The sequence below is a fragment of the Crinia signifera genome, chromosome 1, assembly GCF_055691185.1.
Source record: "Crinia signifera chromosome 1, ASM5569118v1, whole genome shotgun sequence".
In the NCBI taxonomy this organism is placed as follows: Eukaryota; Metazoa; Chordata; class Amphibia; order Anura; family Myobatrachidae; genus Crinia; species Crinia signifera.
The window spans coordinates 451,680,446-451,741,393 of record NC_139217.1 but is presented as its reverse complement, the minus strand read 5'-3'; the positions used below and the strand labels follow the sequence as shown (position 1 = coordinate 451,741,393).

At 46.9% G+C, this 60,948-nt stretch overlaps 1 protein-coding gene across 1 annotated transcript; it reads right to left on the bottom strand.

The window, feature by feature from the left end:
• Nucleotides 1–508: 508 nt before the first annotated feature.
• LOC146021076 (UDP-glucuronosyltransferase 3A1-like) lies at nucleotides 509–36,284 on the bottom strand. Its single transcript, XM_083154880.1, has 6 exons — nucleotides 36,150–36,284; nucleotides 35,594–35,708; nucleotides 32,990–33,524; nucleotides 31,666–31,897; nucleotides 28,628–28,858; nucleotides 509–1,513 (listed from the first exon to the last, which is right to left on the bottom strand). The coding sequence occupies exons 1-6, from the start codon at nucleotides 36,277–36,279 to the stop codon at nucleotides 1,245–1,247; spliced, it is 1,512 nt and encodes a 503-aa protein (XP_083011006.1). The 5' UTR covers nucleotides 36,280–36,284; the 3' UTR covers nucleotides 509–1,244.
• Between the last annotated feature and the right edge of the window lie 24,664 nt (nucleotides 36,285–60,948).

Here is a 60,948-nt window from a genome sequence, read left to right as displayed (position 1 = left end):
CGATTTGGTCACTGAGCGATGTTGCCTTATTATCACTCAGCGATATACATCACTCAGTGATCGTATCGCTGTACCGTTTTTTTTCCAGGGACCAGCAAATTTCACCTGACAAGTCAAAATCTCAGGAGCATGTTCCTGCAACCGGCGACCAGCAAAGGGCTGGTTGTGGGAGCGCGCTCCTAGCGGTATTGCCCTGAGAACTGGGGCGATATGGTCTCTCAGCGACCATTTAGCCAGCACTTCTGGCTAATATCGCCTTGTGTGTACAGGGCTTAACAGTGGACCTGGGAAGGGTATATAATAAAAACAAATAGCATGGGCTCATTTTTACTTTATTTGTGGACAATGCGGGAGAACCACAATAATATATCATATACGTAAATCACTTGAATTAGAATGTCTGACTGAAGCTCAAAACACGTGCAATATATATTTTGCTATCCAGGTGGTGGGAAGCAATTTTTAGGCGTGGATACATCAACACGCCAGACGCCTGCAGCTCTTTTTATTTTTTTATTTGCACATTATATATACATACAACTTTATTCATATAAATACAAAACATTTTTTTACTCTAGTAAATTTTAATGAGCGCCTAATATTTGTGTTTTTTTACTCTGTATATATGGCCACAATATGAGGGTGTTGGAGGATACTGGTGAAAAAAGGAGGGACAATAGTAAGAATCACATTACTGTGCCTGATCCTCCTCTGGGCATGCTTCATAGCCGTATTTTCCTCATCTCCCGAGAGGGCCCGAAAATCGTGTAACAGTCCGGGCCACCCAGAAAAGTGGGCAAGTCTCCTGCAACCTTCCTAAACCCCCACACATGGAAGAAAAGTAGACGGCTCAATGATGTGAAGATGATTCACTTTGAAGCGCATCAACGTAGTCCGGCCCCTGCTTTGAAACGCATCATTGTAGTCCGGCCCCTGCTTTGAAACGCATCACCATAGTCCGGCCCCTGCTTTATAATGCCAGGGCGGGGTTGCGATGGCCTGGTTGCATCTCCACTGATCACTCATCAGAACCACGCCCCCTTTTGTGCTGCCCTCCCTCACAGAAACAGCAGTCATAAATTCAACAAGTACTGTATGCCCCTCGCAGATACCCAGCTAATATAGAGTGTGGAGTAATACCATGTCACTCTCTCCCACATAATTGCCTTCGTACATCATCTTTCCTTTATAGACCGTGTGACCCCGGTACAGAGGTAATATTACAAACCGGCAGCTGCACGCTGCTAATTTTGTTTGCGTTTCCCAGGAGAGCGCAGCAGTTTCCTGATGAGAACCCGGAATAATGTCACAATGAGGTAGAGCGTTACAGCGAGACAGACGGTGATGAATACAATGACATCCAGCATGTACTGCTGATACCAGGGCTGCTGATAAGCATAGGGACGAAGATGGCCGCCTCCTCCTGACTGGATGATGTGTTCCACCCACCGTAATAACTGCTGATCTGGAGGGAACGGAGCAGACTTCCTGATGGCGCTCAGCTTCATTGCTGCTGCTTTATAGCTGTGGAGAACAAGAGTTACTAATATCAAATACAGAACCTGAACACCTGACATCAGATCGGATCTCTATGCTTCGGTCCTGTGCCCAGATGAGCAGCAGCCTAATAATGACATCTATGTGATGGTGACTAAAATGCTCTATTATGGTGGTGGCAAGAATGCTATCTGTATTGTATAGCTGCCACTTCATTGTTCTCTTTATTGTATGATGGTCACTAGGATACTCTATGCATTGTATGACATACACTGGGGTGCTCTCTTTATTGTATGTCGGTCACAGGAGTACTTTCTAAATTGTATTCCAGGCACTAAAATGCTTGCTTATTGTATGGCAGGCACTGGGATGCCATTTGTATTGTATGGTTGTCACTGAGATGCAATTTGTATTGTATGGTGGTAAAATCCGCCACTGTAGTGAAGCCAGATGCAATCTGTGAGACTGCACTGGCTTCACTGTGATTGGCAGTGACTTCCAATTGGAAGTCCGACCTGCCAGTCACAAAGGCAGTCCCATTGGGAGGTGTTCCCTCCCTCCTGGACACCTTTGTGCGGGCTGCCGTGCAAAAACGGCAGATGCGCATGCCCGGTGCCTGTAACTTACATTGTACAGGCGCCGGGACCAAGATTGCTTCTATGGGCTGTTGCCCAAGCAGCCCATAGAAGTTGGCTGCATGCGCGATACATGTGTGTACTGCGCATGCGCCAGTCCCGGCGCCTGTCAATCATCACAGCACAGGCGCCGGGACGGGAGAGGAGGCAGCAGCAGCGGCGGCAACAGGGGGAGGGGTGTGCCTGAATCGTGGCACCCCCGCTGCGGCCAGAGGCAGCCCCTCCCCCAATAAGGTACGAGCCGCCGCTGAGATTAAAGGTTACAGGCAAGGGTGTCTCAAGAGAGGAGGAAGCCCAGGTACAGCCTCCTCAGCCGGTCCCCCTCCTATCTGCCGGGAGTAGCGCCAGGAGCAGTAGGGTCTGAGCGCTGTAGTACCAATCCCAATTACCTGAATGTACTAAAAGGCTTTGGGAGCAAGTTTTGTGAAAAACTGCTCCAAACCCTTCAATTCGCATTTTCTTAAAGCAGCTCGCATTTTCCAGATGTATAATGGGAAATGTGATCTGGCCAAATAAAAAAGAAAAGAGAAAAAAATAATCACATTTAGCCCTGTGATAATAAGGCCAGCTTCAGCTCAGATGTGAATTTTGGGCTTCTGTACAGCTTTCTCTGTTCAAATCTGCACCTAGGCAGAGAAGTACAGTACCAGGGGGTCACAGGAGAAGGCAACCCAAAGACCAGCAATGCTGCAGGAGCCAATCTCTGGGGGTTGGTAAGTATATCAGTGGTGAAGGGAGGGTTGCAGTGTGGGGGGGAAGAGGAGAAGAGGGGTGCTGGTGGCAGCGATGGAAGCACATGCCCAGTACAGCTCAATGTCCTGCTCATGCGCAACCCCCACCATGTCTACCTCTTCTCTATGTCCCCACCGTGTCTATATCTCCTCTTTGTCCCCACCATGTCTACCTCTCCTCTATGTCCCACACCGTGTCTACCTCTCCTCTATGTCCCCGCTGTGTCTACCTCTCCTCTATGTCCCCGCCATGCCTACCTCTCCTTTTTGTCCCCGCCGTGTCTACCTCTCCTCTATGTACCAACCGTGTCTACCTCTCCTCTATGTACCCACCGTGTCTACCTCTCCTCTATGTCCTCGCATGTCTACCTCTCCTCTATGTCCCCACCATGTCTACCTCTCCTCTATGTCCCTGCCGTGTCTACCTCTCCTCTATGTCCCCGCCGTGTCTACCTCTCCTCTATGTCCCCGCCGTGTCTACCTCTCCTCTATGTCCCCGTCGTGTCTACCTCTCCTCTATGTCCCCACCATGTCTACCTCTCCTCTATATCCCTGCCGTGTCTACCTCTCCTCTATGTCCCCGCCGTGTCTACCTCTCCTCTATGTCCCCGCCGTGTCTACCTCTCCTCTATGTCCCCGTCGTGTCTACCTCTCCTCTATGTCCCCACCATGTCTACCTCTCCTCTATATCCCTGCCGTGTCTACCTCTCCTCTATGTCCCCGCCGTGTCTACCTCTCCTCTATGTCCCCGTCATGTCTACCTCTCCTCTATGTCCCCACCGTGTCTACCTCTCCTTTATGTCCCCACCATGTCTACCTCCCCTCTATGTCCCCACCGTGTCTACCTCTCCTCTATGTCCCCACCGTCTCTACCTCTCCTCTATGTCCCCGCGTGTCTACCTCTCCTCTATGTCCCCAACATGTCTACCTCTCCTCTATGTCCCCACCATGTCTACCTCCCCTCTATGTCCCCACCGTGTCTACCTCTCCTCTATGTCCCCACCGTGTCTACCTCTCCTCTATGCCCTCGCGTGTCTACCTCTCCTCTATGTCCCTACCGTGTCTACCTCTCCTCTATGTCCCCGCTGTTTCTACCTCTCCTCTATGTCCCCACCGTGTCTACCTCTCCTCTATGTCCCCGCGTGTCTACCTCTCCTCTATGTCCCCAACATGTCTACCTCTCCTCTATGTCCCCACCGTCTCTACCTGTCCTCTATGTCCCCGCTGTGTCTACCTCTCCTCAATGTCCCCGCTGTGTCTACCGCTCCTTAATGTCCCTGCCGTATCTACCTCTGCTCTATGTCCCCACCATGGTTAGGATGGGGGGAGACAGCGCTTACATTGATGACAAAATAAGGTAAATTGTAAAAAGCAATTTAATAGTACAATACACATGCAAATTGATAAAATATAATAAAAGGCACACAAAGGTGGGGGAAGGGAAGGGAAATTTGGAAGCTGCAACCACTTGATGTATTCACCTTTTGAAAGTCCACAGTTCAGTGTGTGACTAGGAGATGAAAAGGAGAGGAATGACCTCTATGCCTGGCCAAAGCGGTGTCTCGCTGCTACTTCCTCCAATTTAGTGTTGGGGGTAACAGTCCTCCCAGTTGGAATATCAGAAGTAAAGGTGGAGTATCCGCAGGGTAACCCCGGGTGGGTGTTTAGATAGGCTGGCTTGCCTTCCAATGGATGTTAACCTCACTCCGGTCGATTGGCTGTAGGTGAAGGCAAAGCTGGGTCTCCTGTCAACTTGGTAGGTGGTCGGTGATAGTGGCTGGATGGCAGCAGGGGTAGGTGGGCAATCAGGGTGCCTGGGCCAACGCGTTTCGCCGCTAAGAGCAGCTTTTTCAAGGTGGTTATTAGTAGGCACGGGTGGGGGTATATATACCTGAAGTAATGGGTCAGGCAGGTACACCTGTGTGCAAACAATTAACTTAACATTGTTAAGAAACCATTAAAAACATACCTTAATAGGAGCAGGAGACAAAGCTTAGTATATATGAAGTATGTAGATGTAGAAACGAGTATTGCTTACATGTTAAAACTGTTATTTAGTCTGAAGTGCTCCGACCGGCGTCATGGGACTTCCGGTTACGCACTTCCGGTATTCGCGTGGAGCGCATGTGGAACGCACAGCGCTGTTAGAACAGTGCTGTGCGAATACTGAAACGGAGAGGTACACCATAGTATATGGTGTAATAGAGCGTGGGTAATAAGTGATAGTTGTGTACGCATATTAAATAGCCGCACTGGAGATGTATGGCTATTAGGAAGCATTATGTTATGGCGGGTGCAACCAGGAACAGTGTCCCTTATTTGAGGGGAAACAAAGCTCTTCCTCTTTAGGGGCCTGATTCAGCTAGTTATCACATGCAATCCACTCGAAGTGAGGAACAAACTGGGACTTTATATAAAGCATACAATATCAACACTTATATATTGAGATTTAAGCAAGTGCTAACAAATAGTGGTAAATAGCGTTATCTAATAGATTGTAGTTAAATTATATGTAGATAGGAGCAGGTGCACGTACATATATTATCGGATACAGAAAAGAACCAGAACTATCTAAACACCCACCCGGGGTTACCCTGCGGATACTCCACCTTTACTTCTGATATTCCAACTGGGAGGACTGTTACCCCCAACACTAAATTGGAGGAAGTAGCAGCGAGACACCGCTTTGGCCAGGCATAGAGGTCATTCCTCTCCTTTTCATCTCCTAGTCACACACTGAACTGTGGACTTTCAAAAGGTGAATACATCAAGTGGTTGCAGCTTCCAAATTTCCCTTCCCTTCCCCCACCTTTGTGTGCCTTTTATTATATTTTATCAATTTGCATGTGTATTGTACTATTAAATTGCTTTTTACAATTTACCTTATTTTGTCATCAATGTAAGCGCTGTCTCCCCCCATCCTAACCATTGCATTCTCTATAGGGATTGACAACCCCTTTTTTGACAGCTGCTAGCAGTAACAACTCATACAGGCGCTCCTTCAGTTACCTTGGTAACTGCCTTTTTTTTATTGTTTTCTTAGTCGAGTGCGGGGCAGACAGTATGAGTTGTTTTGCTAACTTTGATGACAGAATGAGCAGGAGACAAGCTTATTTTTCCCGATGGGAACAACCTGTCTTTGAAAAAGACAATGCTAATTATGAATTAAGAGATGATTTTGTGAATTTGGAAAAACTGTTGAAAACCGAATTGAGACACTGGCTGGACAATACGAATTTACAAAAATATTTGGATAAAAATATCATTCCAAGAGGTTTGCGATTGTTCAAACTAGAGATGTGCACCGGCCACTTTTCGGGTTTTGGGTTTTGGGTTTTGGGTTCTGATTACCTTGAGGTTTTGGGTTCTAATGGGTTTTGGCAAAACACCTCCTAAGTGTTTTGTGTTTGGATTTATTTGGGTTTTGGGTTCTGATTTTTTTGTTAAAAAAGCCTAAAAACAGCAAAAATTGCAGAATTTTGTGTTTTTTTTGCTCCTACACTATATTGACCTCAATAACATTCATTTACACTCATTTCCAGTGTATTCTGAACACCTCACACCTCACAATATTGTTTTTATTGCCAAAGTTTGCACTGAGGTAGCTGGATAACTATGCTAAGCCACACAAGTGTGCGGCACAAACACGTGGCTCATGTAAGAGTGGCACTGCAGCGGCAGACATGATGGCAGTTTAAAAAAATAGGCCCATAAAAGATACCTATCTGGCTTGATCATGCACTGTTTACCATGTGCAGCCAAGGAGCGGTGGGCATTTTGTGCAGCACAGAGTTTGTCTGCAAGTGTGTAACTGTTTCGATCACTTTAACATCCAACAAGACCCCTATCTGGCTTGATTGTGTGATAATGTAATCTGATTGTTTAATTTTGTGATTATTATTCATTTATTATTACCAGTCGTCTCTTAAATCATTGCCTAATGGGTGTAGGGGAGTGGGCTAATCAATTTTAAGGTGGCAGATGGAAGATGTAATGTAATGTAAACCATCACTAGCATTGGTTGCAGCAGTGGCAGTAACTAACGGACCCGGCTGTGCAGATAAGGAGGAAGCTGACAGCGATGATGTCAAAGGGAGAGCCAGCGAACTGTTGCTCCATGCAGCGCTGGAAAACTTCGCTGCCCGTGGTGATGCCATAGGGCATGCGTAACCATCACTAGCATTGGTTGCAGCAGTGGCAGTAACTGATGGACCCGGCTGTGCAGATAAGGAGGATGCAGACAGCGATGATGTCAAAGGGAGAGCCAGCGAACTGTTGCTCCATGCAGCGCTGGAAAACTTCGCTGCCCGTGGTGATGCCATAGGGCATGCGTAGGAAGACGTAGCACCCAATAGGGGTCATGAAGGCAGTAAGCATGGAAGAGGCTCTGTCCAGAGGGATCTGCCAAAACCCACACTTGGCATTCAGGGTGCTAAAGACCGTTGCACCTGGCATGTCAGTGATCACCTGCTCGATGGTGCAGAGTGTGTATCTGTTTTGGTCAGTTTAATATTTCATAAGACCCCTATCTGTCTTGATTATGATTATGATTATTTTTATAATTAATTTCATCTGATTTTTAATTTGGTGATTCATTTATTATTTATTATTACCATTCGTCTCGTCAATCATTGCCTAATGGGTGGAGTGGAGGGGGCTAATCAATGACTAGGTGGCAGCTGGAAGAGTTCTATCTGGCTGCGACTTCTGTAACTCTATTGATCGCTAGGGTGGATTCAGGTGATCTGGCTCGCTAGGCGGGTGTTCCCTTTGCTCACTGCTTCACATGCGTCCCTTGTGAAGCTGTGCGCTCTGTCGAGGAGGATGTCCTTTGCCGTAAGAGAAGTACTGATCTTCTCTCAAGGTGTTACGACTCGTAGCTGCACTCCCCTGCTACAACCTCAAAACAAGCACCAAGACCCCTATCTGGCTTGATTGTGCACTGTTTACACAGTGCAGCCGAGGAGCAGTGGGCGATTGGTGCAGCAATCAATTACTCTCATTAGTGGAATGCAATCAGTTGTATGCATTTAAAAGACAAGTCCCTCATACGAATGACTCTCAGCAGTAGGCACCAGACCAGACAGGTAGATGAAGCAGTACTAGACACCACACGGTAGATACTGCAGTACTAGGCACAAGACCGGTAGATAAGGCAGTACTAGGAAGTACTAGGCACCAGACGGTAGATACGGTAGTACTAGGCAGTGGGCACTAGACCAGACAGGTAGATGAGGCAGTATTAGTTGTGTGTGTATCTGTTTTGGTCAGTTTAATATTTAACAAGACCCCTATCTGGCTTGATTGTGATTATGATTGATTGATTATTAATTAATTTTTTGATGTGATTGATTCATGGTCGAAACCCCGTTTAACAACCTGGTTGATCCTGACCCTGATGTGCAGTTTGTCTCTGTGCTGAAAGATCCCAATCTCAAATGGCAGACTGAACAACCTGTGGATAGCCATATTTCAAAAAATGTGAATGGGCTTGTGTGGCAGCCCACTACAGGATACCCCCTGTGCCCCTGGAGTGCCCCCAAAGAAGTTTAATTGCAGCCAATGCTGCTCAGAGGAAAACTGCAGGGATGTGAGGGGTTAAACAGCCCCAGCTCAGTCCACGTGCAGGGAGCCTGACACCCCCCTGATTGGCTGCCCAGGGAGTGTGGCAGTCCACCCCTGGTGTACTCTTGTGCCCCCAAAGAGATTTTAATTGCAGCCAATGCTGCTCAGAGGAAAACCTCCTTTGCTTGTGGAAGCTGCAGGTCTGTGAGGGGTTAACAGACTCAGCTAGTGTCCTAGTGTCCCAGCTCCCCTGCACATGAGACAGGAAGCTGGGAGGTCAGAGGTGATCCCAGCAGCAGTGTGTGAGAGAGAGAGAAAGTGTGCAGAGGGGTGAAGAGCTTGTATCCTGAGCCAGGAAGCATGCAGACAGAGATGCTGTGCAGAGAGAAGCACACATCTGAGACCAGGCACTGGGAGCAAGGACCCAGCAGTTAATGACAGCCAGCACTGCTGACCAGAAGAAGGGGTGAGCAGCATGTGAAGGGAGATAGAGCCCAGTAGGAGTGACTGCAGAGACCTACAGCACGGAACTAGGCAGAGAGGGACATTGCCGCCCATCTGGGAGTCACCCAGAGGACCACACAGCACCCAAGACAGGCAGTGGCCAGCCAGGAGTCGTGACCAGCAGGAGCTGGCAACTGCAGCTGATTGTTCAGGTACTGGGGTGTTGGATACCCCCACTAACAGGACTGCCTGTTTGCCTCTGATACAGGAGATTGCCCTAAGGGATGGGAATCTGCCTGCCCCTCTTAGAGAGGATTTTTGATCACTTTTGTTATACATAAAAGTAGTGTGCACACTAAGTTATGGCCTAATCACCTTGTGAGGATTTCCTTCGCGGGACCGTTATTCAAATTCAGGAACTGTGTTGTTTTGCACCAGGGACTACCGCGCAGTGTATATAGGGTGCATAGCGCCACTTGGCGGACATGTTGTGACGTAATATTATTCTGTCATATTGTTATTGTTGTGATGTAATTTATTGCGTAATCGTTCTCTCTTTAATCTGGTCATTGATTAGTTATAGCTTTAATTACTGAATGATATAAAGTGACTGTTTTGCATAAGTACGTGAGTGTATTGCAGCAACCCATTTACATATCTCCTTTAAATAAATATTTGTTGCTGCTAGCCGTAGTAGCCTTGTCTTTTGTGGGTTCTCCTTGGGTTGTGCCATTCCCTGCCACAGGTTCTCCGGAAGAAGCCGTGAGGAATCCAGAAGCTGCCGCCGTAATCAGCTCCAGATTCAGGTACTATTTTGCACCACACTGTTACAGGGGCACTGGCACAGGAGCGCAAAAGGAGAGGTCAGAGGTGAAATGAAACTGTGCCGGAGGAGGGTTTGCAGCAGCGTGAGAGAGGATGACACGTGCTTAGAGAGAGAAGACAGGCTGGGCACCCTAAAGATCCACAGAGAGGAGAGCAGCAGAGTGCGCAGCCTGGAAGCGTGCAGAAGTGAGACCCGCTAGAGAGGAGAGAGCCGGGCAGCGTTTCCGTGCAGGAGACCCGGCGGTGATGGACAGCAGCGCACACAGAGAGAGCCAGCAGCCAGCATCATGAGGGAGGCAAGAGGGAAGCCGTGAGGAATCCAGAAGCTGCCGCCGTAATCAGCTCCAGATTCAGGTACTATTTTGCACCACACCGTTACAGGGGCACTGGCACAGGAGCGCAAAAGGAGAGGTCAGAGGTGAAATGAAACTGTGCCGGAGGAGGGTTTGCAGCAGCGTGAGAGAGGATGACACGTGCTTAGAGAGAGAAGACAGGCTGGGCACCCTAAAGATCCACAGAGAGGAGAGCAGCAGAGTGCGCAGCCTGGAAGCGTGCAGAAGTGAGACCCGCTAGAGAGGAGAGAGCCGGGCAGCGTTTCCGTGCAGGAGACCCGGCGGTGATGGACAGCAGCGCACACAGAGAGAGCCAGCAGCCAGCATCATGAGGGAGGCAAGAGGGAAGCCGTGAGGAATCCAGAAGCTGCCGCCGTAATCAGCTCCAGATTCAGGTACTATTTTGCACCACACAGTTACAGGGGCACTGGCACAGGAGCGCAAAAGGAGAGGTCAGAGGTGAAATGAAACTGTGCCGGAGGAGGGTTTGCAGCAGCGTGAGAGAGGATGACACGTGCTTAGAGAGAGAAGACAGGCTGGGCACCCTAAAGATCCACAGAGAGGAGAGCAGCAGAGTGCGCAGCCTGGAAGCGTGCAGAAGTGAGACCCGCTAGAGAGGAGAGAGCCGGGCAGCGTTTCCGTGCAGGAGACCCGGCGGTGATGGACAGCAGCGCACACAGAGAGAGCCAGCAGCCAGCATCATGAGGGAGGCAAGAGGGAAGCCGTGAGGAATCCAGAAGCTGCCGCCGTAATCAGCTCCAGATTCAGGTACTATTTTGCACCACACAGTTACAGGGGCACTGGCACAGGAGCGCAAAAGGAGAGGTCAGAGGTGAAATGAAACTGTGCCGGAGGAGACACCAGGGACACCAGGGAGACACCAGGGAGACGCTACCGGCCGGAGCCGGCAAAAGCAGCAGAGTACAAGGGTGCCCTACCCCCACTCAGCCTGTACCCTTCCTGCCCCAGCCCTGACTCCCCCAAGTCAGGGAGATCACATTCTCACCCATAAAGATGGTGACACAATTTTAAAAGAGGACAGAGAACAATCTCATGCACATGAGACCACTGTGCTTGATACAAGACAGACCAGAGTCCACCTAAAGGTGTCGGCTAGTACAGCATCCCTAAAAGTCTCAAGGCTCCAAAAAAAATTAGGCAGTGAGCCCCTGACCAGACAGGTACAGCAGTATTAGGCAGTGAGCCCCAGATCAGACAGGTAGATACGGCAGTATTAGGCAGTGAGCCCCAGACCAGACGGTAGATATGGCAGTACTAGGCACCAGACAGGTAGATAAGACAGTAGTACTAGGCACAAGACAGGTAGATACGTCAGCAATACTAGTATTGTGCACCAGCAGAATTTATAATAATTAATTTTCTTATTAGGTACTGTTCGGCCGTGGCACTCAGTGGCAGACGTCAGTGCACAAGCAGCATGGAATTCTTTTTTACAGTCCCACACAGCACAAGTATTATTTTTATTTTTATCAAATTAGATATAGCAGCTGTGTGGTTGGAGGAATATGGCCGACGTGTCGCTGGATGAACTGATCAGGAAACGGGGAATGTCCGTGGGCACCGGGATGTACCGCAGGGTCAGTAACAGGGGAGGTATAGGAAACGTGAGATCCAGACTCCAACCATCTGTGAACAATCGTCCACTTGCCACCAGTTTTCAGAGAACATTTGATGCTCGTCAGAAAATTGGTGTGACTGATGCACGCCAAAAACTAGGGATAAAAGATGCCCGTGAAAAGTTGGTGGCCAAAGATGCTCGCTTCCGCATAAGGGGTAAAGTGCAGGACGCCCGTGAAATGCTGAATTCGAATAAGCAACAGATCATGGCAGGAGACAAGCCTATCAAAGTGATGGACGCTCGTGAAAAGATTACTTTAAGAGGAGTGCTCCAACAGTGGTCGAAACCCCGTTTAACAACCTGGCTGATCCTGACCCTGATGTGCAGTTTGTCTCTGTGCTGAAAGATCCATATTTAAAAAAATGTGTGGCAGCCCACTACAGGATACCCCCTGTGCCCCTGTGCCCCAAAGAAGTTTAATTGCAGCCGCCCCCAAAGAAGTTTAAATGCAGCCTCCCCCAAAAAAGTTTAGCCGCCCAAAAAGATGTGTAACTAATTGTACCCAACTGGTCATCAAAAATAAATCAATCTTTATTGTGAAAACAAGGTATCAAGTGGCAAAGAAAAGGAAGCCAGTGATGAGAATTTTGTGAGCTGTGAAAGTATTATCAAGGAAACATAACTTTACTTAAGTTTTGAGGAAAGGCTTTATCGGACCATTTCATGAATAAAGAACAGTTGATGAAGAAATTATAGAAGTATTCATCGTTCTTGTCATTAAATAAAAAGGAGAGAGATGCGAAGGTCAAATCATTACAAAGGTTATCTGATGAGGAAAAAGCAGTTCTCTCTAAAAGGCTATGCACATATGACAAATACTACAAAATGTTTGCAAATCAATTAAAAATTGAAAAGGGGGGCCAGAAGGTTTGTACAGCTTTATCTCCTAAAAAATTTCCAACAACTTGTTCCGAAGCAACTGTGTCTGTTAGTAGGTCAGCCTGTACAACTAACGGCAAAGAAAGTGACTATCTTCAAAACAAAAGGATTTTTGCCGCTTCAGAAACTGATCATGCTCAAGGTGAAGGCAGTCAGTGTACACCTCAGAATGCTAACCAAATACACAAAGTCCATGCAAAGATAAAGGATATTGTAAAAGAAAATTGCACTGACAAGTCTTCAACTTACAAAAACCAAGCTATGTATAAAACTGCAGTAACTGGAAAACTAAAAAAAACTTTAGCCGCCCACAAAGAACTTTAATTGCAGCCGCCCAGGCTTGATTCTGATTATGATTGATTGATTATGATAGATTGATTGATTATGATTGATTGATTATGATTGATTGATTATTAATTATGATGTGCCTGATCCTGACCCTGATGTGCATTAAAAATGACTCTCAGCAGTGGGCACCAGACCAGACAGGTAAAAAAAGGTTAGCCGCCCAAAAAAAGAAGTGTAATTGAGCCTTCCTGCCCCAGCCCTGAGTCCCCCAGGTCAGGGAGATCACATTCTCACCCATGAAGGTGCAGCAATGAGGTGGAATGCAAACAGCTATATGCATTTGAAAGACAATACCCTCATTAAAAATGACTGTCAGCAGTGGGCACCAGACCAGACAGGTAAAAAAAAGTGTAGCCGGCCAAAAATAAGTGTAATTGAGCCTTCCGGCAACAGTCCTGACTCCTCCAGGTCAAGGAGATCACATTCTCACCCATGAAGGTGCAGCAATGAGGTGGAATGCAAACAGCTATATGCATTTGAAAGACAATACCCTCATTAAAAATGACTGTCAGCAGTGGGCACCAGACCAGACAGGTAAAAAAAAGTGTAGCCGGCCAAAAATAAGTGTAATTGAGCCTTCCGGCAACAGTCCTGACTCCTCCAGGTCAGGGAGATCACATTCTCACCCATGAAGGTGCAGCAATCAAGTGGAATGCAAACAGTTGTATGCATTGAAAAGACAAGTCCCACATATGAATGACTCTCAGCAGTAGGAATAATGAATGGTGATGCAAGATGGAATTGTCCTTGGGCCCTCCCACCCACCCTTATGTTGCGAAAATAGGACATGCACACTTTAACAAACCAAACATTTCAGCGACAGGGCCTACAAAACTGTGGCTGAAATGATTGGTTTGTTTGGGCCCCCACAAAAAAATAAAACAATTCATAATATCTCCCTGTATAAACTGGCTCTACAGTAACAAGATGTCATCATCACTCATCATCATCATCATCATCCTCCTCCTCCTCCTCCTCTGATTCCTCGCCCCCTTCAGTGTGTACTTCCTCATTCTCAGAGATTATCAATTCGTCCCCACTGGACTCCACAATCACAGGTCCCGTTATAATCTCTGGAGGCAATTCCTGCTCTTCATTGAATAAGTGATAATTCATTTTTATAAACATCATTTTCTCAACATTTTTCGGGAGCAACCTCCTTCGCCGCTCACTGACCAGGTTCCCCGCTGCACTGAATACTCTTTCGGAGTACACACTGGAGGGGGGACAACTCAGGTAAAATAGAGCCAGTTTGTACAGGGGTTTCCAAACTGCCTTTTTTTCCTGCCAGTACAGGTAAGGACTGTCTGACATGTCTACTTGGATGCTGTCACCAAAGTAATCATCCACCATTTTTTCAATGTTGACAGCATCCAATGCACCGACAGTAGACATGTCAGCAATCGTTGGCAGGTCCTTGAGTCCAGACCAGATGTCCAAACTCCCTCCTGCCTGCCCTGCATCCCCGCCAGCGGGTTGTGTGGGAAATCGCAGCTGTTTCCTCACAGGCACAGGTGGGGGAGAAAATGAAGGAGGAGCTGGGGCCATGTCACGGTCCCCTTCAGATGACAATCTCCTGACCAGCAGGTCTTTGCACCTTTGTAGACTTGTGTCCGCCGGAAACAGAGACACAACATACGCTTTAAACCGAGGATCGAGCACTGTGGCCAAAATGTATTCCTCTGACTTTAACAGACTGACCACCCTCGTATCCTGGCAAAGCGTATGGAGGGCTTCATCCACAATAGCGACATGCTTTGCGGAATCGCTCCGCTTTAGCTCCTCCTTCACTTTCTCCAGCTGCTTTTGTAACAGCCTGATCAGGGGAATCACCTGACTAATGCTGGCAGTGTCGGAACTGACTTCACGTGTGGCTACTTCAAACGGCTGTAGAACCTTGCACAACACGGAAATCAGCCTCCACTGCGCTTGAGTCAGGTGCAGCCCCGCTCCTCTGCCTATGTCGTAGGTGGCTGTGTAGGCTTGAATGGCCTTTTGCTGCTCCTCCATCCTCTGCAGCATATAGAGGGTGGAGTTCCAGCGCGTCACCACCTCTTGTTTCAGCTGATGGCAGGGCAGGTTGCGGAGTTTTTGCTCCCGCTCCAGCCTTCGGCAGGCTGTGGCAGAATGCCGAAAGTGTCCGCAAATTTTGCGTGCCACCGCAAGCATCTCCTGCACACTCCTGTCATTTTTTATGAAATGCTGCACCACCAAATTTATTGTGTGGGCAAAACATGGCACGTGCTGGAAATTGCCCATGTTTAATGCCCGCACAATGTTACTGGCGTTGTCCGACACCACAAATCCCCAGGAGAGTCTAAGGGGGGTAAGCCACAGGGAGATGATTTCCCTCAGTTTCTCTAAGAGGTTGTCGGCGTTGTGCCTCTTCTTGAAACCGGTGATACACAGCGTAGCCTGCCTAAGAAGGAGCTGACATGCAGGAGATGCTGCTGCTGCGGAAGGCGATGCATCTACCCAGTGGGCTGTCACAGTCATATAGTCCTTAGTTTGCCCTGATCCACTTGTCCACATGTCTGTAGTTAAGTGTACAGTGGGTACAGCCGCATTTTTCAGGGCACTGAGGACACTTTTTCTGACCTCCCTGTACATCGCGGGTATCGCCTGCCTAGTGAAGTGGAATCTAGACGGGATTTGGTACCGGGGACACAATACCTGCATCAACCGTTTAAATCCCACTCCATTGATGGCGGACACCGGACGTACGTCTAACACCAACATAGCTGTCAAGGCCGCAGTTATCCGCTTTGCCATAGGATGACTGCTGTCGTATTTCATCCTCATGGAAAATGACTGTTGGACGGTCAATTGCTTAGTGAAAGACGTAGCGGTCTTACGACTTCCCCTCTGGGATGATGACTGACTTCCCCTCTGACTTCCAGGAGCAGCAGCAGCAGCGGCAGTAGTAGTAGTAGTAGGCGTAGTGCTGCAGGATCCTCCGGAGGAATCTATGGAGTCATTCATGCAGGTGAGATGGACTGCAGGACTCCCCCCTATCCGGATCGAGGAGGAATTTGTCGAGGAGGGAGTTGGTGGTGTGCTTTTCAGGCATTTGGCTCCAAAAGGAGGACCAAGTGATTTAGGTGTCGCTGGACTGCTAGCCGCACTTTCTGGACTAAACACTGAACCATGACGCTTCTTTAGGTGACGTTGAAGGGAGGTTGTCCCTAGGTGGGCAAGATCCTTACCCCTGCTTATTGGAGTTTTAAATAAGCTACAAATGGCAATACTTTTGTTGTCCGGATGCGGATAAAAAAAATTCCAGACCGCAGAGGTGGATTTATTGGTCCTTTGTCCAGGCATGACGATGGGCTTTTTCATCCCATGGACAACAACTTTTTCCACCACAGGTGCCTCATTCCCCCCTGGTGCGTCATTTAAGCAAACCAAGTCTCCATCCTCCTCGACAACTTCCTCCTCAGTGACAGCTACATCAATATCCTCCTCCTGGTGTACAACATCATCTTCACTAATAAAATCTGGAACTAGACTGTGGGTCATCCTTCCAGCATATGCAGAGGGCATACTGCAAATGGTGGAAGGAGCCACCTCTTCACGTACAGTGATAGGAAGGTCCGGCATCACAACCACCGCCACCCTCGGACTCTCTGTGGGGATTTGGGATATGTCTTTAGAAGGATGAGTTATTTCCAGATTTATTTTCTGAATTTTTTTCTGTTTCTTTTTCAGAAATTTTGTCAGACTTTTTTGAGTCGGTGTCAGCCTAACTCTCTTTGATTTCCTATTGGGCGGGGAGAGAGGAGGAGGAGGACTTTCCTCGTCATCTGAAGCTGCACCACTAGTCATGAAGTTAGGCCATGGCCTTAGACGTTCCTTGCCACTCCGTGTCGTAAATGGCATATTGCCAAGTTTAAGTTTCTCTTCCAACGATTTACATTTCATAGTTTTATTCCTTTTACGGAAGTTTGGTTTCAATTGTACATGCCCTCTGCCTTCACACTGGGCATCGGCCGTGGCAGACGACGTTGTTGGCATTTCATCGCCTATGTCATGACTAGTGGCAGCAGCTTCAGAACTATGAGGAAGTGCATCTTCATCTTTCCTTTGTTTGTTAACCTCCATATTTTGGATCTCCATTATTATTGTGGAGTTATGTCACAGAACAGCGCCACTGGTGTGCAATTATATATGTCAGTGAGTATGCACCAGCAGGCAGTTATACAGATACAGCAGTATTAGGCAGTGAGCCACACACCAGACAGGTACGTCAGTATTAGGCAGAGAGCCCCAGACCAGACAGGTAGATAATGATATACGGCAGTATTTAGGCAGTGAGCCCCAGACCACAAAGGTAGAGATATACGGCAGTATTTAATTATTTATTAGGCAGGCAGTATTTAATTATTTATTAGCCGGTGAGCCCCAGACCAGACGGTACATACGGCAGTATAGCCAGTGAGCCCCAGACCACAAAGGTAGAGATATACGGCAGTATTTAATTATTTATTAGCCAGTGAGCCCCAGACCAGACGGTACATACGGCAGTATAGCCAGTCAGCCCCAGACCACAAAGGTAGAGATATATGGCAGTATTTAATTATTTATTAGGCAGGCAGTATTTAATTATTTTTTAGCCGGTGAGCCCCAGACCAGACGGTACATACGGCAGTATAGCCAGTGAGCCCCAGACCACAAAGGTAGAGATATATGGCAGTATTTAATTATTTATTAGCCAGTGAGCCCCAGACCACAAAGGTAGAGATATACGGCAGTATTTAATTATTTATTAGCCAGTGAGCCCCAGACCAGACGGTACATACGGCAGTATAGCCAGTGAGCCCCAGACCACAAAGGTAGAGATATACGGCAGTATTTAATTATTTATTAGGCAGGCAGTATTTAATTATTTATTAGCCGGTGAGCCCCAGACCAGACGGTACATACGGCAGTATAGCCAGTGAGCCCCAGACCACAAAGGTAGAGATATACGGTAGTATTTAATTATTTATTAGCCAGTGAGCCCCAGACCAGACGGTACATACGGCAGTATAGCCAGTGAGCCCCAGACCACAAAGGTAGAGATATACGGCAGTATTTAATTATTTATTAGCCAGTGAGCCCCAGACCAGACGGTACATACGGCAGTATAGGCAGTGAGCCCCAGACCACAAAGGTAGAGATATACGGCAGTATTTAATTATTTATTAGGCAGGCAGTATTTAATTATTTATTAACCAGTGAGCCCCAGACCAGACGGTACATACGGCAGTATAGCCAGTGACCCCCAGACCACAAAGGTAGAGATATACGGCAGTATTTAATTATTTATTAGGCAGGCAGTATTTAATTATTTATTAGCCAGTGAGCCCCAGACCAGACGGTACATACGGCAGTATAGCCAGTGAGCCCCAGACCACAAAGGTAGAGATATATGGCAGTATTTAATTATTTATTAGCCAGTGAGCCCCAGACCAGACGGTACATACGGCAGTATAGCCAGTGAGCCCCAGACCACAAAGGTAGAGATATACGGCAGTATTTAATTATTTATTAGGCAGGCAGTATTTAATTATTTATTAGCCGGTGAGCCCCAGACCAGACGGTACATACGGCAGTATAGCCAGTGAGCCCCAGACCACAAAGGTAGAGATATACGGCAGTATTTAATTATTTATTAGCCAGTGAGCCCCAGACCAGACGGTACATACGGCAGTATAGCCAGTCAGCCCCAGACCACAAAGGTAGAGATATATGGCAGAATTTAATTATTTATTAGGCAGGCAGTATTTAATTATTTTTTAGCCGGTGAGCCCCAGACCAGACGGTACATACGGCAGTATAGCCAGTCAGCCCCAGACCACAAAGGTAGAGATATATGGCAGTATTTAATTATTTATTAGCCAGTGAGCCCCAGACCAGACGGTACATACGGCAGTATAGCCAGTGAGCCCCAGACCACAAAGGTAGAGATATACGGCAGTATTTAATTATTTATTAGGCAGGCAGTATTTAATTATTTATTAGCCGGTGAGCCACAGACCAGACGGTACATACGGCAGTATAGCCAGTGAGCCCCAGACCACAAAGGTAGAGATATACGGTAGTATTTAATTATTTATTAGCCAGTGAGCCCCAGACCAGACGGTACATACGGCAGTATAGCCAGTGAGCCCCAGACCACAAAGGTAGAGATATACGGCAGTATTTAATTATTTATTAGCCAGTGAGCCCCAGACCAGACGGTACATACGGCAGTATAGGCAGTGAGCCCCAGACCACAAAGGTAGAGATATACGGCAGTATTTAATTATTTATTAGGCAGGCAGTATTTAATTATTTATTAACCAGTGAGCCCCAGACCAGACGGTACATACGGCAGTATAGCCAGTGACCCCCAGACCACAAAGGTAGAGATATACGGCAGTATTTAATTATTTATTAGGCAGGCAGTATTTAATTATTTATTAGCCAGTGAGCCCCAGACCAGACGGTACATACGGCAGTATAGCCAGTGAGCCCCAGACCACAAAGGTAGAGATATACGGCAGTATTTAATTATTTATTAGCCAGTGAGCCCCAGACCAGACGGTACATACGGCAGTATAGGAAGTGAGCCCCAGACCACAAAGGTAGAGATATACGGCAGTATTTAATTATTTATTAGGCAGGCAGTATTTAATTATTTATTAACCAGTGAGCCCCAGACCAGACGGTACATACGGCAGTATAGCCAGTGACCCCCAGACCACAAAGGTAGAGATATACGGCAGTATTTAATTATTTATTAGGCAGGCAGTATTTAATTATTTATTAGCCGGTGAGCCCCAGACCAGACGGTACATACGGCAGTATAGCCAGTGAGCCCCAGACCACAAAGGTAGAGATATACGGCAGTATTTAATTATTTATTAGCCAGTGAGCCCCAGACCAGACGGTACATACGGCAGTATAGCCAGTCAGCCCCAGACCACAAAGGTAGAGATATATGGCAGTATTTAATTATTTATTAGGCAGGCAGTATTTAATTATTTTTTAGCCGGTGAGCCCCAGACCAGACGGTACATACGGCAGTATAGCCAGTGAGCCCCAGACCACAAAGGTAGAGATATATGGCAGTATTTAATTATTTATTAGCCAGTGAGCCCCAGACCACAAAGGTAGAGATATACGGCAGTATTTAATTATTTATTAGCCAGTGAGCCCCAGACCAGACGGTACATACGGCAGTATAGCCAGTCAGCCCCAGACCACAAAGGTAGAGATATATGGCAGTATTTAATTATTTATTAGGCAGGCAGTATTTAATTATTTTTTAGCCGGTGAGCCCCAGACCAGACGGTACATACGGCAGTATAGCCAGTCAGCCCCAGACCACAAAGGTAGAGATATATGGCAGTATTTAATTATTTATTAGCCAGTGAGCCCCAGACCAGACGGTACATACGGCAGTATAGCCAGTGAGCCCCAGACCACAAAGGTAGAGATATACGGCAGTATTTAATTATTTATTAGGCAGGCAGTATTTAATTATTTATTAGCCGGTGAGCCCCAGACCAGACGGTACATACGGCAGTATAGCCAGTGAGCCCCAGACCACAAAGGTAGAGATATACGGTAGTATTTAATTATTTATTAGCCAGTGAGCCCCAGACCAGACGGTACATACGGCAGTATAGCCAGTGAGCCCCAGACCACAAAGGTAGAGATATACGGCAGTATTTAATTATTTATTAGCCAGTGAGCCCCAGACCAGACGGTACATACGGCAGTATAGGCAGTGAGCCCCAGACCACAAAGGTAGAGATATACGGCAGTATTTAATTATTTATTAGGCAGGCAGTATTTAATTATTTATTAACCAGTGAGCCCCAGACCAGACGGTACATACGGCAGTATAGCCAGTGACCCCCAGACCACAAAGGTAGAGATATACGGCAGTATTTAATTATTTATTAGGCAGGCAGTATTTAATTATTTATTAGCCAGTGAGCCCCAGACCAGACGGTACATACGGCAGTATAGCCAGTGAGCCCCAGACCACAAAGGTAGAGATATATGGCAGTATTTAATTATTTATTAGCCAGTGAGCCCCAGACCAGACGGTACATACGGCAGTATAGCCAGTGAGCCCCAGACCACAAAGGTAGAGATATACGGCAGTATTTAATTATTTATTAGGCAGGCAGTATTTAATTATTTATTAGCCGGTGAGCCCCAGACCAGACGGTACATACGGCAGTATAGCCAGTGAGCCCCAGACCACAAAGGTAGAGATATACGGCAGTATTTAATTATTTATTAGCCAGTGAGCCCCAGACCAGACGGTACATACGGCAGTATAGCCAGTCAGCCCCAGACCACAAAGGTAGAGATATATGGCAGAATTTAATTATTTATTAGGCAGGCAGTATTTAATTATTTTTTAGCCGGTGAGCCCCAGACCAGACGGTACATACGGCAGTATAGCCAGTCAGCCCCAGACCACAAAGGTAGAGATATATGGCAGTATTTAATTATTTATTAGCCAGTGAGCCCCAGACCAGACGGTACATACGGCAGTATAGCCAGTGAGCCCCAGACCACAAAGGTAGAGATATACGGCAGTATTTAATTATTTATTAGGCAGGCAGTATTTAATTATTTATTAGCCGGTGAGCCACAGACCAGACGGTACATACGGCAGTATAGCCAGTGAGCCCCAGACCACAAAGGTAGAGATATACGGTAGTATTTAATTATTTATTAGCCAGTGAGCCCCAGACCAGACGGTACATACGGCAGTATAGCCAGTGAGCCCCAGACCACAAAGGTAGAGATATACGGCAGTATTTAATTATTTATTAGCCAGTGAGCCCCAGACCAGACGGTACATACGGCAGTATAGGCAGTGAGCCCCAGACCACAAAGGTAGAGATATACGGCAGTATTTAATTATTTATTAGGCAGGCAGTATTTAATTATTTATTAACCAGTGAGCCCCAGACCAGACGGTACATACGGCAGTATAGCCAGTGACCCCCAGACCACAAAGGTAGAGATATACGGCAGTATTTAATTATTTATTAGGCAGGCAGTATTTAATTATTTATTAGCCAGTGAGCCCCAGACCAGACGGTACATACGGCAGTATAGCCAGTGAGCCCCAGACCACAAAGGTAGAGATATACGGCAGTATTTAATTATTTATTAGCCAGTGAGCCCCAGACCAGACGGTACATACGGCAGTATAGGCAGTGAGCCCCAGACCACAAAGGTAGAGATATACGGCAGTATTTAATTATTTATTAGGCAGGCAGTATTTAATTATTTATTAACCAGTGAGCCCCAGACCAGACGGTACATACGGCAGTATAGCCAGTGACCCCCAGACCACAAAGGTAGAGATATACGGCAGTATTTAATTATTTATTAGGCAGGCAGTATTTAATTATTTATTAGCCAGTGAGCCCCAGACCAGACGGTACATACGGCAGTATAGCCAGTGAGCCCCAGACCACAAAGGTAGAGATATACAGCAGTATTTAATTATTTATTAGCCAGTGAGCCCCAGACCAGACGGTACATACGGCAGTATAGGCAGTGAGCCCCAGACCACAAAGGTAGAGATATACGGCAGTATTTAATTATTTATTAGGCAGGCAGTATTTAATTATTTATTAGCCAGTGAGCCCCAGACCACAGACCGCCAGACTGGCAGATTCAGTGCAGGCAGCAGTGCAGCACCAGTGGACTATATATATATTTATATTTAATATAATTAATTAATAATTATATATATAATAAATGGCACAGCACAGCACCAGAGGTATGCCTCAGCACAGAGGAGACAGTACTACAGGCAGGTACACAGTTAGACTGTTCTCCTAAGCAGAGGAGAACATAGTACACAGCAGCACTGAGGGAGACAGCCCTAGCAAATAAAATAATTAATTACAGCACAGTTCACCAGAGGTAGACCGCACAGAGGAGACAGTAGTACTACAAGTACACAGTTAGACTGTTGTCCTAAGCTGAGAACAGAGTACACAGCAGCACTGAGGGAGACAGCCCCAGCAAATAAAATAATCAATTACAGGCAGCACAGCACACCAGAGGTAGACCGCACAGAGGAGACAGTAGTACTACAAGTACACAGTTAGACTACTACACAGCAGCACTGAGAGACAGCACCAGCGATTGCAAAAGCTCAAGGACAAGCTCAAGTTTAAGCCCCAGCAGCAGCACCAACACACCCTCTCCCAACCCACTACTTAACTGGAGTGAAGATGGCGGGGGCGCGGCAGCTGCTTATAAAGCCTCGCGAAATCCGACGCCGGGAGATGACGTTCTAATCACGCGGACGGACCGAGTCAGGCGGGAATCTCCGAGCGCTGCTCGGAATCGGGCTCGGAATGATGACGTCCGTGGGGGCTCGGATCTCTGATATCCGAGCCCGCACATCTCTAGTTCAAACCCTCTATTTTCCAGCCGGAGTCTGAATTCCAAAATGAATGGGAACAAACTTTGGACAGATGTTCAATTGAACTCATGAAAGTAGTGATTAGGTATAGGAAGATACAGGCGGATAAGACAATAGAAGAAATAAATAAATTAAAACTCAAAATGGATGCATACAAGCAGACCAAGGAGTATAAAGAGAGAGATGAGAGCACAAACGATAAGAAAAAAAAGTTTGAACAATCTGTGGTTGAAATGAAAAGTAAAAAATTCAGAAGAGATTTAGAGGATTATAAACATGGTACAGTGAGGTCCTATAGGGATAAAGATAAAAATAGAAATAAGAGAGAGGATACGGACCCCAATTATATACCTATCTCTTCCGTGAGACGGTTTCCGGAGAGACAACAATATAGGAAAAAATCCTTCTCAAAACAAAATTATTCAGGGAGGAAGTACTCAGGTGATTATTCACGAAGATACCGAGTTCAGCCCGATTCACAGACCCTCGATAAACATCGCCAAATTATCTATAATACCAACTGTCCCTTAATGCAAAGGGAAAGAACAAATCCCCCCACTACACAAGAGACAAGATCTCTGGGAGCACGCCCAAAAAACCCATTGCCTACTAGAAATCAGCGAACAGAACAGGAGGAGGTTTTTTTAGACCAGAGACACCTAGCACAAGGGGAGTCCAACCCGCACAGGGAACCAAACTTAGGAACCCCCAAAAGGGGAAGAAGTTACGACTCCGAGGGAGAAGCGGGGGAAAAAAGGAGAGACAGAAGAAACTAAAGACTAAATTTAGCAAAAAACAGTCAGTTTTTAACATCTCATCTAAAATTCTCTCACCATCAGAAATAACACTCCTCGAAAAAGGGTTAAAATATTCCCCAACAGCACCCCCCAATATATTCGACCTTTTCGTCGAACTGAATAGGTTTATCAGAGGACTCTGCCGGAAAAGGTATTTTGCGCGCCAAATTCTTTATAAAAATAAGGACGAAGCGGCGGCTATTATACTTGATCAAGGGGATGCGCCAGCCCTCGCAGCCCTTACGGAGCTGCTTGAGGAAATTGGGTCCGAAAATCCGGAACCCACAAAAATTTACGATATTTCTAGGGAAAAATTTAAACTAAAATCGGATTTTTATCCCCTAAAATCCAAGGGGTCTAATGTTGAATCATTTTATAAGACCACTCTGGGCGATTTTAAAAATATGTGCCAGAACATTAACCCCAAAATAGAGTTAAAAAAATCCAACCTTAAAAGAAATGAACAACAGGCCCTCAAGAAAATGATGAAAGATACCTCAGTGATAATAAGAGAGGCCGACAAAGGGGGAGGGATAGTTATTCAGGACCGCCAGGATTATATCCTGGAGGCTAATAGACAGCTCTACGATCCCAATTTCTACACAACCCTTGATAAGGACCCTACTAAAGAATTTAGTTCTATGCTCTTCGAACTATTGAAAAATGCATTCAGCGATGGGGTCATCTCCAGGGATGAACTCCGCTTTCTTTTCTGCGAACATCCCCTCACTCCCATTTACTATCACCTCCCCAAAATTCACAAGTCCCTCACTTCACCCCCGGGTCGACCTATTATTTCTGGTATCAATTCACTTTCTTCCAACCTCTCCTTTTATGTTGATTCCTTTCTTCAGCCAAGGGTTTCTACCCTCAGGTTCCACATCAAAGACACCATTCACTTTTTACAATTAGTTCAAAATATTCAATGGAAAAATTCATATTCATTTCTCACTTTAGATGTTGCGAGTTTATACTCGAACATCCCTCACAAACTTGGTAGGGAAGTTATAGCCAGGAGACTGGTGTCTGATGGGGACCTGGGGGAGAAACACCAGCGTTTTATCACAGATTCTATTAGTTACATTCTAGAGCACAACTATTTTTTGTTTCAAGACACTTTTTTCTTGCAGGTGATGGGGACGGCCATGGGGACCAGGTTCGCTCCGAGTTACGCCAACCTCTATATGGGGGAGGTGGAGCAACATCTAATTTGGGACGGCCCCTTCGGGGCGAACCTGGTTCTCTATGGCCGTTACATCGATGACCTGTTTATTATTTGGGATGGGACCCCCACCATAGCACTTTCTTTTGTTGATCACCTTAATACCAACCCCTATAATTTATCCTTCACTCACCACCTTGATCCCAGGCGGATTTCCTTCCTGGATGTGACCCTCGTGGCTGAAGGTGACACTATTATCACCTCCAACTACATTAAGGAAGTTGGTGCAAACGCCTACCTACACTATAGTAGTGCTCATTACCCCCCCTGGAAGAAGGGTATACCTAAGGGACAGTTCCTTAGACTGTATAGGAACTGCTCCGACTCAAAATCCTTTAACCAACAAGCAGAGGACATGAAAATGTCCTTTCTACAAAGGGGCTACCCAAAAGCTCTAATTGATCAGTCCCTCTCTGAAGTATTAACTCTGGATAGAAAGAACCTTCTAAAGTATCAAAATAAAAATAAAAATAAAAGCCAGAAAGAGGGAGATGCCAATTCTAATCAGAGCCAAGTCATGTTCATCTCCACTTTCAATACACATTCTACGGCAATCCGTAAAATCATAGATAAAAACTACAACATCCTTAAGCAAGACCCCCTGTTAGTAGACTTATTACCCACCAATCCCCGCTTCGTATTTAAAAAGAATCGCTCACTAAAAAACATGTTAGCTCCTAGTTTTCTAAAACCCATCAAGGACACCTCTACTGAGATACCCACTACCATCTGGTTAGGGCAAAAACAAAAAGGTTTTTACAAATGTGGGGCCAATAGGTGCATCACCTGTAACCATATCCCAAAAAAATCGAACTATGAGATTGTGAATAGGGAAGGTAAACAATATAAAATCGATACCTTTATTAATTGTAATACCAAATATGCAATATACTTTTTTACAATGTCCTTGCGGCTTAGGATACGTAGGCCGTACTACACGAGCCTTCAAAGCACGCTTTCTGGAGCACCGCAGAAACATAAAAAAACAGATCTCTACACACAGCATACCAAGACATTTTGCAGAAGTCCACGCAGGTGACCCTAGGGGACTGAGTATAATTGGCTTGGAATCCGTATCTAAAACCCACCGAGGTGGTGACAGGTTCAAAAAGCTTAGTAAGCAAGAGGTCTTTTGGATGTTCCAACTACACACCATTCATCCGGAGGGCCTAAACGAGGCAGTCGAACTGAATTCTGTATTATAGTATAATTTTATTGCATATTTTTCCTTTTTCTTTCCTTTATTATGGTTACCTCATACAAATATGCCTATAGGATTTCCTCTCTACCTTTGCATGTTTTATTCATTTATTTATTATTATTATTATATTATTCTATTATTATTATTTTTATTTTGTTATTATTATTTTTTTATCTCATCAGCAATAATTTTGAGTATTCAAGATTGCTCCATATTTGTTGTTACTTTTGTCATTTCTGTCACCTGAGTAAAAGTACAATCTGAGTAAAAATATAATCTTTTCCCATTATCTCTCTATGGACACCAGATTATATCACCAATATTATTTATGATATATGATATTGTATATTAATAATAATTTTTCTGCTATGTACCAATTATGATAATTATTTGTTCTTTTCTGTATCCGATAATATATGTACGTGCACCTGCTCCTATCTACATATAATTTAACTACAATCTATTAGATAACGCTATTTACCACTATTTGTTAGCACTTGCTTAAATCTCAATATATAAGTGTTGATATTGTATGCTTTATATAAAGTCCCAGTTTGTTCCTCACTTCGAGTGGATTGCATGTGATAACTAGCTGAATCAGGCCCCTAAAGAGGAAGAGCTTTGTTTCCCCTCAAATAAGGGACACTGTTCCTGGTTGCACCCGCCATAACATAATGCTTCCTAATAGCCATACATCTCCAGTGCGGCTATTTAATATGCGTACACAACTATCACTTATTACCCACGCTCTATTACACCATATACTATGGTGTACCTCTCCGTTTCAGTATTCGCACAGCACTGTTCTAACAGCGCTGTGCGTTCCACATGCGCTCCACGCGAATACCGGAAGTGCGTAACCGGAAGTCCCATGACGCCGGTCGGAGCACTTCAGACTAAATAACAGTTTTAACATGTAAGCAATACTCGTTTCTACATCTACATACTTCATATATACTAAGCTTTGTCTCCTGCTCCTATTAAGGTATGTTTTTAATGGTTTCTTAACAATGTTAAGTTAATTGTTTGCACACAGGTGTACCTGCCTGACCCATTACTTCAGGTATATATACCCCCACCCGTGCCTACTAATAACCACCTTGAAAAAGCTGCTCTTAGCGGCGAAACGCGTTGGCCCAGGCACCCTGATTGCCCACCTACCCCTGCTGCCATCCAGCCACTATCACCGACCACCTACCAAGTTGACAGGAGACCCAGCTTTGCCTTCACCTACAGCCAATCGACCGGAGTGAGGTTAACATCCATTGGAAGGCAAGCCAGCCTATCTAAACACCCACCCGGGGTTACCCTGCGGATACTCCACCTTTACTTCTGATATTCCAACTGGGAGGACTGTTACCCCCAACACTAAATTGGAGGAAGTAGCAGCGAGACACCGCTTTGGCCAGGCATAGAGGTCATTCCTCTCCTTTTCATCTCCTAGTCACACACTGAACTGTGGACTTTCAAAAGGTGAATACATCAAGTGGTTGCAGCTTCCAAATTTCCCTTCCCTTCCCCCACCTTTGTGTGCCTTTTATTATATTTTATCAATTTGCATGTGTATTGTACTATTAAATTGCTTTTTACAATTTACCTTATTTTGTCATCAATGTAAGCGCTGTCTCCCCCCATCCTAACCATTGCATTTTCTATAGGGATTGACAACCCCTTTTTTGACAGCTGCTAGCAGTAACAACTCATACAGGCGCTCCTTCAGTTACCTTGGTAACTGCTTTTTTTTATGTCCCCACCATGTCTACCTCTCCTCTATTTCCCCGCCGTGTCTACCTCTCCTCGATGTCCCCACTGTGTCTACCTCACCTCTATGTCCCCGATGTGTCTACCTCTCCTCTATGTTCCCGCCATGTCTACCTCTCCTCTATGTCCCCGATGTGTCTACCTCTCCTCTATGTCCCCGCCATGTCTACCTCTCCTCTCTGTTCATCCACTGTGCCGCCACCATATGGGGGCGGTGCTGACGAGAGAAGAAGGGCTCTGCCTTTGATGACTCAGGACACTCAAAGGCAATTATGCCTACCAGCCTTGCTGGTAGGAAGGAACAAATATTCACATGTATTGTACCTTTCATTTTCTATTACTTCAAGAATAGTTTGTGCAAAGTTTTCAGACTTCAGTTGATCAGGTAGGATAAATTTTCCCATGTTTTTTTCTTTAACTCGGATCATGTTTTCACGCTGGTCCCCAAAAAGTGGAATCCCCACAACAGGAACTCCGTGGTATACTGCCTCATTCAGACTATTCAGTCCTCCATGTGTCACCAAAAGACGGATTTTGGGGTGTCCTGTAATAAATCATAACATGGAATTTACACCAAAAAATGTGTTATGGAGGTTCCTAAATAATTACAGATCATCGCTGATAATAAACTCAACAGCAAATAAACACTAGTTGGATGGTTGGATGATAGTTGGCCTTATGCAGTACAGTATTTCTACACATGCTCACAGCATCTATTCACGGTAGGCAGAAGGACTGGGGGCTTGCCAGCATGCCGATGTCAAATTGTTTTGCCATCCATGGGAAAATACCAGATGTTTTTTCTCAATCTATGGCACTTTTTAAGGTGCCTGGACACAGAGAATAGCTCCATCACTCAACACCCCCAAAAGCTTTGCCCATACGCTGTGATTGGCCCGCAGTCCATTCGCTGAAAAACAGTGACAACCATGACATATTTCATGACTTGCCGTTTCCCCATCGATGGCAACCATTGTTAGTTAGCAAACCGATGGCCATCCCTAGGCCGTGCCGCCATATTGATGATAATGGGCTCATTGTCCTGTAATGCTGTGCCCCCTGAATAAGTCCTGAATGGGACAGTTATAAAGTTGGGATATATGTGCTGACTGTCAAAACCCATGGAGCAGCAATTGGGATGCAGATAATATTTCACTTCCTTTTGTCTTACATTGGGGTTGATGTATAAAGCAGTGATAAGGGAGGAGAAGTGAGCCAGAGGAGGAGTGGCCCATGGCAACCAATCAGCTGCTCTGTATAATTTTATATTATGCAAATTATAGATGTTACTTCAGTGCTGATTGGTTGGCATGGGCCACTTCTCCTCTGGCTCACTTCTTCTCCCTTATCTCTGCTTCATACATCTACCCCTAAATCTTCCTGTAGTGATCAGTGGTTGCTGTCATAGGGCCTAATTCAGACCCTTACATAAGGCTCAAATTCGCAGCCCTGACGATTATCGAAAGACCGCACATGCGCACGGTACACTGTACGAATGTGGAGGTCCCTCTGAGAACAAACCCCCATTTGCAAGATGATTGACAGCCGCCAGATGTATGTGGGGGTGGCAGTCACCCCAGCATTTTCCCGGAGTGCCGCAGAAAAACGCAGGTGGGCCGGACGTAAGCAGATGCCCCTCACTCCCCATGGGCATCACAGCACCTAGTATGACTTAACTTACGCGGTGCAGCACACAGAGGGGGTGGGGGGAATTCTTTTGTTGGTGAATGAATTCTAATAGATTTTCCTGTACTTATGTATTATCTGGACTCCCATGTTAAATGCACCCCATTTTTTCATACCCCTACTATCCAGCTACGCATGGAGTTGATTTTATATAGTGTGGCGAGCGCAGCGAGCCACCGCGCCCGAAGCGTGGCGAGCGCAGCGAGCGCAGCGAGGGGAACGCGGTCTCATAAGAAAAACGGGAGTCCAGATATTACATAAGTACCGATTTTCCCCTTATTTGCATGGCTGCGATGGCATTCGCAGCCGTGCACAGACTCCTCAGGTTTTCAGTGTGGCAGGGCAGCGGCTAACGGATATCAGGGCTGCAAAATTTGCAGCCCTTCGATCAGGTCTGAATCGGACTTATAGTAACCAAAAAGAAGGATGTGACTTGTGCAAGATGCATGCTGCTTCCTATAGGTTACTATGACATTAGCCAAAACCAACCAGTAGAGGGAGCTGCAGTAACACAGAGAAGAGAAAATGTCTCCTGTACCATGGCTTATGCATGGGGCTATGATAAGGTAGGTGCCTCTTCACCCCAGCTCTGTAGCAGTTTCCTCCCCTACTACCATGGTAGTTCTGGCTCAAGAACTAATATTGCCCCTTTCAGACTGCACTTAAAAACCGGTATTTTGCCGATTTTTGAAAGGTGCAGGACCACTTTACCGTTTTACAAAAGCCGCTTTTGTAAAACGGTTAAAATGGAGGGTCCTACCCATTTCAGACCCGGTATTTTGGCATCAAAATCAGGTCTGAAACGGTATTTAGGACCCAGCCAATGAGCTGGGTCCTAAATTCAGCGCAGTGAATATTTAATGAGCGCTCATTAAATATTCACAGCACTGGAAAGTTTCCAAAAACGGGTCTGCCAGTGCCAAAAAAACGGCACTTAAACGGTAATTTACTGTTTAAGAGATGCGGTGTGAAAGGGCTTTTACCTGGCAGACCCGTTTTTGGAAACGTTTTCAAATACAGGGTCAAAGCCAGTTATGCGGTCTGAAAGCAGCATAATTGTATTTTGCTATTACTGGGTGTAATCATAGCCAGATTATGGGTGGCACGCAGGGGATACTGTATCCTCGGCCCCCCTCTGTGCTCTTGGGCACCGGCATCCTGAGTTTGAAGAAGTCTGAGCTCAGGAACCTCCAGGCTGCAGCTCAGGGGAAGAGGAGGTGGGGGAGCAGGAGCCGGGTTACAGTAATTCAAGTGAGGAGGAGGGGGGGGGGGGGGGGGGAGACACCAGGGCCTGGACTGGAAATGAGTCCCGGGCCCCCAAATTCCTGATGGCAGCCCTGCAGTAGTGACAAATGCTCTCTACCTGGACTTTCCTCTTAATTTATGATTGCAACCACCTGTGCTGAAATGCTTTTATTATCAATTAAATAGTTCAACACAAGTAATGCCATTCATACAGTATATTAAGAGGGAAGTCCAGATAGAGAGCATTTGTCCCTCCTGTAATGTGCCATGTTGAAAGGTATGTACAATCTAATATACCACCCTTTCCCTGGGCCCCCCAAACCTTACTCCGGGCCCTGGGCGTAATGTCTTCTCATTATCCAACACAAGTAGGTAGATATCTAGGTATGTTTGTGTTGGGTAATGCTACAGGATTCTCACCTAAGAGATCGTTCTGGGACAGCCAGTCCATGAGTTTCACATTAGGAGCAATTTCTACCTCTTCCGGCCATTCTGATCTCTGGAATCTCCAGATAACCTTCTGTGGGACTTTAGCAAATCCAGCATTCATCTCCTTTACAAACTCCACTAGAGGGAGTGAGGATATCATAGAGCCCAGCGTCACTACAATAAAGCCAGACTCCCCGGACTGTGCTATAAAGTCTTCCAGTTCCTGCACAGACAGAACATAGAGCTTACGGCACAGATATTTCCCGTACAACCAGTGCCATCCAGAGAAACACTGTAAAATTCCATTTCTTATGCAGATACAGCCACAGTCACACTGAATATATACATGCCACATGTCATTTTAATCAGCAGAAGCTGCTTGTGCATTCCGGTCACTTTATTTCGCATATTTAACTGAAACAGTTGAAACAAAAATTTCACCTGAATTTAGCAAAAGGCTATTGCTGGAAATGGGGTCCAAAAGGAAATCCTATAGGGGGCTGCTTTGGCATCAGAAATGGCGAAACCATTGCAGTAATCGGCTGCAGTCATTTTGTGGTAAATCCAGATGATGCTTAAAATTGCAGATGATCCAAAACACAAGGGCAAGTCGACCTGTCATTGGCTACAGCAGAATAAAGTGAAGGTTCTGGAGTGGCCATCTCAGTCTCCTGACCTCAATATCATTGAGCCACTCGCGGTCATTTGGGTAGTTTCTGTTGTCATTATGATTTGAAAAGAGTAAACAAAATCCAGTTGCTTGACAATAAATGGCTTCACCCAACCACTAACCATGAGTGAAAGAAAAGATTGTGTTATTCATATTCTCTGACAAATGGCCAGAAAATCACAAATTCTGCTAGGGTATGTAAAATTATGAGCACAACCGTAGCTCGCTAGCGCAACGCTCGGTACACTTTATCCTTCCCAATCAAGTCCATGTGGATGGTAAAGTATAAAAAAGTTCAATAATATTTTTTTTTAACGCTAATGTCAACCACATGCGGCCATCTGGAACAGCCTCCAAGTTCGGCGTCCATGCAGGATGCCGGCCAAACTATGAGGTTTTTTTAAAGGGGAAGTCATTTTCCAGGCAAAACCATGCTTTGTTATTGACTGCCCCTTTAAAAAAAACCTCCAAGTTGGCCGGCATCCCGAATGGATGTCAAACTCATAGGCAATTACATTTGGCCCATGGTGTTGACTAACTCACCGTAGACCTTAGGACTGTTAACCGTTCATCCAGATGCTAACAAAAAGTGATTTTATTATTATTTGAAGATGCTAATATTATGTCCATAGAGGTAATACTCACCTGCGATACTGGTTTTGCAGGTTTGGCCAATATTCCTCCAAAATACTGAACGTTAGGCAGAAGCGGCCGAGCAAACTCAACGGTAAAGTCTACATTATACAGCCACAGCTCGGCTTTCAGGTGCAGGTCGGCTATGGATGGTCTGGACCCAACCGGAAAATGTTCTTCAATCACACCGTCAAACAGGGAGTCGATTTTTTTCCACGTGATGTGAGATGCCAAGAACATGAAAGTGTTTTTCAAACGTCCAAAGAAATCCATGCGGTCAGTGAGCAGAGAATGGAACATTGGAACATAGGACAGTGGAGTGGGAATTCCCACCTGCAAGGAGTTGGCAAAACCCGATGGAAATACGGCAATGTACGGAATCCCCAACTTCTCACAGACCAGAAAAGTGCAAGGGTTAAACGCGTCTACAACAGCGATGTCAAAGTGCTCATTCCTTAGGAAGTGTAAGATATCGGACTGGTGTAATGTCATGTTGCACTGGTAGGACAGTTCACCCATTATCATGAGGATCACCTGGAGTCCACTCCTGCAAGTGAAGATGAATAACATAAAGATGATGATAGTTTTGGTACTTATGTATTATCTGGGCTCCCATGTTAAATGCACCCCATTTTTTCATACCCCTACTATCCAACTACGCATGGAGTTGATATTATATAGTGTGGCGAGCGCAGCGAGCCACCGTGCCTGAAGCGTGGTGAGCGCAGCGAGCCCCGCGAGGGGACGCGGTCTCATAAGAAAAACGGGAGTCCAGATATTACATAAGTACCATAGTTTTTAACCTTTCTCACAAAAAATACAAATCAGTCCCTAAAAACATCCTTAATGTTTGTTCCCCACCTTCCACCAGTGGTTCCGTTTGATAGATCTACAGTGTCTAGAGAGAGAGAGACAGTCAATAGGTCTACCCTAAAAGGTCAATATGCAATAAATCAAGGGTCAAAAGGCCAACATGAAAAAGTAGATAGAGTTATTTATGTTTTTTTATTTAAACCGGGATGTTCTTCCTTCACCATCCATGTCGGCATAGAGTGAGATTATAATAGTATTCCGAGCATAGTGAGGCACCGAGCCCGAAGCTCGCAAGCCACACGAATTGGGGATCTATGTCGACGTTTATCAACAATGACACAAGAAAAGAGTTAAAAACTCAACCTTTCCCATGTCGACATTTTCACCCTGTTGATCTATTGCATGTTTTGGGGTCGACCTATTAACTGTCTATCTATCTCATAATCCAGCCCCTCCCACCACAACCCTTTGACAGAGCCACGGTTGTTGCCGTTGGTTACTTACCACTAATGCATCTTATTTTGTAGCACTCTTGATGGTTCCAGACTTTCCCTCTTTTAACTCTCGGGTGTAAATTTTCTAAAGCTTCTAAAAATGAAAAGAGGGCATGTTGCCCATAGCAACCAATCTTATTCTGTCTATCATTTCTCTGTTGCATCCTAGAAAATGATAGAATCTGATTGGTTGCTATGGGCAACATTATCTCTTTATATTTTTAGAAGCTTTAGTAAATGTAGAGATAAGTGTCCACTGTGCACCTGTTCCCGCAGTCACTGCCGTCCTCCACACAGGGTAGCAGCCATTATTACAGCCATCAGGGCCACTAGTTGTAATCAGGGCCGGCGCCAACACTAGGCAGCTCTAGGCATTTGTATAAATAAATAAGGTAAAAGGTGGTTGTGAAAACTGATTCAGGCACTCAGGGTCATAGGCTCCAACACCATCCTGGGCTTCATCTTAATGTTGAAGGACCCCAAATGTGCCGTGTGTGTGTGTGTGTGTGTGTGTGTGTGTGTGTGTGTGTGTGTGTGTGTGTGTGTGTGTGTGTGTGTGTGTAATATATTAGATCTTGTTCATCAATATTAAATGTATTCCTTTTATTAAATGCCTACTATGACCATGAGCACCTGAATCAGTTGTCACAACCTCCTTTTACCCATTTTTTTATACTTACCTCTCCAGAGTCCCGCGGTGAATGCAACAGTACTGCTGGAATCACCCCAAAAATGTAAAGAATTATCTTTTAGATAACAAACAATCATGCACTGCTAATTTCCCCAAAAAATAAAGTAAAACAAACCTTTATTTAAATATTTATTTTATTTTATAATTAAAAAAATAAATGTTACCAGATACCACCACATAACTGGCAGTGGCCCTACTATGTTCTGCAGACCATTAAATATAATTAAAGTATAACTTCCAATTGTCCCGCTTTTGGCGGGAATTTCCTGTTTTTTGGGGACATTCCCACACACTGCCCGAGGCCGGCAGTGTCCCGTGGTGGGGGGGCAGTTGTCCCTCTGAATTGACGCTGTGAGCATGCACACAACGTCTATTCCTGCAGCCTGATGGGCTCGGGACATAGCCAGCAGCTCCTAGAGCCGCTAGCCATGCCGCCACAGCCGTGAAAACGGGCCGTGGTCTCGCGGCAATAGACCACGCCCCTTGCCACATCCCCAAAATATTGGCCTAAAGCATCCCTCCTCCCTCTGGCTCAATGTTGGGAGGTATGTTACATATCCACTAAATAAACTCTATAAAGATATGGGAGACAAACCCTGTAAGGAGAGGTTACCGTACCTGCCGGTCAGAAATTCTTTCTGCTTCTCTTTAAAAAGCTTCTGGTAGTCCTTGAGGTATTTCTCATCAAGTGAATATGTGGAGACTGGATAAGGGCTGGGCGGCAACGTGTAACCTAAAATAGAATTATTCTACATTGTAATTTAGGGGGATGTTCAATCTGTACCGCTATTTTCGCCGGCGTAAACAGCGGCACTCCCCTATTCAATGCTGTCTGAAACAGCAGCATTGAATAGGGGAGTGCCGCTATTTACGAAGGCTTTTATAAAGTCGAATCTGAATGGTCAGAAACGATCCCGATAATTTTTCCTGGCACTCCCATTAAACGGCCAGTTACCACCCCCAGAAGCCGTCTTCCTGTCGATCACGTTACGGATGGCTAGCGAAGGAGAAAACTAGCAGGATTTCATTGTTGGAAAGGGTCGCGCACACACATTGCAGCCCAGGCGCATGCGCAGTGTACTGATCATCGACTTCTGAGTGAATTTGCACAGCAGCGATCGGTCTGATCCGGGTCCTATAAAAACCACTATAACCTATTCCCCTGTAACCTGACCTGGGAGCATGCCCTCCCCGAACTGGAGGAACATTCGCACTTCATGGCCATTGTTATGTAGAACACGGGAGACTTCATCCATCAGCAGATAATGACTTCCACCTAACAAGAAAGGAAGAAGAATATACATTAAGATTGATATAACTGGAAATAAACATGAAATAATAATGCAAATACTCGGTGGGAGCCGGCCAAAAACCCCTGTGTTAAACTCACAACATGCGCATCTATAGGTAAGTATTTATGGAATGCGCATGTAAATAAGTTTTACTTTATTATATGTGTCCGATTTTTTTTGGGCACTGGTTCCGTAGTGGGACTACAAGTCCCAGAAGGTCCATTAATTCCATGCATGCTGGGACTTGTGGCTCTCCAAGTCCTAGCATGCGGGGGAGGCTTGCTTGGGCTTGTAGTTTTACTATAAAACCCAATACCTTATTTTAACTTCTTTTTTTTTTTTTACTTTCGTGGCATCAGCCCGGCACCCACTCCCAGGTACTCTGGGGACAGCCCTGGGCTTCAACCCAGGCCAGGATTGCCCTGGAGGGGGGGACCCCTATATTGAGGGGGCCCCCACTCCCCCAGGAACCCAGCCAGGGAAAATGCAAAATGTTCCCCCCGGCTGTGGCATGACACCGCTAGCTATTGGAGCCTGGTGCTGGTTATAAAAATATGGGGGACCCCTATTCTTTTTGTCCCCCAAATTTTTGTAACCAGGTTCGGGCAGAGAGCTCGGTGCTGGTTTAAGAAATACAGGGGAGCCCCAAAAATTTTCCTCCTCTATTTCTGTAACCAGCACCAGTTTAATAAGCTCGTGGCTGGTTATGCTCGTGGGGGGGGGGGGACAGTTTTCTTTTTATTTATTTTCATTAATTTTACGCAGAGAAGCATCGCACAGATCCGGATGATCCGTGTGATGCTTCAGGCTCGTCCGTATTTGGCTACTGGGAAACACAGCAGCCAAATACGAATGATGTCACCATTGGAAAACATGAATCTTCTGCAGCTTAGTATAGGTGTCGAATTCTCAGGTGCATTTTCGGGCCGATCCCGTCGTACCAGTTTGTACCGTGGATCAGCTGTGGTCGGCGATCTTAGTTAATTTCCCCCTAACTTATGTCTGTACATGTTACATTTGCCTCACCTACAGTGCACATGGTTTTGTCCATTTGCTAAAAAATCTGCTTAACCCCAATACTAAAAAGCCATAAAAGCCAAAGCCTCTAATTTGCCTCATAATAGTCTCATATTAAGAAGTCATTTTTTTATATGGGTTTCATGTTGTAAGTCTTGTGTGTCCTTTTTATTGTATTAGAAGTGCACTTCAAAATTGTTTTATGATTATTTTGCTTTAAATTGATTAATGATATTTAAAATAAAATAATATCAGTATTAAAAATTGTCGTGAATCGTGAGTTTGTGTAGATTGGGGGCGGGGCTTTAAGATTCAGCCTTGATGCTGCCCCCCCGGTTCGGCTGAGCTGGTCCAAGCTGGGATGAAAGTAATGTAGTTGTCCTCTAATACGTCCCACAAATGGATCCTGTACTGCTGATGCGTTTCGTTGTGCTAAGACAACTTTTTCAAAGATGTGCTGATGGGTTCTCATGTGGAGATATTTATACCCCCAGGACAGGAAGTTCCATGAAAACAATTGTTCAATTGGTCCCGTCAATTAGTGTAAAAACAATATAAAATGCACAATATAATTATATACAACAATAGGAGACAGACCTATAAAATATATTCACACTGAGAAATTTAGTGTTTATGACATAGAAAATATATATTAATATTAGGAGTGTTCTCGGCAATTCTGGAACCACTTCCGATATTTGGAGCGCATATGGCACCCAACTTCCGGTCCGTGGAATGCACCAGGTCACCTGACTTCTGGTATGTGGTCTGCAGAAGTTGCTAGGGAAACAACATATGGAAGTCCAAGAGGCTGTATTTTGTTTGCAGACTCCTCTATCGACTCTTGAGTGGCCCCACATATGGTTGGGCACACAATTAAGCACCAGGTACTGATCTAACTCTCTCTGCACATGTTACATCTGCCCCACCTGCAGTGCACATGGTTTTGCCCATTTTCAGAACAAATTTATACTGCGATCAGATCTGAATAAGGGCCATTGTTAGAATAAATTTAAATAGAAATAATAGATAATGTATGACATACGGTCTATATTAGTTAAAGGTAATTTTAGAGGCTTTGGGGGAAATTTACGAAGGCAAATACGCCTAAACAATTCGTATTTGCGTAGTAAAATAAAAAAATTTTTAGGCATATTCGTATTTTTGGCATTTACTATGCAAAGAATACACATATTCGTATTTATGGCACATTCGTATTTGTATTTACAAATATGAATGTATACGCCATCGGGAAATATGAATAGGAATCACCATTCAAAAGAATGGTGATTCCTAATTTACTAAGCGGCTGTATTAAAATACGGCCGCTAATTATCGGCCAACTGCCAATAATTGCCGGCCAAATACGCCAGGAAAATAGACTTCAATTTCCTGGCATATTTGACTTTAGCCTGCACGGATCAGTCAGATCCGTGCAGTCTTCAGCGTAAAAATAAATAAATAAATGCATTTAAAAAATGGTGTGGGGTCCCCCCACGGCCGTAACCAGCACCAGGCTCAAAGAGCCAGGGCTGGTTTTAAAAAATCAGGAAACCAATGAAATAAGGGCTCCGCTGACTCTTAAAAACCAGCCCCAGGGCCGGATCTGGTTCACAAAATACGGGGGACAAAATGAATAGGGGTCCCCCGTATTTTAAGAACCAGCTCCAGGCCCAACCAGCCTGCAGGGTAAAGCCACAGCCGGGGGAGACTTTTTATACAAGTCCCCCGGCCAAAGCATTCATCCCTACCAACCAGTCAGCCTGGGCAGGGGTCCTGGGGGAGTGGGGACCCCCCAATGAAGGGGTTCCCCCCCTCCAGAACTTACCTGCCCAGGCTGAAGCCAGGTGCTGTCCCCGATACCCCTGGGCCGTTGGGTATCGGACTGATTAGTGTAAGTGTAAAAAATAGAATTATAAACTATTGTCTAATACTGTGGAACTATGAGTCCCAGCAAGCCTCCCCCACATGCTGGGACTTGGAGAACCACAAGTCTCAGCATGCGGGGCATTAAACTTGTAGTTCCACAGTAATAGAAATAGTAAAAAAAAGCACACTGACACATATGAAAAATAAAACTTTAATACATCCAAAGCCCACACATACTGATACTTAAGTTTCTTGAGCCCCTAGGTGTGGCACCCTGCAGCGGGTCCCACTAGAGAGAGGCAGAAAAGGGGTTAACCCCTCTCTAGGTGCCGGCGCCGAGGGAACAGGAGGCGGGACTTCCCTGATTGAGGGACAGGGCGAGGAGTCCGGCCGGGATTGGAGAAGGCTGGCGCGCAAAGGAGGACGGGGGAAGCAGGAAGCAGGGGGGTTTGGTGTGCGCGGCGGTGGGAGGAAGAGAGCGCCGAGCAGCCTGCAACAGGGAGAGCGGGTGTGCAGGGACCGGGACGCTGAGTGGCATCAGTGGCCAGCGTCAGCGGGCGCCAGCAATGTGACTGGGCAGGAAGTGCGATCCGGAGGGAGGCACTCTGATCCAGTGCTGCGGCGGGGAGAGAGAGGCGGCCGACAGGACGAAGCACTGTGCACGGTGTACGGTGCACGGTGCCCCCACAGGGAGAGAGAAGAAGCGGACGGAGCTGCTGTGCCAAGGGACCAGGAGATCTGAGGCCCAGGCATCAATGTCGGGATGGGCAGGAGCCTGCAACGTGATCCGGCTAAGCAGGTACCCCTACTGCCCACCACCGCAGCCCAGCAGACACCTCCACTGCCCACTACCCCAGGCAGAACCCCCTGTCTCCACTACCAGAGACAGGCATTCACCCCGCCAGATCTCTCCACTAGGATCTTCCCCTAACCACTCACAAGTCCCAGTCTCCTTACTAGGGAACCTACCCCCACCTAACCCCACCAGGAGTGGAGCATCCAGTGCCACTGGGCACAAGGGACAGCCCGCAGGTAGTCAGAATTGACTCAGTGCCTTTCCCAGACAGTGGGGTAAAGTACCCACCTCACCTACACCCATGCGGGGTTGAATTTGACTTTTTTTTTTTTGAAAAACATTTTTATTTTATTTTTGCAAAAGAACAAAAATACAGTAATTCGCAGGATACATTTGTACAGAGAATTGAGTTGTGTACATCTCACAGTACATCATATTTACAATAATAAAGGCTCTGTATATTCAATTACAACTTTGTGCTCAATTTTGTGTTTCCTGAATTTACTTTGCACAATTCAAATATAACACACCCCAACTCTAATCAAAACTATCCTCCCTCCCCCCCTCCCCGTCCCCACCCCCCTCAGGTCTCGGTTGCCAACTATGAAGTACTGAGTGATCTGATTAGGTACCATGTGGTCCCTTCATATAGCGAATAAATTTGTTGTTTCGTGTCTAAGTCCAGTGAGTCTATATATATACCCCCCATTTATGCATGAATTTTTTCACTCCTTGTTCAACATGCGGGACTGTGGAGCGTCTATCTAGATGGAGCAGGTTTAGCAAAGTTATTCGGACTTGGTGTAGGAATGGAGGAGATGACACCGTCCAATTTCTCAGTATTATTTTCTTAGCCACTGTTACTACGATGGTGAGAAAAGGAGTCAGTGCTGTTTTTCGGCCCTGAAGGTTCCAGTTAACAAAGTTAGCACACAACATAGCAAGAGGATCTTTAGATAGTTTTAGTTGACATACAGTATTTATGAACCCCATGACCTTGTCCCAAAATTTCCTTATGCGTCCACAGTCCCACATGCTATGAAAGAAGTCGGCCCTTAGGCCTTTACACTTTAAGCACCTTCCCGACTCCCCCGGCACAAAGTATTTCCGTTGTGCTTGAGATATATATGCCCTATGCAGGGTTTTTATATGGACCTCTTGCATCTGGGCTGAGCGAAGTATTTTCAGTGTTTTCTCCATAGGTTTAAGAAAGGTTTTAACCTCTATTGTGTCAGGTATGTCTTTGCTCCATTGTGTTATAGCCTCCGTCCAGATTTTTTCTGGTTGGGATGGTAGGAGGTCCGTATAAATATATCTTAGTCTAAAAGGGCCTGTGGTGCTAAGTATGAATATCGGTTTTAATATGTCTGATATTTCTGAGTCTTTCATAGGGGCTGGTAGTGATTGTACATAATGCCTCACTTGGAAGTACATAAACATGTCGCTATTGGGTATCTCATATTTGTCTTTAATAGCTTGGAATGTCAACAAGTTCCCCCCTGGGTCAAACACATCTTTTATTGACAAAATGCCCCTGTCTCTCCATCTTTGATATCCTGATGAAGCCAGACCCGCTGGGAAAGCCGGGTTGCCTATCAAAGGTATAAATCTGGTGACCGTATGGTGTCTACCTAATTTCTTATTCACCTGTACCCATGCCCAAAATGTATCTGCAAATATTACATTTTTGAGGATTCCTGTTGGGATTTCTTTTCTCTGTAAGTGTAACAGTGCGGCTAATGAGTAAGGGGCTACCAATTCTCTTTCTAGTGCGTTATGTGTGTAGGAATGTCCATTATGCAGCCAATCCAAGATATACCTAAAAAACACCGCCTGAGAATATGCCATAATATTTGGGATCCCCAACCCTCCCTCTGCCTTTTTTATGTAAGTTTTGTGACGAGCTATACGTGGTTTCTTCCCTTGCCATAGAAATTTAAAGAAGCAAGTATTAATTTTGGCTATATCTTTCTTTGTTATTCTGATGGGTAGCATTTGTATATAATATGATAATTTGGGAAATATTATTGATTGTAGAGCTGCTGCTCTGCCCATTAGGGATAGAGGAAGATTTTTCCAGTTTTCTAGTATGTTAATTACTTTATTAATTATTGGGGTGTAGTTCTCACGGTATAAATTAGCCAGGTCTCCTGTTACATTAATTCCCAAGTATTTGATATAGTCTCTAGTGGATTTAAAACTATCAATCACAGGAGATCTCCCCTGGGGTGTCTCCTGGCCGCTTAACCTAAGGATCTCGGACTTACTCACGTTAACCCTATATCCCGCGAATGACCCGAATGATGTAATTATGTCTAGTATAGCTGGCATGGAAGTCTCTAGGTCTGAAACAAATAAAAGCATATCATCAGCAAAAAGACATATTTTCATTGTTATGTCTCCTATTTTAATCCCTTTGTAGGCCTGACTGGCCCGTAGTGCCACCGCCAGCGGTTCCAATGCCAGTGCAAATAACAAGGGAGACAGGGGGCACCCCTGCCTAGTTCCCCTCTGTATCTCAAATGGGTTGGAGATGTAACCATTACAGGCTACCTGGGTCCGCGGGTGCCAATATAAATTTTTAAGCATATCTATAAATAGAGTGGGAAATCCGTATCTGGACAAACACTCAAATAAGTGATCCCAGGTGACCAGGTCAAATGCCTTCTCTGCATCTAATGATATGATTGCCTGGTCCCCTGGGTCACTCTTGTTCCTCGCACTCTGGATCACCGCCAGGACTTTGCGGACGTTTACTACTGAGTGCCTGCCCCAGATAAATCCCGTCTGGTCTGGATCAATTACTTTTGGCAATATATATTTCATCCTTTCTGCTATGATCTTGGTTAGCAACTTATAATCTACGTTAAGTAGTGAGATTGGTCTATAAGCTCCAGGGTCTTCCTTGTCTTTTCCTGGTTTAGGCAGTACCTTCACCACTGCTGAGTTAAAATACAATGGCACCCGTGAACCCGTCATAATAGCATTAAATACATTTTTCAGTGTTTCTCCTAGTTTGGGGCCTAAGATTCTATAGAACTCCCCTGAAAAGCCGTCTGGCCCTGGGGCCTTAAGGGGTTTTAGCATCCCTATGGCCTGTGTGATTTCCTCATCTGTAATTGGGGATATTATTCTTTCTTTTTGTAAGTCTGAGATCCCCGGCAGCTCGATTTTATCCCAAAAGTCTTTTTTATTTGTTTGGTTAATTTCCTCTTGGCTATATAATTGTGTATAAAACTTATTAAATATTTCCAATATCTCCGCCCCTTTATGCTTCCTTTCCCCTGTATGGGACTTGATTGTTGTGATTACTGCTGAGGTTCTTGATCCTCTAAGTAAGTTAGATAAGTAGCGACCTGTTTTATTGCCGTGTGTATAAAATTGAAAATTAGAATTTGACATGCCCCTCGCAGCCTCCACCACCAATATGGAATCAAAGTGTGTCTTGGCTTGGACATATTGCTGTTTGGAGCTCTCCGTGTTATCTAGCTTGTATTTAGCAAAAGTTGTGGTAAGTTCTTCCTGTGCTTTAATTATAAGTGCTGCTCTCTCTTTAAGGTGCTTGCCAACATATGACATTATCTCACCCCTTAAAACTGCTTTAGCTGTCTGCCACAGGTTCAGGGGATCTATACCCTGGTCCTTATTGTTATGTATAAAATCTCCCCACTTAGCCTCCAGCATATTGCGGAACTTAATGGATGTGGAAAGGTATGCTGGGAATCGCCATTGACGATGGGACCCAGTATCCACCGAGGTGGCTAGGTCACACCAAACCAGAGCATGGTCTGAAATGCACACTGGTTCCATACCAGCATCCAGTACGTCTGACAACATGGAGGAGGAAGTCAATAGGTAGTCAATACGTGACATTGTGCCGTGTGCGGCCGAGAGGCACGTATAACCCTTTTCCATAGGGTACAATAATCTCCAATTATCTATCAAGTGCAATTGTTCAGTGATAAATTTAATGCTCATTGTTGGTGTCGAGGGGGGTCTCCTTGGACACGAAGATCTGTCTATCATGGGGTTAGCCACCATATTGAAATCCCCTCCTAGTATTAAACGGGTATCTGAATGTGTATATAATTTAGATAATAACTTTCGAAAAAAAATTTTAGAGGAGGTGTTGGGGGCATAAATGTTACATATAACGTAATGTTCTTTATGGACCTGAAGTTTGAGAATGATTACCCTGCCTTCAGGATCTATGTAAATGGGAGATATTTGAGCATTTAAGGATGATTTTACTAAGATGGCCACTCCTCTGGCCTTAGAGCTATACGAGGCCGAGGCGGCCACTATATATCCCATGGAGCCCAGTTTCGCATGTTCTATGTCTGTGAGGTGAGTCTCCTGCAGCAGAGCAATGTCTGCTTTCTGTTTCTTAAGGTAGAGTAATATTTTCTTACGCTTTATAGGAGAGTTCACCCCACCTACATTCCATGAACAGACCCTCAGCACTGTCATTTAACCTACTTCAAATACAATTTGTTGCATTGCCCCCAGACCTGTTCCCCCCCTCCCTCTCCCTCCCCCCCTCCAAACTTCCCCTCCCCATAAGAAAAACAAAAAAAGGAAAATAAAATACAAACTATAAACCATAACAATAACAGGAGTCAGGAGCTTGCCTGTCTCCTCGGCAGTGTTCTGCCTTTCTTCTGACTTCCGGGAACAATAGCCCTTGCTAGGGAGCATCCAGTCCTCTGTAATTGTCCCGGACTGGCGACAAGGGCCGGCACCCCATAACATAATCTAATATAAATCAGCTTTGTCTTAAGTCTCTGCTTTAGAGAACCCAGTATTGAGAGACATAACTCGTGTTGATTATTAACTCTCTGTCCCTCCCTGCGGGTTTCTGTACATCTGTGGTTCCTGTAACTGTCCTGATAAACCTCAGAGTCAGGCATTTACCCCTGCTTTTCCTCCGTAAAACATAGTCAATATCTCCGGGTATCATATCTCTGTCACTGTACCACTGTTTCTTGGGAAAGGACTAAATATCGTCTCTCAGCTGAGGGTCTCTTCTAACTAGCATATAACAATAACAGTCCAAAGCTGCACAATCTGTATCCCCCTTGGGGTTCCCCTTCAACTATTCCTTTTCAGGGCGATGGCCCTCTCCTTCTTCCAGATATGCCAGTGCATCTCCTGGGGTGGAAAAATCTTTAGGGCCTCCTTCCTCAAATAAGCGCAATCTGGCTGGGTATATAAGAGCGAATTTCCTATTCTCTTTTATTAGCTTTGAGCACACCACCGAAAACTCCCTTCTAGCTCGGGTTACTTCTGCCGAGTAATCTTGAAACAGGTGCAGTTTATTTGTTTCCCACATTAAGCCTTTTGTTTTGCGGGAGGCTGTCCATAGCAGCTCCTTGTGGAGATAATTCAATGTCCTAAATATAACCACTCGGGGTCTGTTTCCGGCCCCCTCCTTCTCTGGGCCTATGCGGTGGGCTCTCTCCACTACCATATCGGCACAGTCTGTGGCTACTTCTAGTAAATCAGGCAGGGTATTTCTTATGAAGTGCTGCAATGCTTGTCCCCTCACCGTCTCTGGCAACCCCACCAGCCTCAAGTTGTTCCTTCTTGACCTATTTTCCAGGTCGTCTAGTTTGTTAGACATCATGTGGCAGGTCTTTTGTAGTGCTGCATTATGTGTCTTTAACTCCTGCACCTCGTGAAATATAGCTCCTATTTCAGATTCATTATGTGTGACACGCTGAGTAAGCTGTGAGAGGTGTCCTTTAAGATCATCTATGGAGATTTTAAATGTGGCAGCTTGCTCCTTGAACATAGGAGTTATGGTGTCTTTAATCGCCCTCACCATTTCCTGGTATGAGTCTGGCGTCATGTGCTGGGTCCCCGCTTCATCCCTGTTCCTTAGTGGTGTCCCAGGGGCAGTGGGGGATGCTGAGTGTGGGGTGGGGGTCTGGGAGTGTGCGGTGGGTGTCTGGACGCGCTGAGACAGTAAGCCTGCAGTCTTGTGGGCTTTTGTGCTTGCGGCCGCCATCTTGGCTTTTTGCTGCGTCGTGCCCCGGGTCTGCTGGCGTCCTGGCATGGGCGACAAGAACCTCTCCATGCAGCGGGGTGTGTTCCAGGGATCGTGGGGTAGTCACCCCGCGTGGTGGACCGCTCAGCGGTGATCCTGGGGTGCCGTCCCGATCACCGTCCACGGAGCTGCTTAACCTCGCGGCTGCTCACATGCCCGCCGGAACCGGAAGTCCGAATTTGACTTTTATTGTGCAACCATGCGGCTGGCTCTGTGCCAGAGGAAACAGCGCCCTCTTGTGGCCAAGCAAAGGAATGGTTTGCCTTTTGCTAGAAGTCAGTAACCCTTTCATGGAACCGGCACAGCCGCCCCATTGTCAACAGCCCCTTGCCCTAAGGGAAGTATAGGGAACTTATCCAGGCTATTGATCCATAGGAAGGCCTGCCCTAAGCGGAACCCAGGCTATTGATCCATAGGAAGGCCTGCCCTAAGCAGGACCCAGGCTATTGGTCCGTAGGAAGGCCAGGTTCTTCTGTTAGGAACCCTTTTCCCCGGGAAATTGCACATCCCTGCCTGTGTACAGGCAGAGCCCTGAACTCGGCTCCAGGACAATACTAGGGTACCAATATCATCTCTATTAGCGTGTTCATTATATACAAATAGTTAAATTGTACTGTTAGTGCCGTTGAAGGATAAAGCGTATAGTGAAGCGACGTCATTGGTAGATTGTAAAATCGACCTTACATTGACAACCCAGTTGTGAGTCTTGAGTGTTACCATTGGTTCACATAGAGTAGGTTTAAGAATCCTGTTTAGCAAGAATAAGTAAACTGAAAGGTATTAGAAAGTAAGTTAGTTATTTACCTGGAGACGTCCAGAGTAACCATGATATTACTTTACTGTGTAAGTTTCTGTCCAATGTAGGTTAAAAGTCTGATTCATGCCAAAGTGTGCTAGGTAGGGCATGGTTGTCATGTAAATGCTAATACACTGAATCGCAAGTAATAAATCTATTTCTGTTCTTAAAACCGCACCCGACTGTTGCCTCTTCTACCCCGGATAAAGATCCGAACCTAACCGTGCACTTCACATTTGGCGTCACGAACAGGATCCGGGTCAGGTTGGGGAGGCATCCGAAAGAGGAAGATGGAACAATCGCCAGCCCAACTAGCAGCACCAGCACAAGGTGAAGCGATACCAGCACCAGCAGGAGATGCGGCACCAGGCAGTGAACAGCAAGACCAAGTCGCCGCAATGCCATCTACATAAATCACACTCCAATATCATTTTGGGGCGCCGTGGTTAGCCAGCTACAGTGGGGACACAAACAAGCCACCAGGAGCTACATTCTTGGAATTCAAGAACAGAATGGAGTCGACGTTTCTGTTATATACCCTACAGGAACAACAGAAAGTCCAAATATTGATAGGGCAACTGACAGGACCCGCCCTCCGCGAAGTCATGTCATGGCCACCCGAACACAAGGAAAAAGTAGAGCAGGTATGGAAGAGACTGTCGACAATATTCGAGACGAAAAGCCTCCCGGAATTGAAAGTAAAGCTGTACGGGAGAAAACAACAAGTTGGAGAAACACTAAGAGACTACGCCCTCAGCTTGCAGGAAATGTGGAGAGCAATCCAAGTAGTCGACCCAGAGGAAATGAAAAATGCTGACGAAACGCTGATGGTCCAACTTACGGAAGGGGTGGCAAAGGAAAGTATGCGTGCGCAACTGAGGTTACTCCGTCGACAGATGCCCTGGAAATCGTTCATCGACTTCAAAGAAGCCGCCATCAGGGTAGTTGGCAACCAGATCGAGCGAGAAGTTGAATACCCCGAATTATTGGGCTTTCGAGAACAGTGGAATCTGTATGGGCCTACAGTCACCAGCCCTGACAGGACCAGAACAAACAAAGACACAGCTGTACAAGGTGGACAGAACCTTCTGGAAGACCGGCTCCAGACGCTCAGCAAGCAAATAGAAGAATTGATGGCAGAGATGGCCGACATGAAGGGAGAGTTGTGGTGGCCCCAATACGTAGGACGATGCCCGAGGATTAAAGTGCTGATCAACGGGATAGAGACGTTGGCCATGGTAGATACAGGGTCGCAAGTATCCACGATACAGATATCCACTCTTCAAAAATACTGGGGGAGAGAAACATTAATCAGACCGCCCCCCACGCAGTTGCAACTGGTCGCTAGCAACGGTTGGGAGATCGCCTGGGAGGCCAACCTGAAGATCGGGCAAACGCACTTACCCAAACAAGGGTATTTGGTGACTACCGGTGGAGAAGGAAGGGTGTCCACCATCATCCTGGGCATGAACATCCTAAGAAATTGCCCTGAAGAACTAATCGCGGCACTGAAGCAAGAACTGTTCACCCAAAAACAGACTGAGCAACGAACTCTGCAACACACCATCTGCGTCCAGTGGAGTCAGGCGGGAAAGAAAGTGCTGGCTACACAAGTACAAGGAACCGTCAAGTGGTTTAATGTCCAAAGTGGGTATGGCTTCATCAACAAAAATGACACGAAAGATGATGTCTTTGTCCATCAGACGGCCATCAAGAAAAACAACCCCCGGAAGTTCCTGCGCGTTGAAGATGGCGAGACGGTGGAATTTGATGTGGTGGAAGGGCAGAAGGCGGTTGAAGCAGCCAACGTGACTGGCCCTGGCGGTATACCTCTTAAAGGAAATCGGGTTGCTCCCAACAGACGTCGGTCCTGCAAATGTTTTCACCGGCCAAGGGGAGATAATGCCACAGAATCTAGTGGAGGAGGCAAAAGTACCGACCAAACGAGCAGAGGAGAGAGAGTGGAGGAAAGGTCCCCTCTACAAAGACCCATCTGGCACAGACATACACCTCCAGCCTTCTACAGATGCCCCTTGAGTAGGAGAGGCAGCACAGCAAACCGGGAGCACTTAAGTTTAAAGATGTCGCGTGAGGACACGGACATGAAAAGTGGGGGTGAATGTGGCACCCCGCAGCGGGTCCCACTAGAGAGAGGCAGAGAAGGGGTTAACCCCTCTCTAGGTGCCGGCGCTGAGGGAACAGGAGGCGGGACTTCCCTGATTGAGGGACAGGGCGAGGAGTCCAGCCGGGATTGGAGGAGGCTGGCGCGCAAAGGAGGACGGGGGAAGCAGGAAGCAGGGGTGTTTGGTGTGCGCGGCGGTGGGAGGAAGAGAGCGCCGAGCAGCCTGCAACAGGGAGAGCGGGTGTGCAGGGACCGGGACGCTGAGTGGCATCAGTGGCCAGCGTCAGCGGGCGCCAGCAATGTGACTGGGCAGGGAGTGCGATCCGGAGGGAGGCACTCGGATCCAGTGCTGCGGCGGGGAGAGAGAGAGGCGGCCGACAGGGCGAAGCACTGTGCGCAGTGCACGGTGCCCCCACAGGGAGAGAGAAGAAGCGGACGGAGCTGCTGTGCCAAGGGACCAGGAGATCTAAGGCCCAGGCATCAATGTCGGGACGGGCAGGAGCCTGCAACGTGATCCGGCTAAGCAGGTACCCCTACTGCCCACCACCGCAGCCCAGCAGACACCCCCACTGCCCACTACCTCAGGCAGAACCCCCTGTCTCCACTACCAAAGGCAGGCATTCACCTCACCAGATCTCTCCACTAGGATCTTCCCCTAACCACCCACAAGTCCCAGTCTCCTTACTAGGGAACCTACCCCCACCTAACCCCACCAGGAGTGGAGCATCCAGTGCCACTGGGCACAAGGGACAGCCCGCAGGTAGTCAGAATTGACTCAGTGCCTTTCCCAGACAGTGGGGTAAAGTACCCACCTCACCTACACCCACGCGGGGTTGAATTTGACTTTTAGTGTGCAACCATGCGGCTGGCTCTGTGCCAGAGGAAACAGCGCCCTCTTGTGGCTAAGCAAAGGGATGGTTTGCCTTTTGCTAGAAGTCAGTAACCCTTTCATGGAACCGGCGCAGCCGCCCCATTGTCAACAGCCCCTTGCCCTAAGGGAAGTATAGGGAACTTATCCAGGCTATTGATCCGTAGGAAGGCCTGCCCTAAGCAGAACCCAGGCTATTGATCCGTAGGAAGGCCAGGTTCTTCTGTTAGGAACCCTTTTCCCCGGGAAATTGCACATCCCTGCCTGTGTACAGGCTGAGCCCTGGACTCGGCTCCAGGACAATACTAGGGTACCGATATCATCTCTATTATCGTGTTCATTATATACAAATAGTTAAATATGGTACTTGTTTCCTAGCACGGCCACACCGATTTTGATCGGGTTGGTTGTGCGTGAAAAAAATCGCATCGGTCGCATCGCATGCGACCAGATCGCATGCGATGCGACCGACGCGATGGCCCCGATTTTCACATTGATTCAAATGTGAATAGGGTCCCTGTGACCCTATTTTACATTGGATTCAATGTAAAATAGTCCCTAGACCCCAATTTTTACCCCCGCAACGCCACCCCACGATTGACGCTAGCCCGAAGCGTGGCGAGCACAGCGAGCCCGCGAGGGGCGGCGCTACGCGTCCTCCGACCTTTTCATACCCCTACTATCCACGTCAGCGTGGAGTTGAGAATATAAAGTGTGGCGAGCGCAGCTAGCCCCGCGAGGGGACGCGGACACCTGTGAAGCCAGCGAGGGGACGCGGATACCTGTGAAGGTATCCGCGTCCCCTTGCGGGGCTCGCTGCGCTCGCCACGCTTCGGGCTCACTGCGCTCGCCACGCTTCGGGCTCGGTGGCTCGCTGCGCTCGCCACACTTTATATTCTCAACTCCACGCCGACGTGGATAGTAGGGGTATGAAAAGGTCGGAGGACGCGTACCGCCGCCCCTCGCGGGCTCGCTGCGCTTGCCACGCTTCGGGTTGGCGTCAATCGTGGGGTAACGTTCACAATGGGGGGGGGGGGGCCATATACAATGAGAAATGGCCCATATTGGGCCATTTCCCATTTTTGGCCCGATTACAATGTTAAAAATATTTTAACATTGAACCCTATGGAAAAATCGGGTCGATCGCGTCGGGTGCCATGTTAATGCACCCGACCGACGCGATGGACCCGATTTTGCCTTTGCCGGCAAAATGGACCTGATTTCAAAGGAAATCGGGTCCATCGGTGGTAATCGTGTACCTTAAGTTAAGGTACACGATTACCCCCGATTGTGGCCGTGCTAGGAAGCAAGTACCTTAAATTGTTCTGTTAGTGCCGTTGAAGGATAAAGCGTATAGTGAAGCATCGTCATTGGTAGATTGTAAAATCGACCTTACAGTGACAACCCAGTCGTGAGTCTTGAGTGTTACCATTGGTCCACATAGAGTAGGTTTAACATACCCGTTTAGCAAGAATAAGTAAACTGAAAGGTATTAGAGAGTAAGTTAGTTATTTACCTGGAGACGTCCAGAGTAACCATGATAATACTTTACTGTGTAAGTTTCTGTCCAATGTAGGTTAAAAGTCTGATTCATGCCAGTGTGCTAGGTAGGGCATGGTTGTCATGTAAATGCTAATACACTGAATCGCAAGTAATAAATCTATTTCTGTTCTTAAAACCGACTGTTGCCTCTTCTACCCCGGATAAAGATCCGACCTAACCGTGCACTTCACATAGGTAGCCCTGGGTCCGGTGATCCTTGGTCTGTGGTCCGGTGATCCTGGGTCCGCGATCCTGGGGCTGGAGTCCATAGAAATCTTTTGGGGGACCTGTGGAAGTAAATTCTGCTTACCCAGGTCTCTGGCGAAGATCGGTCCTCTTGGGCCGCAGTAGTCCCGGGATCTTCTGAAAAATAACAAACCGCAAGTGTCCCGTACCATCGCACTGACGGAAGTTTTATCTTCAGCGCCTCTCCTCCTAATGATTCTATTGGCCGCCTAGCGGCCAATCACAAGCCGAATTTCCCCTGCCAAGGCTGACTGGTCGGTAGGAATTAATTCTTTGGTCGGGGGGACTTGTATAAAAAGTTTCCCCCTGGCTGTGGCTTTACCTGCTGGCTGGTTGGGCCTGGCTCTTAAAACACGGGGGGACCCCTATTCATTTTGTCCCCCGTATTTTGTGAACCAGACCCGGCCCTGGAGCCTGGGGCTGGTTTAAAAAAGTCAGTGGAGCCCTTATTTCATTAGTTTCCTGATTTTTTTAAAACCAGCCCCGGCTCTTTGAGCCTGGTGCTGGTTACGGCCATGGCGGGGGACCCCACGCCGTTTTTAAAATGTATTTATTTTTCTTTTCTTTTTTTTTACACTGAAGCCTGCACGGATCTGACTGATCCGTGCAGGCTAAAGCCAAATACGCCAGGAAATTGAAGTCTATTTTCCTGGCGTATTTGGCCGGCAATTATCGTCAGTTTGCCGATAATTAGCGGCCATATTTTAATACGGCCGCTTAGTAAATTAGGAATCACCATTCTTTTGAATGGTGATTCCTATTCGTATTTCCAAATGGCGTATACACTCGTATTTGTAAATACAAATACGAATGTGCCATAAATACGAATACGAATATGTGTATTTTTGGCATAGTAAATGCCAAAAATACAAATACGCCTAAAAAATTTGTATTTTACTACGCAAATACGAATTTTTTAGGCGTATTTGCCTTAGAAAATTTCCCCCATAGCATTTTGATTGATGGTTTAAGATTTTTTTAAAGATATTAAAACGATGTTATAAAAAACTAGTTTTTTGTGCCTTATTTATATAAGGTTGCATCGACAATTCAGCATGTAAACTACATAAATTACAATCGATCAACCTCCTAATTTCGTACCCTCGTTACCCTCTAGCTACCTTTTCAATCTTATTTTGTGCAAAATTGCAAGTCATACAACTATTGTGTGACATTTGTCAAACTCGTTTGTGACCAGTTTGACCGGTTTGTTTTTTCTTCTCTGAGGTAACTTGGTGCTATTATGTTTTTTATGGATTTATTTTTTAGAAAAATAAACTGTGGTTTGTTCTCTTAATAATGGATCTTGTTTCAGTATACCATAGTTTTTATATGGTTTTAATTTGTCTAAATTCTGCATTAAATGTTGAGATAAATACTAAATTTGTCTCCTCAGTCTGTATATTCTCCCCAGAATGTGTTTTTTTGTTGACTTACTTAACCAGCGGCATCCCGCTTTACAGTCCTCCAAAGTTGAGAGGTACAGTATGAAAAACTGTGCTGAAACGGGATACGGTTGGTTGGTCGACCTAAAGATGGTCAACAGTCATTAGGTTGACACCACTAGGTCGACATGCTGCCAGGTCGACAGGGGTCTGGGTCGACAGGGGTCTGGGTCGACATGGGACAAGGTCGACAGGTAGTTAGGTCGACATAAGCATTAGGTCGACATGGGTTAGATCAACAGGGTCATAAGGTCAACATGGGTTAGGTCAACAGTCAAAAGGTCTACATTTTCACTGTTTTTTTACCCCAATGTTGACACAGTCGACATGGACACAGGTTAAATTGCACCGCATCCCCTCGCAGGGCTCACTGCGCTCGCCATGTTTTGGGCTCGGTGCCTCGCTACGCTCGGCACACTATTTTATTCTCCCTCCATGCCCTAGTGGATGGTAGGGCATGAAATACCACCTGTCGGCATATGTCGGCTCAAAAAAACAGTGAAAAACTCCATGTCGACCTTTTGACTGTCGACCTAACCCATGTCGACCTAATGACCCTGTCGACCTAACCCATGTCGACCTAGACTCATGTCGACCTAGACTCATGTCGACCAAAATGCATGTCGACCTAATGGTGTCAACCTAATGACTGTCTAGCAACTTGCTGGTGACCCAATGACCCGACCTAAGGACCTGTCGACCTTATCCCATGTTGACCTAGACCCCTGTCGACCTTGCAGTATGTCGACCTTGCAGTATATCGACCTAGTAGTGTCGACCTTATGACTGTCGACCAACCAATCCATACCCGCTGAAACACCTTTCTTATCAATGAAATAGTACAACACAAGTGACACCAATAACATATTAAGAGTGAGGTCCAGGTAGAGAGCATTTTGGGACCGATTGAGACGCATTTGTTATGGGTCAATTTCGGACCTGTCCCCGATGTTTGGGGTTTCTGCATGTGCATGTGCAAATATGCGCTTACGTTTCACACTTGCCGAGCTGTTCGCTCAGTCAGGGGAGGGAATGGGGCGTTGGGGTGATATACAGTAGAAAAGGGCCGGCGCACCTTTACCGAAATTAATATTTAAAAAAAAATTCTCAATAAGAAACTTTTGGCCTAGCGGTACCGCAAAAGAAAATTCTGATACTCTAGGGTACCGTGATTACAAAAAGTTTGTGAATCGCTGCTCTATACTTATTCACATACTTGTTTTCTTAGAAAGCAGAACTGACGCAAATACTATTGCAGTAGATAGTGTCGCATGATACTCCTATAACAGCAATCTGACAGCTTTCCTGGTCACTATTCATTGAAATATGTAATAAAACATACCGTGTTTCCCCAATAATAAGACACTGTCTTGTTTTTTTGTTTTTTTTCAAGAAAAAACACCATAGGGCTTATTTTCGGGGTAGGGCTTATTTTAATTAACATTGACACCATGCCCCCAGTCCTGCTTTTACAGACACAATGTCCCCAGTCCTGCTTTTACAGACACAATGTCCCCGGTCCTGCTTTTACAGACACCATGCCCCCAGTCCTGCTTTTACAGACACAATGTCCCCAGTCCTGCTTTTACAGACACCATGCCCCCAGTCCTGCTTTTACAGACACAATGTCCCCGGTCCTGCTTTTACAGACACCATGCCCCCAGTCCTGCTTTTACAGACACCATTCCCCCGGTCCTGCTTTTACAGACACCATGCCCCCGGTCCTGCTTTTACAGACACCATGCCCCCGGTCCTGCTTTTACAGACACCATGCCCCCGGTCCTGCTTTTACAGACACCATGCCCCCGGTCCTGCTTTTACAGACACCATGCCCCCGGTCCTGCTTTTACAGACACCATTCCCCCAGTCCTGCTTTTACAGACACTATGCCCCCAGTCCTGCTTTTACAGACACTATGCCCCCAGTCCTGCTTTTACAGACACCATGCACCCGGTCCTGCTTTTACAGACACTATGCCCCCAGTCCTGCTTTTACAGACACCATGCACCCGGTCCTGCTTTTACAGACACCATGCCCCCGGTCCTGCTTTTACAGACACCATGCCCCCAGTCCTGCTTTTACAGACACCATGCCCCCGGTCCTGCTTTTACAGACACCATGCCCCCGGTCCTGCTTTTACAGACACCATGCCCCCGGTCCTGCTTTTACAGACACCATGCCCCCGGTCCTGCTTTTACAGACACTATGCCCCCAGTCCTGCTTTTACAGACACCATGCCCCCGGTCCTGCTTTTACAGACACCATGCCCCCGGTCCTGCTTTTACAGACACCATGCCCCCGGTCCTGCTTTTACAGACACCATGCCCCCGGTCCTGCTTTTACAGACACCATGCCCCCGATCCTGCTTTTACAGACACCATGCCCCCGGTCCTGCTTTTACAGACACCATGCCCCCGGTCCTGCTTTTACAGACACCATGCCCCCGGTCCTGCTTTTACAGACACCATGCCCCCGGTCCTGCTTTTACAGACACCATGCCCCCGGTCCTGCTTTTACAGACACCATGCCCCCGGTCCTGCTTTTACAGACACCATGCCCTCGGTCCTGCTTTTACAGACACCATGCCCCCGGTCCTGCTTTTACAGACACCATGCCCCCGGTCCTGCTTTTACAGACACCATGCCCCCAGTCCTGCTTTTACAGACACCATGCCCCCAGTCCTGCTTTTACAGACACCATGCCCCCAGTCCTGCTTTTACAGACACCATGCCCCCGGTCCTGCTTTTACAGACACCATGCCCCCGGTCCTGCTTTTACAGACACCATGCCCCCGGTCCTGCTTTTACAGACACCATGCCCCCGGTCCTGCTTTTACAGACACCATGCCCCCGGTCCTGCTTTTACAGACACCATGCCCCCGGTCCTGCTTTTACAGACACCATGCCCCCGGTCCTGCTTTTACAGACACCATGCCCCCGGTCCTGCTTTTACAGACACCATGCCCCCGGTCCTGCTTTTACAGACACCATGCCCTCGGTCCTGCTTTTACAGACACCATGCCCCCGGTCCTGCTTTTACAGACACCATGCCCCCGGTCCTGCTTTTACAGACACCATGCACCCAGTCCTGCTCCTCCCCTACAGCTCTTTCCAGGTTTTCAGGCTTTGCAATAGGGCTTATTTTCGGGGTAGGGCTTATGTTGGACTAGTTTCCAAAAGCAAGGGTAGGGCTTATTTTCGGGGAAACACGGTAGACATCGGTCTTATCTCAATCACATAAATCGCAGCTCAGCTGTATTACAGTACGGAATCCCTGTCTGTGAAGTTAGTGAAACACAATAAAGAACTAAAAATCAGTATTATCCATAAAAATACTCCTTAGTACACATTTAAATCATACAAACTCACCCATAAAGCACATTGCCAAGATCTTGGCTCCCTGCAGAAGGGGGAACTGTAGCATAAAGAGGAGGAAGATGGAACGCTTCTCATCTCCGGCCATTCTTCTAGGAATCACAGTGACACCTGCACTCTTGACAGCAGTGACTGGGCTCATATAGAAGTGTATAGGATTTAGCCCCGCCTCTTCTGGCAGCTTGCCAGCTGCACGCCCTGGGTCCTACAGTTCATCTGTGACATATGCAGCGAGTACAATGAAAACTTTGCTGATTCATGGCATCGACTTTGTTGTATAAACATGGCCCAAAAAATTAACCCACGGTAAAGCTACTGTGTACAAAGCACCGAATGGTTACATTGGACACAGCCACTTCTGGGGGCAGCTGCTAGGCCGGGGGTCCCATGCCCAGGTGCTGAATGTGATTCCCATACATGCATGCAGGGAGGGGTGAGACTTAGTGGTTTGCAGCTATTGATGTTTCGGGTCCGATGGCGATGCTTTTTGATGGGGTGATGTTGCAATGCTTGTTCTCCCGATGTCTGGGGAGTAAGAGCATTGCAGTGATGCATGGGCATGGGCATTTTAGTAGAGCAACCGGGCAGGAAAATGGAGCAGCAGACATCAGGTACCAATTCAGACCTGCTTGCTGGGCTGTGAGCGTAAGGAGGCCGCCCCGACGAGCTCCCCCCCCCCCCTCCTGGCCCCTGTGTTCACAGCCGTGCACACAGGGGGAAAAAACCCCACCATCTAATGATTTTCCCCTTGCCAAGTAAGTCTAGACTTACTCAGCACTGCGAAGGCCGTGGGGAGAAGGAGGCCGCTGATGGCGTCAGTGGCCCTTCCTCCAAACAGCCGGGGAACACCTGCATTTTCTGGGGCACTCACAGAAAATGCCGGGTTACCTCCCCAAAACACCCACAGGGTGTCAATCACCCTGCGAGCAGCCAGCAAAGGCTAGCCTTCACTGGCAGCATTCGTACAGACGGCTCACACATGTACAGAATAACCCCCTCTGGACAGAATACTGATGACGGCATTGTGAAGGAGTGAATCCTGTCAGGAGTCAGTTAAGTATACTTACCCTCCATCTGCCCCCCCCCCCCCCCCCCAACCCTCTCTCTCTGCAGTCTAACCCTAACCCCCCTCCCCCTGTGCAGCATAACCCCCACCCTCCCCACAAGTGCCTAATCCCCATAACACGCCACCTACACATAACACCCTGCCCCATAGCCTAACCCTAACCCCCCTCCCCCTGTGCAGCATAACCCCAACCCTCCCCACTAGTGCCTAATCCCCATACCATGCCACCTACACATAACACCCTGCCCCACAGCCTAACCCTAACCCCCCTCCTCCTGTGCAGCATAAACTCAACCCTCCCCCCTAGTGCCTAATCCCCATAACACGCCACCTACACATAACACCATGCCCCACAGCCTAACCCTAACCCCCCTCCCCCTGTGCAGCATAAACTCAACCCTCCCCCCTAGTGCCTAATCCCCATACCATGCCACCTACACATAACGCCCTGCCCCACAGCTTAACCCTAACCCTCCTCCCCCTGTGCAGCATAACCCCAACCCTCCCCACTAGTGCCTAATCCCCATAACACGCCACCTACACCATACCCTCCAACTGTACCGATTTTGCCGGTACAGTACCGTTTTTTAATGGTCTGTACCGGCAAAAAACAAAGTGTACCGATTTACCGTCTTCCAGCCTGGTTCCAGGCGGTGTTCCTTCTTTAAAGACCCTGCGCTATTATTTATTGTGATAATTTTCCGCGTGTACAGTATAGAACAGCTGTGATACAGTGTATCGTGCTCTGCAGACTACCTGTTCGCACTGACAGGAAGTGCCCGTCTGAACGGCGCCAGGTGCACGGAAGCGGGACATACAGTAGGCTGGGAGTGCAGCAGCGGAGGGTGAGCAGCCCTACCCTGCCAGTTATAGTGTGAGCCGGGACAGAGATGGCCCCCCACCGCAGCCTGCCAGTGTCTGCAACGAAGAGGAAGCATCGCCCTGCTGTGCTCGGTCAGTCAGGTAGTGGACGTGCTCTGGTGACTGCAATAACTGCACATCACGGTGGCATTCCTCACTCACACTTCTTTTTGGGATGTAGGATATAGCGGGGCAGCCGCAGCTACAGCCCAGGCATGTGATCTGAACCTTATTCTGTTTTTCATAATTGCAGCTCAGTGAAAAATCGCTCTTGGTTCTCTGAGGTTGGCAGTCATAGGGCACACTGGGGGCTGGGGTGGTTGTGGTGAATGATGCACAAAAAGAAAAAAGTGCGTTCAGCAGCCAAATCATCTATTTCTTGTAGAGATGTTATAGTGGCCATCATTCTGAGTTTGCAATGTGATTTGCAAGCTACTATCTATTACTATTCACTTGTAACAGACACTAATTGTCATTTACGTAGACTGCTATAAGCATGGCCACGTCCCCTTTACCTGTGGCCACTCCCTCTTTCCCGATGACCACGCCCCTTTTCAATTGTGTACCGGTTTCTGCCCTCCAAATGTTGGAGGGTATGCTACACATAACACCCTGCCCCACAGCCTAACCCTAACCCCCCTCCCCCTGTGCAGTATAAACTCAACCCTCCCCACTAGTGCCTAATCCCCATACCATGCCACCTACACATAACGCCCTGCCCCACAGCTTAACCCTAACCCTCCTCCCCCTGTGCAGCATAACCCCAACCCTCCCCACTAGTGCCTAATCCCCATAACACACCACCTACACATAACGCCCTGCCCCACAGCTTAACCCTAACCCCCCTCCCACATGCAGTATAACCCCAACCCTCCCCCCTAGTGCCTAATCCCCATAACACGCCACCTACACATAACGCCCTGCCCCACAGCCTAACCCTCCTCCCACATGCAGTATAACCCCAACCCTCCCCCCTAGTGCCTAATCCCCATACCACGCCACCTACACATAACGCCCTGCCCCATAGCCTAACCCTAACTCCCTCCCTCTGTGCAGCATAACCCCAACCCTCCCCCCTAGTGCCTAATCCCCATACCACGCCACCTACACATAACACCCTGCCCCACAGCTTAACCCTAACTCCCTCCCTCCCCGCAGCCTAACGCTATGTGACTATCTGAATGCACCCCCCCTGTGGGCTGTGGGTGACGCGTTCATGGCATTAAGTGTAAAAATTTGAAAAAATACTGTGTTGTGGGACCACAGGTTTCAGCAAGCCTCCCGCGCACGCTGTTACTTGGAGAACCAAAAGTACCAGCATGCGGTGCATTAAAGGGCATGCTGGTACCTGTAGTCCCACCAGTAAAACAAATATTGCCATAGAAAATACTGCTTTTTTCTGGTCTTTACATGGTCAAGGATTGTACTCTTATGATAAAGTGCATATACATTACATTGTGGTGTACATGGCTTAGATGAATCGGTACTTGTGTAGTTTCACGGCGGCAGCCTAAGCTACGTTATCAGCGTACGCTGCCGCCGTGAAACTAAACAAGTACCTACTGTACTGTAGTGGGGGTATGAAATGGTCGGGTGGTCGGCCTCGCGGGGCTCGCTGCTCTCGCCACACTTCGGGCTGCCGTGGATAGTGGGGGTGTTTCAGGAACACATTCACACCTGCCGTATCATACATCTGAGCAATAGCTACTCAGATGTCAGAGGCAGGAGCATCTCATTGCTGGAGCATCTGAGACGCTCCTGCGTCTCAAACCGATGGAGCGCCCAGTGCCAGATTAAGCCTTCGGGGGGCCCGGGGCACTTTAGACAGGGGGGCCCCCTTGCACTTGTCATTACTGGCCGCAAACTGCATTGGGGAATATTACACTGTCAAAACACAGAGTAAAGGCAGTATAAACTTGGTCAATGGGTAACTTCAGGGGATATATATATATATATATATATATATATATATATATAAACACACATTGTTTATGGATGCCTTACTGTTACATGACTTTTTGTATTACACTTGCTCTTTGCTAATGTGAGCTGCATGCCTCTTCACAGCCCTCCCACGTGACCGCGGTATGACGGCCGCGATGACGCGCTGTCAGCTAGACGCCGCTGAACGTGGTGACGTCACTGCTGTGCGCAGGACTCCGGAAACCGGCCCGTGGACACTCGTGGGGGACGGCTACAGGGAGGGTGTAAGTTAGCGCTTTATTTGTTATGTCCTATATATACCACTGCACTTGCACTTTATTCTGTATTATACCTTGTCTGCATCTTGTCCTGACGACGGGGGTCCGGCCCCCGAAACGTTGATGCCTGTGAGACCACATATGGAATAAATTTGGTCAGTGTTTTCACCAGCACCTTTGGAGTGCCTAAGTGCCCATTCATTGCTTTGTTATATATAAACACACATACATACATACATACATACCGTGTTTCCCCGATAATTAGACCTACCCCGATAATAAGCCCTACCCCAGATTTTGGACGCTGGTCCAAAATAAGCCCTCCCCCGAAATTAAGCCCTATCATTTTCCCCATGTAATTTTATGTATTCGATGTGTAGCCCCCACTCAGCCCCCGCTGACCCCCGCTCACCTCCTCTCTCTAACGCC

Coding starts and splice junctions, on each gene's coding strand:
- LOC146021076 (XM_083154880.1), bottom strand. CDS start 36,279: ATGTATATTCTTCTTCCTTTCTTGTTAGGTGGAAGTCATTATCTGCTG. Junction 31,898..32,989: donor CTGCAAAACCAGTATCGCAG/GTGAGTATTACC, acceptor CTGTCTGTGCAG/GAACTGGAAGACTTTATAGC. Junction 1,514..28,627: donor AAATGAAAGGTACAATACAT/GTGAATATTTGT, acceptor GCTATAAAGCAG/CAGCAATGAAGCTGAGCGCC.